This window comes from Arachis ipaensis, chromosome B8 (assembly GCF_059453495.1).
Source record: "Arachis ipaensis isolate K30076 ecotype BB chromosome B8, ASM5945349v1, whole genome shotgun sequence".
NCBI classification, from domain to species: domain Eukaryota; kingdom Viridiplantae; phylum Streptophyta; class Magnoliopsida; order Fabales; family Fabaceae; genus Arachis; species Arachis ipaensis.
The window spans coordinates 87,417,798-87,489,886 of record NC_142443.1 but is presented as its reverse complement, the minus strand read 5'-3'; the positions used below and the strand labels follow the sequence as shown (position 1 = coordinate 87,489,886).

Genomic DNA, 72,089 nt, shown 5'->3' with positions numbered 1-72,089 from the left:
TAAAAGGGAAGTTTAAAGCAAAGAAATATAAAACCTGGATTGAGAGTCACTCTTAAAGCGAGAAGAAATCTTAAATCCTAAGAGAGAGAGAGGAGAAGATCTCCCTCTCAACTAAATCTAAATCATTGAAAAATAAAATATGCGAGATCCCTTTGAATGGGTGCATTCCCACACTTTATAAACTCTGGTCTATGCTGTCTGTACTTGGATCTGGGCCAAAAAGGGATTCAGAAATCGCTGGGGGCGTATTCTATAAATTCTGATACGTGGCCTCTGTCACGCGTCCGCGTGGGTCACGCGGTCGCGTCATTCGGAGCTTTTCCTTGCCACGCGGTCGCGTCAGTCACGCGTTCGCGTCGTATGCGTTCTGCTTATGTCGCGCGGTCGCGTCAGTCATGCGGCTGCGTCGCTGCATCTTCGCTTCTGGCACACGATCGCGTCGTCCATGCGATCGCGTGAATACCAGTTTCCTTCAAAGCTCCGTTTTGCTTTCTCCTTGCAGTTTTGTATGTTTCCTTTTCCATCCTTTAAGTCATTCTGCCTTAGAAAATCTGAAACTACTCAACACACTAATCACGGCATCGAATGGAAATAAAGGTAATTAAAATAATTAATTTTTAAAGCATAGAAAAACATGTTTTTCACAATATGACATAATAAGGAAGGGAAAGTAAAACCATGCAATTAATATGAATAAGTAGGTGGAGGATTGAATAAATCACTCAAATTAAGCACAAAAGAACTCATGAAATATGGGTTTATTAGTAATCTCTCAAGGAATTGCAGGCAAGTATGATTTATTATTGGTTATGGAAGATTATCTTTTTTGGGGTTTTTGAATAATTAATAGGAAAAGTAAATCGTAAGAAATTTAAATAATAACTAATAAAATTCTTAGCAGGGTATGAAAACTGAAAATCCTATCCTAGTTATCCTTATCAATTGTGATGAAAATTGTTCATTACTCCCACTTAGTTAACCCTTACTAAGTAAAGGAAAGTCAAGTGGACTAATTTATTTGATTCCTCAAGTCCTACTCAACTCCTAAGGAAAGACTAGCTTTAGAGGGATCCAAATCAACCAGCAAATTCCAATTGTCAATCAACAAAGGAGTTTGATAACTCAAGTGTCACCAATTAATCAATTCAAGCTAAGAATGTAAAAAGATAAATTAAAATCATAAATCTGAAATACCTCAAATTGCATTAAATCTAAAATCAAATCTAACATTGGAAGGTTCATAGCCAAAATGAATAAGAAGGGAATCCACAAGAGGAATAGATAAACTAAAGTAATAGAATAAATAAAAAGTAGAAGAAAAATAAATTAAAGAAACATTGAACCTGGAATTGAGAAGAAGTAGTCCTGAAACTAAAAGAAATCCTAAATCCTAAAACCTAGAGAGAGGAGAGAGCCTCTCTCTCTATAAACTTCATCTAAAACCTAAAATTGTGAATGAATGAATGTTATCCACATGAATGAATAGATTCCCCCACTTTATAGCCTCTAATCTGTGTTTTCTGGGCCAAGAACTGGGTCAAAAACAGCCCAGAAATCGCTGGGGGCGAATTCAAATACGTACAGGATGCTGAAATTTCTGCAGAACCACGCATGCGCATGGATTCACATGTTCGCGTCACTTATCTTCAAGGAAACTATGGAAAATTATATATCATCTCGAAGCCCCGGATGTTAGATTTCCAACGCAACTGGAATCGCCTCATTTGGACCTCTGTAGCTCAAGTTATGGTCAGTTACGTACGAAGAGGTCAGGCTGGACAGCTTAGTAATTTCTTCAACTTCTTGTATTCCTTCCACTTTTGCATGCTTCCTTTCCATCCTCTAAGCCATTCCTACCTTATAAATCCTGAAATCACTTAACATACATATCAAGGCATCGAATGGTAATAAGAGAGGATTAAAATTACCAATTTAAAGGCCCAGGAAACATGTTTTCAATCATAGCACAAAATCAGGAAGGAAAACATAAAACATGCGAATTGTATGAATAAGTGTGAGAATAATGGTTAAAATCCACTAGATTAAGTACATGATAAACCCTAAAATGGGGTTTATCAATGGCACTCAGTTTACAGATTCCACATTTAGAGGCTTGGTATCCAGCATGAAGGTAAAACATCAATTCACATCAGTAGAGCTTCCTCAGGCTAATGGGCAAGGTTAAGCTGCCAATAAGGTTATATTGGTAGGGCTAAAAAAGAGGATGTAGGATGCAAAGGAAGCTTGGGCTGAAGAGCTTCCTCAAGTACTATGGGCTTACAGAAGAACACCTCACTCCAGGACTGGAGAAATACCCATCCGACTTACATATGGAACAGAAGCCATGATCCCTATTGGGATCAATGAGCAAGGTCTAAGGGTGAGAATTTATGACGAGGTTGACAACATCCAAGCCCAAAAAGAAGAGCTCGAACTACTTCCAGAGGTTTGAGAGCAAGCACAAATATGACAAGCAGCATTAAAGAAAAGGATGACGATATGGTATAACCAAAAGTCATTCGAAAGAGCTTCGCCTTAAATGACCTAGTACTAATACAAAATGATATCGGAGTAAACAAGTCAAGTGAAAGGAAGCTTGCTGCAAATTGGAAGGGACCTTACAAGATAGCTGAAGTCCTGGGAAAGGGCTACTATAAAGTGTCCGACCTGAGTGGAGCGGAGCTCCCTAGATCGTGGCACGCTTGCAATATGAAAAGATATTATAGCTAGAAGCGTACTACGTTCCCTGATGTACTATGTTTCCCGACTTCATGGTTTTTTCCTGAGGAGGGTTTTCCTTAAGGGGGTTTTAACAAGGCATCAAAGCGGGGGCTAGGGACATGAAATTTATTCCCTTAGTAGCAAAAGCATATTTGTAAAGTTATATTTCATTAATAATATTATTTCTTTCATTAAAAATTCCATTACCATTACTACGATTCGCACTAACTTAAGCTTGAAAAAGCGTGAAAATCTGTCGCTCGACCTATATGGTTGGCATGATAAAGCGATGAGGTACAAGTCGGTGTAAAGAGGTTGTAAAAAGACGATCATAACAACTCGGCAATGAAAAGGCAAATGACGTACAAGTCAGAAAGGCTCCGAGGAGAGCAAAATGTATCGCAAAAATAAGCTAAGTTATGAAAACGATTCAATAGGAAACTAAGTTGAACGTTTACACTAAAAAATGGAAAACAAAACAAATATCCAAGTAAAAGCTTTCACAAAAGCTCTACGAAGCCTATCCAATAACCATTAATTAGCACTAGCAATCATAAGTGAATAAACCTTTTTTCACAAAAATAGCTACTTTGTTAAAAATTCTAATAAAAGGACTAAGAATCCAAAAAGATAAATAGTAGCAGTTGTTAAAAATCCTTTTTTAAAAAAAGGATCAAGAGTCAGAGACTGGCGCAAATATAAAAAATATGACCCACAAGCCGGGCCTTAAGAACAAATTCAAATAGGACCAATAAGAGGGCTGGACTCACATCAGGAGGAGAAGTCGGGTCGGCCACAGAATTCGGAGGGGTCGGAGGAACCTCTTCGGCAACAGAGGTCGGAGTAGCATCAGGCTGGACAGAAGAACTCGGCAGCAACTCCTCGAATGTACTAACTTCACAGGGAGGAGATTCGATGATGCGTTGCCCAGCCATCTTCAACTCGGAGTCAGTGGGAGGACAAGGAGGAAAAACATTCTTCCCGTCAATGAAAACTTTGTCCGGGTGAAGGGGTGAGAATTCCAAGTCGGGAGCCAAAACTCAGACTTATTCTTTCAACACCTCGAACACCGCTTCAGTGCCTTCAGCCATGGACTCCTCCAAGTCCTGGTATCCCTTCCTGAGCTACTCTAGTTGTCCCTCAATTCTATTTTATCTGAAAATAAACTCACATAGTTCTGCTCGGCCTTCTCCTTTAAACCTTCATCCATAGCTAAAGAGGCCATTAATTGCTTCTCCCTCTTGTGAGCCATGGAGAACTCAACTTCCAGCCGAGCCTTCTCCTCTTTCAACCTCCTCTCATCCTCCTGAAACATGGCCAACTGGCCCTAAATAGCCACCAAAGAATGTTGAGTAGCATTCAAAGGAACTCTCTCTAGCTTTTTCAGGAGACAAGCGCAAACCCCTGCAGTACATATCCCTCCTCGGACAAGGATTTGAAGATGGTTTTTGATGGAGGCATCATCCATAGTAATAGGACAATGAGGAAGGATGTGCCTCTCACAGAATTTCACCCTATCAAAAATTAAGTCACCAATGTTGGAGACACCAGATTCCGAAGTCTTTCTTTTCTTTGAAGAGGGTTCCGAGGAGGGAGGAACTAGAGGGGTAGGGACAAAGGGAGGAGGAGGACGACGAGGGAGAGGAGTTACCGACCTGGCCAAAGTAGAAGAGGAGCTCCTCAGATCAGACTTCGGGGGAGAAGGAGTAGCCGACGTCCCGCCCTCCTGCAGCTGAGCAGCACGGGCGCGAGCGTTTCTCTTCGCATCCTAGACTTTCTGGTATGCCTTAGATCCACTTTTCATTTTTTTTACAAAAAAGAAAAGAAGGAACATCAACAAACAATTCGGAGAAGCAAATAATCATCTACAAAACTAAAAATAAATAAACTACCTAATTCGGTACGAATATAACTCGGAGTTTCGAGAAGGAACTTATTCATATCGAGATTTGGAGCCCGACCCCAAGCTTCTCAGAAGAAATCAATTACAGCCTCTTCGACATCATCCAAAACTACTAAATGGTATTTTTCGACGTAGGCTGCCTCTATCCAGTATAGGGGAAAGAAGGGCTCATTATTCTCATTGAGAAAAAAAGGATGGTGAACCTCTATAGCTCAGACCTTGAAAAAGAAATTTTTGAAATCATAGAAGGATTCATCAAAAAATCGAAAACACTTTTCAACCTTGAATGACTCGAAAAGAAACCTACTATTGCTTGTCTTTTGAAGAAGTGCTGAAAGGCTTGGTAAGATGGAAAAGAAAGAAGAATATCTTCAAAGAAATCGGAAAATTCAGCTCAGGACTAACGAGCTAGTAGTTCTTCACGAAACCCTAGGAATTAGGCAGTTGAGAAGGAGCAACCCTACATTAAAAAGGACTTCGGTTTCAAAATCGGAAAAAGGAAAAGTCACCCCAAGTCTGGTGAAAAGACAGTCATATATGAAAATGAAAGGAGGATCTGAATCCATAACATTGCCAAAACAGACCCGATCCTCTGGGTCAGAGGCAACTAATTCATATTTCACTTCCTCCTCCCCAGCACTACAAAGCCTATGATGTTTTTGAAATTCATCCACAAAAAAGCTATCTACCAAAGGAAATTCGCAAAGAGCTGAGGCATCTACCCATCTCAACAAATCCATGGGGACCCTCAAAGACGTTTTGGAAAAGGATGGGCGAGACGTAAAATAGGATATACCTACATTGAACAAAGGAATGAAATCGTCAAAAATAAATGTGAAATGGTTAAAGTTTTCTGGAAAGGTTCTCTTTCACAAAGGAACAATCAAATTGACACAAAGAAACAATCTTTTGAAGAAAAAAGCAAAAAAATCTCGAGGTTTCCTAATACATAAAGCAACAGAAACGACATAAAAGCTTACACAAGAAATATCTCTCTCATCAAGCACCCAATTTATCAATCAAAGGCAAGAGCAGCATTATAAGGCCAAGTGTGGGTAGTGAGAAACAAACCTTTTCTCGAAGAAAGGAGATTGTTGATGAAGACAAAATTAGCACCAAAGAATTGGGAAGCCAAAGGTTTTAAAAACAAAGCGCACAAAAGAGAGAGGAAGTTCGAACGGAAGACGAAAAAGAAGAAAAAGGAAAAGAAGAAAACTATTTATAAGACTTGAGGGGCACAATCATCAAATGACTCACTCATTAAAAGAGTGCGCTGTTACCAATGTAACCGCACTCCACGTGTTAATGTGAAAACACAACAGACGCGACTGTTGACAATTCAAAATCACGCCAGTTCAAAATCTGAGATCACGTCGGTTTTTTGACTTGGAAGGAAGATACCGATCTAAGTATCTCTGACTTCAACCAATACTCGAATCCGTCTCAATATAAAGAGATCGAACTCGAGTAGGGGTACTGTTCATACCCTTACCCAAAACATAGGTGATAGAGGATAATGTCGGTAAAGAATTTCTCAATAAAATCGCATTGCAAGTATAGTTCGAAACCAACAAATTATCCTTCAATCAACGTTTAATTTGTTTGTCACATGTACAAACCCCAATAAAAATAACCGAAGTATTTAAACCTCGGGTCGTCTCTCAAGGAATTGTAGGAAAGTGTTTATGTTATTAGTTATGAGGTATATTTTTGGGGTTTTGTGATAAGAAACAAGAAAGTAAAATGGCAAGAAAATAAACTAATAACTAAGAAAGCTCTTAGCAAGGAAAAAGAATTAAAAGTCCTATCCTTATTATCATCGTCAATTGTGATGGTAAATGTAAATTGCCTTCACTTAGTTAACCTCTAACCAATGAAGGAAAGTCAAGTGCATACAATCAACTTGAGTTCACAAGTCCTAGTCAACTCATAGTGGGAGACTAGATTTACTAGTGTTCAAGCTAACCGGCAATCTTCAATTACCAATCAACAAGAGACTTTGATAATTCAAGAGTCTCCAAATTATCAACCCAAGGCAAGAAAACAAAAATCTATTTTAAAATCCAGCCAAGCATTTAATAAAATACTTGGAAGGCATAAAATAAAAACATAGAAAATTAACAAGAAATATTAAAATCTAAGACTAACAATTGCATGAAAACAATAACAAGAAATTAAAGAAAGCAACAATAAACATAAAATACCTCAATTGCATTAAAAGGAAATTGAATTCAACATGGAGTCATGAACAATAAGGCAACAAGGTAAAGGAAATAACATATAAAACTAAGAAAGCTAGGAAGCAATAACAAGAAATTAAAAGAGGAACTTGAATTAAAATGAGAAGTAGAATCTAAACCTAAACAAAACTGAAAATAAAAGTGGAAACCCTAAAACCTAGAGAGAGGGGAGAGCCTCTCTGTCTAGAATTCTACATCTATCTAATACTAAAGTGTGTGAATGAATGAATTGATGATTCAGCTCCACTTCCCAACCTCTAATCTACATACTGGGCCAGAAATGAGCTCTGAAATTGCCCCCAGCGTATTCCCTTTATTACAGCACGTGACGCTCGTCACGCGTACGCGTCAGCCATGCGTATGTGTTACTGGGCTCTGCACTGGCCACGTGTACGCGTCAATCACGCGTACGTGTCATTTGGACTATGGCTTTGTCATGCGTACACGTCATCCATGCGTACGCGTCGAAACCGGCTTCTCAAATCTCCAAATTCTTGTGTTTCTTTCACTTTGCATGCTTCGTTTCCATCCTCTAAGTCATTCTTGCCCTATAAACCTAAGATCACTTAACACACATATCACAGTATCGAATGGTAATTAAGGAGGATTAACAATTAGCAATTTTAATGCCTAGGAAGCATGTTTTCAATCATAGGACAAAATTAGGAAGGAAACTTAAAAACATGCAATTTACATGAATAAGTGTGAGAATAGTTGACAAAATCCACTCAATTCAATCCAAAATATACCATAAAATAGTAGTTTATCAATCTCCCCACACTTAAACATTAGCATTTCCTAATGCTAAGCTCAAGAGAAGCTATAAAGGGGTGAAGAGGGATGGTGGAATTTATTAAGTGCAACTATCTATATGAATGCAACTAAATGCAAACTGCTTCGACCTACTTAGTTAAAAGTAAATCAATCCCCAAGAACATATATGAACAAGTAGGGCAAAGATAGTCATGATGATTAAAGAATTAAACTAATTCAAATATCAAAATGAAGTACAAATAGACTTGCAAGAAGAAAGCTCGTAAAAACTGGGAACAAGGAATTGAGCATCGAACTGTCACCGGATGTGTATCCGCTCTAATTGCTTAAGTGTTTAAGGTTCAATTCTCTCAATTCTCTACTAATCTTGCATTCTAAGACTTGCTCTTCTTCTACCAATCAACAAAAATTTAAAGCATGAATACATATATTAATAGGTCTCTTCATGGGTTGTAATGGGGATAAGGCCAAAGTAGGAATGTGTTTGGTTAAGTGGACTAAAATCTGAATCATTTATTAGCCTAAACTTTCCCACCTTACCTAAAACAATCAATGTAATCAAAACACAAGCCTAACTACCCATTAACTATATTTTCTACATATTCATGCATCACTCTTTTTAAGTACAATACATATGCATTGCTATCACCATGTATTTTGGGACATTTTATCCCCTTTTTATTGCTTTCTTTTTCTCTTTTTCTTTTTCTTTTGTTTTTCTTCTTTTTTTATTCTTTTTATATATGTGGTGGATTATATATATACGAAGATCAATGCAATTGATTAAGGTATTGAATACATGAACATGCGCCCAAAATTCCTTTCACTTGTTTACAAAAATATACAATACACAATTCCCAAACCAAATATTCCCAAACCCAATTTTCCCGCTCTTAAATCATGAACACTCTCACTAGTCTAAGCTAATCAAGGATTCAAATTAGGGACATTTATTATTTTCCGTTTAGAGTTAGTGATGTGCTAAAATAAAGAATAAAGGTAAGGCCATTTGGGTATGTAAGTTTAGTGAAACAAAGGCCTCAATCACATAAATGCATGCATACATTAAACAATGGAAATATAGAATCAAGCAAGACAAAGATCACAATCTTAGAGAGAATAACACCCACCGAAACAAAATATATTGGTTGATAAGATGTAACCAATCAAAATAGGTTCAAAAATCTCACTAGGATTGTGTGTTCGAGCTCTAAAATCATGTTCCAAAATAAATTTCTTCAAGCAAGTTCAAAAATTTTAATTCAAATTAGTGAAATGCCTTAAAATAGTTTCTTGGAAAAGAAATTATCACTTCAACCAAGTAGTGCTTAAATGCAAGCAACTAACTACACATGCAATCTATCATGCGATGCAACAATTAACTAACAAAGAAGATTAAGAATTGAGGTTGGAAAAGGAAGTAGTTACCCACGGAAGTCGGTCTCGACCTCCCCACACTTAAAGATTGCACCGTCCTCGGTGTATGCAAAGATGAGCAAGGTGGATTAGGGTGGGTTGCTTCAACTGATGAGTTTATTCAAAGGATTGTGTGGAGGGACTTGTTGTTCGCCCCATTTAGAAGCTTTTCCCTTCCCTTTTTGGTGGCCAGCCTGAAAGGGGAGAAAAAGACGACAGATTAAGCCCAAAAATAAGGATATCAAAGCAAGTAGAACATAAGTGGGGCTAATTCCAAAGAAGAGTGGGGTTCTCAATTACAGGGTAGCTACAACTTGTAAGTGAGAAAATAATGTAAGCAAAGGGCATGTCAACTAACACTTGATGCAAGAGTAAAGTTAAAGTACAAGTAAATGGCATGAAGAGAACACTCAGAAGCATCAAGTTCAAACAAGAATTGACACAAACAAGATTAGTCATAATCATGAGAGAATTCGGTTCCATCCTAACTCAATGATAATGAAGCACAAAAACAAGGTTATTGAGTTAGAAGGGGCTAAAGCACTAATCTTTGCGTGTGGTGCAAGAATTGAAACAATACCAAACAAGTCATGAAGCACCAAAGCTATTCAAGAAATATTCAACAGTCGAGTAGGAAAATTCAACACCAATATTAAAATAACAAACTTAGAAAAAAATAAGAAAAAGCAACAAAGTGAAATACAATAAATGAAAGTATGCAAATGCAATAAACAAAAGAGAGTGAAAGAGAACAAAGATGAGAAGTTAAAGGAATAAAGAAGAAGAAAGGTAGAAAGAAAGAAGGAGAGAAGAAAGAAGAAAGAAATGGGAGAAGAAAAGGGATGCGTAAGCGTCGTTCAGGCGTACGCGTAGATAGCAAAAGTAGGAGGCGACACCCGACACGTACGCGTTAGTCACGCATATGCGTTTGTCATGCATATGCGTGAGAAGTAGATAAGAGAAGGTGACGCGTACACGTCAGTCACATGTACGCGTGGAGACTTTTCGTGCTCCTCACAGAATACTCACATGGTTCCACCACGACTCTCTGGTTTTTGTACCAGGCAGCAGCAGCATCCCAGCGACGTGTACGCGTCGCTCACGCGAACGTGTGGGGTGCCTTTTTTTTAACAAGCTACCAAGGTAATGCCAAATTTTATTAAATAAGCTAAATCACAACTTAAACTAGATAAACCTAACTAAAAATGAAAATTCAACTTATTACCAATATAAAAAATAGGGAAAATGGGAAGAATTTACCATAGTGGGGTGTCTCCTAGTGTGGAATTTACAATCCACAGACTAACCGGCAAGTGCATCGGGTCATACCAAGTAATACCTCAGGTGAGTGAAGGTCGATCCCACGAGGATTAATGGACTAAGCAACAATGATTGAGTGATTTACTTAGTTAGACAAGAAGAAAAATGTGTTTTGAGAGTTCAAAAGCATTAACAGTAAATGCAGAATATCAAAAAGCAAACAGTAAATTGATAAGAATAATATATGGAGACAACAGTTAAGGTTTCAGAGACATCTATCTTCCGGATTTACTTTTCTTACTAACTATTTTAATCATGCAAGATTCAATTCATGGCAAACTATATGTGACTAAACCCTAATTTCTTAGACCTTTTAGTCTTCTCTAACCTTCATCAACCGCCAATTCCTTGGTCACTTAATTTCGATTAGAGGGTGAAGTTCAATTCTAGTTTCTATGCCACAAAAACCCTAACTACCCAAATATAAGAGGATTATATGTCACGTATCACGTTAAGTCCAGATAATTAGTCCAAATCCTTTTCAAGTTGTTGTTCAAGTAAAGAGCTTTTCCAAGTTATACAAGAACTCAATTAGAACAAAGGTCATACTTCCGTTCCACCCAAATTCGTAAGATAAAGAACAAAAACAATTCTTGAAATATAAATCAGTACATGAATTAAAATAGAAAAATAATAGCATCAATTCATACAATAGATAGAGCTCCTAAGCTTAACAGTGGAGTTTTAGTTGCTCATGGTTCAGAGAGAAAACTAAGATTCTGTAAAACTGTAAATTACGGAATGAGGAAGAAGAGAAGAGAAAGCCCGAAGGGCTGATTCTTTTCCCTTTTATATCTAATCCTAATTAATGTAAAATATATTTCCTAAAACTAAATAATATCTTTTCCTAATTATAAATAAAATAAAATTTAAATAAAAAATGAATGAATGATTTGTGTGAGCCTTTGGACGAGGTTGGGGACCATTGGCTTCATTAGGGTTGGCGCCAAACTTGGAAGGGCGTGGAGGAGGCAGAGAATTCATCTTTTGCTTCTTGGCATGGAGTTGTGCGCACATGTTTCCCTTGGAGATTTCATCCTGGTGCCGAACTTGAAGAATTTCAAGTTCAGCGTGGAGGAGGCTGAACGCTCTTCTTGGATAATGGAGTTGGTGCCAAACTTGGGAGAAGCCAAGTTTGGCATGGATGTGGCAGCATTGCTTTCTAATCTCTCCTTTCTCTATCCTTGACTCCAACTCTGTCAAATTCGTCCAAAACGCTACCTGAAATAAACAGAATTGCACACAACTCAAAATAGCGTCCATAGTGGCTAAAATATATCAAATCTTGATTAAGCTTAGCAATTCAAGTGCAAGTTCACTAGAAAAAGATAGAGAAGATGCTCACGCATCACAACACCAAACCTGAATTGTTTCTTGTCCTCAAGCAACCAAAATTAGTACTTGATTAAGATGTTAATTTACATGAGAGGTGAGAGTTCAGTTATGTTCTGAAGTGGGGTTTATCTATTGTAATTATAAATAGATTTGGCATCTCACTTTCTTTTGAATCAGAGGAATGTCACTGTCATTCAGAATTAGAATCCGGATCATATTATGAATTCTCTGATCTTTATACTTCAGTTTAATCCTTAAACAAAGTAGATATCCTTTAATTCTCAAGTAATTGGTGCTTTGCACCTAGAGCCTTGCCGTGACTTCAATTGTTCTGTCTCAAGGATTAATTGACACAAGAACACCACAAGCACTTAACTGGGGAACTCTCTTGAGGTTCTGATTTTTCTTTCAGCTACTCCCAGACAGTGGTGCTCAAAGCCTTGGCATACTCTGCTAAATACATTTGATCTCGACTCTAAATGTTATGTCTTAAGGATTACTAGACACAAGAACACCACAAGCATATGACTAAGGAAACAACTCTTTGAGCTTTTAATCATGTCTGACCTCCCTAGTCGTTGATGCTCAGAGCCTTGCACCTTGCTTTTTATTCTTCCTTTGCTGTTTCTTTTGCTTCAAGGATCAACTTTCACTAATTTCAGAAAATTCATAATAGTTCTCTAAATTATTTTTCCTTATACATCAACATCCTTTTATTCAAATTCAAACATGCACGGTTCATATCATACATTTAGAATCACAGAGAACACCACCACATTTGATTAAATAAGACTACTTTCTTTCATAAACTCTTTTACTCATGCATTACATATTTTTCTTCTTTCTTTTCTTTTGATTTCAAGCTCAGTGAGCAATACATGAGACACTCTTTCAGAATAAAAATCAAATAACAAAATAAAAAGTGAATTAAACTAGAACCTAGGAATTGAAATAACAGATGATCATGCAGTAACAAAAATAGCAAAAAATAGGAATGAAAGAGCGAAAGATTGATGGTTTAGAAGTTATAGTAAACTCTCGTTGCAAGTATAGTTACTAAACCAAGCAATCAACCTTTCTTACAAACGTTTTGCTTGTCACAAGTAACAAACCCCTAAATAAATTGATAACCGAAGTATTCAAACCTCGGGTCGTCTTCTCAAGGAACTGCAGGGAAGTATGTTCTTATTATTGGTTACGAAGATTGTAAATTAGGGTTTTTTTAAGATGAGAAACAAGTAACTTAAATTGCAATTGAAATAAATGAAAGACTGTACTTTAAATAAATAACTGTAAAATAAACTTTTGACAAGGTATGAGAAATTAGAAGTCCTATCCTATTTATCCTTATCAATGATGATGAAGATTGAATCTTAATTCCACTCAATTAGTCTTTACTTAAAGTAAAGAAAGATCAAGTGACTAATTAGTTTGATCTTCGAATCCTAGTTAATCCTTAAGAAAAGATTGGGATTATTGAAGTTCAGTTCAATTAGCAAAGATAGCAATTATCAATCATGCTTGAGTTTGATAACTCCTGAGTTACTGATTTCTTAACCAAGACCAAAAGGAGAAAAGTAAATCTACTGGAATAAAAATGTTTTCAGATGGGAATAACAATAATGTAAATAAAAGAAAGCAATAATAAACTGAAATACCTCAAATAACATTAATTCAAAGAGTAATATGTAATATAGAAGAATTCATAAATAAAATTGGGAAAATAATAAAAAGGAATATTGAACCTGATAAAAAGAGATAATCCTGAAAGCGCATAAAATCCTAAATCTAAATCCTAATCCTAAAGAGAGAGGAGAGAATCTCCCTCTCAAAACTAAATCTAAATCATGGAAAACTAACTAATTGGAGACTCTCCTTGAATGGATGCATTCTCCCACTTCATAACCTCTGGTCTATGCCTTTTGGACTTGGATTTGGGCCAAAAAGGGCTTCAGAATTCGCTATTAGCGTTTTCTGCAATTTCTGGTGTATGGCCTCTGTCACGCGTCTGCGTGGGTCACGCGGTCGCGTCATTCGGAGTTTTTCTTGTCACGCGGTCACGTCAGTCATGCGGCCACGTCATATGTGTTTTGCTCGAGGCGCGCGGTTGCGTCAGTCATGTGGCCGCGTCAATGCCTTTTCGCGCTGGCATGCTGCCGCGTCGCCCATGCGATCTCGTGGCTGCCAGTTTCTTCAAAAACTCTGTTTTGTGCTTTCCTTCCATTTTTGTATGTTTCCTTTCCATCCTTTAACTCATTCTTGCCTTAGAAGATCTGAAACTACTCAACACACGAATCACGGCATCGAATGGAAATAAAGGGTAATCAAAATAATTATTTTTAAGCATAGGAAACATGTTTTTCACATACATCACATAATAAGGAAGGGAAAGTAAAACCATGCAATTAATATGAATAAGTGGGTGAAGGATTGAATAAATCACTCAGATTAAGCACAAAATATATCATAAAATATGGGTTTATCAACCTCCCCACACTTAAACAGTAGCATGTCCTCATGCTAAGTCCAAGATAAAGAGTAAGTTAAGGTTAAAGTGGTGGAATCTCATGCAATGCTCTCTACTCTAAATGCAACTACTTACATGAATCACGCAATTCTTAAGTTTTATTCACTTGTATATAAAGCTTACATGTAGTTGAATTAATTCACATTCTCAAGGAGTCATATATATATATATATATATAGCCAAACCTTAGATAATGATAAAGCACTTTTACAGTTGAGATGGGACAGAAAAGCATTTTATAAACTTGCAAGACAATTAATAATTCAAGCAGAGATATATGTTAATGAGCTATTGAACCCTCACTGGATTTTGTGTTTACTCTCTAGTCACTCAGTGTTTATTGGGTTAATCACTCTATTCTTCTTTTTATCCTTCCTTTCTATAACTTTGTTCTTCATCTAACCAATCAATAATTATAGAATATATGCATACAAAAGTCATGAGGTCTTTAATTAAGGTTGTAATGGGGCCAAGATAAAGGTAAAGGTATATGTATAAGGCTAAGTGAGCTAATTAAGCGAATCCTTGATTAGTCTAAGATCTCACCTAACATACATACTTTGTAAAGCAAAACTTCTTTACTTATGTTCCCACTTTTTCCCACTTTTGATGTTACATGCTCATACTTTAACTTTTGTCCCATGTGCATTTATTTTGCATTTGGGGAATCCTTTTATATCCCCTTTATTCCAATACTGAAAAATAACATTTTTTTTATTGCACATGGTAATTCAATTATTTGATTTTACATGAGCATGCTTCCGAAAATTTTTATTTGAATAATTTTATTCTTTTCAACTTATTTACCTTTTGTTTTTATCATCCATGTTCCCAATAGGTTTCCCACACTTAAACAATTACACACTTTCTATCTTAAGCTAACCAAGGATCCAACTTGGGATTTTTATTTTGTTTTTCTGCTTAAGGCTAGTATTGTGGCTTATAGAATAAGAAGGGATTTAAAGGCTCAAGGGAGCTAACAAGGGTGATGTAAAGGGTAGGCTAATTTGGGATAAGTGAGCTAAAATTAAACAATGGCCTTAATCACTCACTTGGTATGTATTTCTATTCTATAATCGGACATATAGATTAAAACAAAGTAAAGAACATCAGAATAAAAAAAAGAAGGGCGGAATACACAGGAATAAAAATTATGGTTTGAATGTAACCATACAATTAAGCTCAAAACTCATAGGCTGTGTGTTCTTTAACTCAGAAATCATATATCAATTATGTATGTCACGCAAGTAAAATTAAAAGTTCCCATTATTCTCAAGTAAAATTTATTTTGAATGGCTTTAAAGTTTATGTTTCTCCTTGATGAAATGTTGTTAACAAACTAACATATAATGCTATATATACAAGGTGTGGGTTGTTTCTATTATGTTCAAGTCTCTAGTTTGCTTCCTTTTTATATTTTCAAATTAAACTAAGCTATCTTATGCTAAAAAGGGTAAACTATACTAATTAATCCACAATTTCTATAACTAATAAATTAGAATTGCTACTAAACTAAATGGCTAAAATATGAACTGAAAATGCGAAATGTAGAAAATAGAGTATAAATACATGAAAATAGCAATGTATAAGTACTGGGAGAATAAAAATAAAAATAAAGAGAAAAATACAGAAAAATAGCAAAATAAAATGAAAGAGTCTGTAGTGGTCACCAAAAGAATACGCCAGAGATGGCGACCTCCCCACACTTAAAATGAAGCATCGTCCCTGATGCTCACTCAAGCACGGAAACTTGTCTCTCAACAATTTTCCTTCGGCAAGTATACCGAATTGTCGTCAAGTAAAAACTCACAATAGAGTGAGGTCGAATCCCACAGGGATTGATTGGTCAAGCAACTTTAATTAGAGGAATGTTCTAGTTGAGCGAAGCAGAATTTGGTTTCAGAGTTGCAGGAAATTAAATGGCGGGAAAGTAAATAGCAGAAATTGTAAATGCTGGAAGTAAAGAGCTGAAAGTAAATGACGGAAAGTAAATTGCAGAATTGTAAATGGGAATCGGGAAGATGCTCATGAAAGTAAATTGCAGAAATTAAAGAGAATGGGTAAGATCAGAAATGGGGATTCATTGGGCTTAGGAGATGTTGCATTCTCCGGATCAAGTTCATTTTCATCTCTTCCTCAATCAATGCATTCATTGATCTCCTTGGCAATCTTAACTGATCGAATTCCAATTCCTTGGTAATTCAATCTCTCAAATCTTGATCAATAGCCAATTCCTTGGTCAATTGCTCATGAGAAGAGATGAAGTATGGTCACTGATTATACCACATGCATTCCCAAATCAAGTGTTGGTAGGATTATAGTCACCATACCCAACCAAACCCAATTTGGTCCAACATGAGAAAGTATTTCTAGCATGATCTCTTCATTCCTCTTCCAAGGTTCAGAAGAGATCCAAGTATGAATAGCTTCTTTTCCAAGATAACTACCCAATGGGATGAAGATTGAAAGCTTTCTAGTAAAATCAAGAGAAAAGATAGAAGAAGAGTAATGAAAATTAGTATTGATCCATCAAATTACAACAGAGCTCCCTAACCCAATGAAAGGGGTTTAGTTGTTCATAGCTCTGGAAATGGAAAACAAAGATGGAGAATACATCAGGAAAACTAGAACTAGAAGTGCAGAGAAAGTAAATTATACAGAGAGTAGTTCTCAATTTCCCATTCCCCCAAAAGCTTTTTTTTTTAATTCAAAACTACCCCTATATATACTACTCTTCTGATCTTCTAGTTGGTTCTTCAAGTCTTGGATATGGGCCTTTGGATCTTGAGTTTGAAGCAGTTATACTCTTCAGTGGGCTTAGCTTTACTTGCAGAGAGAAAGTTTGAAGTAGGCAGGGTCTTTAGCTCAGGACGTTAGTGGCGTTAACGTTAAGTGAGAGTGTGAGTTCGAGAACGTTAATGGCAATCACCTTTTTCACTAACGTTCCTCACCCATGGATGATCCACGTTAACTTCAATGTTAGTGGCACCAACGTGACCACTAATGTTGCCTCTTGGTCCTTCGCACACGTTATTGGGACTCACATTTTCCAATAACGTTGAGAGTCCTCCCTCCCTACGTTAGAGTTCACGTTAACTTAGTTAACGTGGCTCTTAATGTAGGCTTTCCAATTCTTCGAGAACGTTAGTGACACTTACCTTTGTCACTAACGTTCCAAGGTGCCCCTACTTCCCACGTTAGAGTCCACGTTAACTAAGTTATCGTGGCTTCTAACATGGTAATGATAGCCATCTCCAACGTTAGTAACAAAGGTGAGTGTCACTAACGTTGGCTCATCATCCTATCCTCAACGTTAGCTTTCACGTTAACTAAGTTAACGTGGGAGTTAACATGGCTCATAGTGGCTCATTGTGGCTCATTCCAACGTTAGTGACAAAGGTAAGTGTCACTAACTTTGGCGATCACTTGCTTTCTCCACGTTAACTAAGTTAACATGGCAACTAACGTGGCTTATTGTAGCTTGGTCAACGTTAGTGACAAAGGTGAGTGTCACTAACGTTGGCTTCTCTTTTGCTTCCCAACATTAGAGTCCACGTTAACTGAGTTAACGTGGCTCTTAACGTGGCCACTTATGAGCTTGGTCCAACGTTAGTGGCAAAGGTGAGTGTCACTAACATTGGCTCCACTTTCTTTCTTCCACGTTAGAGTTCACATTAACTTAGTTAACGTGACTCTTAACGTGGGCTATGATAGCTTCGAGGAGGTTATTGGCGATTACTTTTCTCATTAACGTTGCAAGCTAGCTCCCATTCCACGTTGGTGGTTACGTTAGTTAGACTAACGTGGCTGCTAACGTGGCTCTTTTTTACTTCCTTTGTCCTAAAATCAAGCAATACAGTGCATCAAAGTTCTAATCCACATCATGAGATATGCATCATCCAATTTGTCATCTAATTCATGTAAAATTCTCATGAAATCATGTAAAGTGCACAATGTATGCTTAAATCAAGATGTAAGTGAAATTCTACCCAAAACTTGCTTATTTCCTAAAAAAATGCATGAAACTATCCTAAAACAGTAAAGAAAAGGTCAGTGAAACTGGCCAAAATGCCCTGGCATCATAGCAGTGAGGAATGGAGGTCTGTAGCCCAAAGCCAGAAAGTTCCTGCTGTGAGGGATAATCTTCTTGCATTCTGCAGCAGGTGGCTTCTCATCAGCATCCTCCCAAGGCACGTCAGCTCGACGGCCTAGCTGTGTAATCAGATAAGGAAAGGGAAGAGTGCCTAAGACGTGGACCCTGGCCATATAGTACCGGATAAAGCGTGGCAGGTACAGGTCCTTACCTTCCATCACACACCATAGGAGGGTGATCATAGCGGCATGGATCTCTGTCTCATGGGTACTCGGCATGACAAAATTGCTCAGGATCTGGTGCCATAGCCGAGCCTCATCATTTAAGTAAATCTGCTTGATTCCCTTTGGCATGGTGGTGTTCTGACCCATGATCCATGGAACGGTCGGGTCAAGGGCTATCCTGGCCTTGACTGCATCCCAATCAAACTTCATGAAGCGCATATCCTCCTCAGCTTTTTGATAACCATCCAGCTGATCAGATTTAGGCAGAAGTTTCAGAACATCCTATATGGCCTCTTCAGTTACCAGAATCTGCATCCCTCTTAGGTTCAATGCATCTAGGGAAGTCTTGAAGTAATTGCAGTAGAATTCCCTTACCCAAGATGCATTGACCTCAGTCAGGTTTCTTTCCAGGAAGAACCAGCCTCTTTGTTTGATCTGATCAGAGGTGTATTGTTGGAGTTCTTCTGGGATCTTCAGAGTCCTCTCCAGGTATAGGTTCCTGGAGGTTGCAAACACCGGATACTTCAGCTCACAGTATCGGTTTGCAAACTTTACTGGATCAGTAGCAGGGAGTAGCTGGTCGGCCTTCTCCTGCGGGGTAAAGTTTTTCTCCCACCAGGAGTCATCATGCATGATATCCATGATGGACATAGCGGATTCTCCTCTTTTACGTTTGCCAGTAGTAGACTTTGCTTTTCCTTTTCTTTGGCTGGCAGACATCCTGAAAGATAGAAAACCAGGATATAAAAAAAATAGGAAAACAAATAGGCAAATAATCAAAAGAAACACAAAGTGGCAAAGGAGCAATAGAAGAGGAGATTGAGTTAAGCAAATTTGCATTAAGGATTGTACAAGAGTTAGAATACTGAGAAGAAAAATGTCACAATCCAAAATTTACTTCAGTTCAAGTTAATTAGAAAAAGTATCATCATGCCTTGGTTAGAATGTTAAAAGAAAGTGAAAAACCAGAAGAAATTTTTTTGAAAGGTTAGGTTTGGTTAGAAATGAAAAATAGTTTAGGAAGTTAAAATTAGTGAGTTAGTAAAAAGTGGGTAAAGTAAGTGGCATAATGATCATATTCCAAGTAACATGCATTCACAAATAGAAGCTATAGGTAACTCATATCCAAATAAGGAAATTAAGTTAATGATGATTCAGATAGATATAGAAATAGCAAAAATTAGAATCTAAACATCAAAAATGCAGATTAAGAACCAGGAAATAAAAAAGAATAAGAAAGCTTGCCCTGGCATTCATGAATTGGTTTGGCAAAAGCAGAGTAAAGCAGAGTTTAAATAGCCAAAACCAAAACATGAATGAAAATCAAAAATAGTTTATAAAAATTTGGGCAGCATTCGGCTGAATTTGGATTGTCCCGAAAAATAAACAGCAATGAGAATAGTTCATATGAATGAAAATAGATTGCAATTAAAGAGTATGAACATGAATGAACTTGAAGAACATCATATGAACATTATTAACATATAGCAACAGCAGAATTGCAAAAATTATAAAAAAAAAACACGAACAACGCAATTAAACAGGCCTAAGTCCACTAACCATATCCTAGGCTACCTAACAACCTAAAATCCACTACAACATGCATAACTAACTAGCCTAAATATAAACATAAATAGAAAAATATGAATTAACTACGAATGGATAGAAGGGTGGTGTTCGGCGGAACCTGGTAGGCGAATTAAGGAGAGTGGGGCAGAGAGGTGGCTGAGGGATGGTGGCGGTGCCGTCGGGCGCGGCGGAGGAGGGTGGTGATCGCGGAGGGGGCAGTGGCGGTGGAGGGAGGAAGGAGAAGGAAAAAGAAGAAAGAAGGGGAAGGAGGAAGGGGGGTGACGTGGCGACGGGGTCTGGGTGGTCGGCGGGATGGTGGCGGTCGGTGATGGTGGCTGGGTGGTGGTTGGGTGGTTGGAGAAGAAGAGAGAAAGGAGAAGGTTTGGGGGGGCGCGAATGGTAGGGTTCGCGTGACCGGGGGGTTATAAATTTGAATCCACGCGATCGCGTGGGGCACGCGGTCGCGTGGTTGGGCTGAAATGGTGGTTGACGCGATCGCATGGGACACGCGATCGCATGGAATGGATTAAGGAGCGAATGACGCGATCGCCTGGGGCATGCCATCGCGTCGCTGGAAATTGTGCTAAACGCACGATTCCAACATCATTTCAGCGCAACTCTCTGTCTCCTTTTGGGGTGTTGTGCAATCCATGAGACGCGATCGCGTCGCTCACGTTGTCGCGTGGGATTGATGTTGTGCAAGTGATGCGATCGCGTCAGGGACGGGATCGCGTGGGCATTTTGTGCAAAACGCACAATGGCCGCACGATTCTAGCCTAACTTTCTGGTCGTTGGATGTTTATGCCGACCTCCAGATCACGTGGCCGTGTGAATGACGCGGTCGCGTGGGAAGTGTTTTTCGCAACTTGACGCGATCGCATGAATGATGCGGTCGCATCGCACACCCTTTTTTTTGTTCAAAATGCATAATGCAATGCTAATATGAATGTTATGCATGATTCCAGGTTCAATGAAGTAAAATAAAATAAAACTCAAAAATAAACAAAACGGAATAAAATTAAAATTGAAAAAAAGGAACGATCATACCATGGTGGGTTGTCTCCCACCTAGCACTTTTAGTTAAAGTCCTTAAGTTGGACATTGGATGAGCCTCGTGTTATGGTGGCTTGTGCTTAAATTCACCCAGAAATCTCCACCAATGCTTGGAATGCCAATAGCCTCCAGGGTCCCAAACTAGGCATGTAAAGCTTCTGAGCAGCTTCAAATAGATTCTCAGGCTCCCGGGGTGACGAGTGTTAGAATAGATTCCAGGATCCCAAACTTGGCTTTTAAATCCGCCTTGGTCTTGATCTATATTTTTCCATCCGGGCAGTTTAGAAATTAGATTCTCACCAGAATAACCAAACGTTTTCCGAGATCCATTTGATAGATTATGATGCCAATCCGCACACTTCGAGTCGAAGCGTGGAACCTTATTGAACCTTGTGCACCAGCTCTGAGTACGAGTCATTTCCCTTTTACTCTTAAAGCCGCAGAGAGCTCTAAGCTGGCCATCTGTTTCAAGCAAACCATATTCAAGTGGAAAAGTAAAGCTAAAGGTTAAGGATTGTACCCACTTGAAGCTTGTATTGGGTGGTAATGGCCTTGGGATAGGTGGTTCCAGTGGTTTTGTGAGTTTTACTCCCTTGTGCTCTTCTGTGAAATTCTTCACTTCTTTGCAAGATTCTTCAAATGTATGCATGTCCTGATCAAAGCCTTATATGTCTTCCTAGTCACTCAAGTCATAAACGAGAGGTTGGGAAAAATCTACCTCTGTATCATCTTCGTACTCGCTTGGGAAAGATTCTTCGATCTCAGAGAATTCACTTGCGGATGCAAGTTCATTACTAGAAGAACTGGACTTGTGACTATCATCATCAAGAGAATTTGCTTCTTGGGTCATTCCATCTAGTTCTTCATAAGAGACTTGCTTTGTGGGTTGTACACTATCCTCTTTAGCATCAATTGTAACGGCCTTGACAAAATTCTCCACAACTCTGGGTTCCCATGTAAGTTCAGCGTCTCCTAAGTCTTCAACCAACTCTTCTTCTTGTATAATGACAGCTTTCTCTGCTTGTTCTAGTACGAAGTCATGCTCTGTCTTGTCCACTGGAGTTTCTAATATCTCCTTCATGCTACACCTTTTATTAGATTGCCCACATGGGACTCTGGGAGGCCCTTGAATGTTCGAATGTCTAGAAGATAATTGACTTATTGCTTGCTCCAGTTGATGAAGGGTTGTTTGAAGTTGATCTACTGTTCCCTTGAGGTGAACTTCTGATTCTCGGGGTGATGGATTTGGACGTGGTACATTGGGAAGTGGTGGTGTTTGGGAGTAATTGGATTGGAATCGGGGTAAATGAGGATTATATGGCAGCGAATGGTGAAAAGGAGCTTGTGAGTGTGGTGGTTCAAGGTTGTGTTGAGAGGATGGCCTATAAGCATAGGGTGGGGCTTGTTGGTAACTACGAGGTTGTCCACCATGTCCATTGCCTTGGTATGCATTGTAGAATGGTCTTTGTCCATGATATCTTGGAGGGTGTTGCTGCCAAAAGGGTTGATCAGATCCTCTTGGCTCGATCCATCTTTGATTGCTCTGACCTTGATGCATATTCCTGTTATAAATTTCATTCCTTTCAACAATATTAGAACCAAACTCAGAGCGAGAGGGGTGAGAATTCATAGTAGCTAATGAAGATAAAAGAAGAAAATAAAAACAAATAAACACGTAAAAGAAAAAATATTTACAATAACCAATAATAAGGCACACGATTGCAGCTCCCCGGCAACGACGCCATTTTGAAAGAGCGGAAGATTGATGGTTTAGTAGTTATAGTAAACTCTCGTTGCAAGTATAGTTACTAAACCAAGCAATCAACCTTTCTTACAAACGTTTTGGTTGTCACAAGTAACAAACCCCTAAATAAATTGATAACCGAAGTATTCAAACCTCGGGTCGTCTTCTCAAGGAACTGCAAGGAAGTATGCTCTTATTATTTGTTATGAAGATTGTAAATTGGGGTTTTTTTAAGATGAGGAACAAGTAACTTAAATTGCAATTGAAATAAATAAAAGACTGTAATTTAAATAAATAACTGTAAAATAAACTTTTGGCAAGGTATGAGAAATTAGAAGTCCTATCCTAGTTATCCTTATCAATGATGATGAAGATTGAATCTTAATTCCACTCAATTAGTCTTTACTTAAAGTAAAGAAAGGTCAAGTGACTAATTAGTTTGATCTTCGAATCCTAGTTAATCCAAAAGGAAAGATTGGGATTATTGAAGTTCAGTTCAATTAGCAAAGATAACAATTATCAATCATGCTTGAGTTTGATAACTCCTGAGTTACTGATTTCTTAACCAAGACCAAAAGGAAAAAAGTAAATCTACTGGAATAAAAATGTCTTCAGATGGGAATAACAATAATGTAAATAAAAGAAAGCAATAATAAACTGAAATACCTCAAATAACATTAATTCAAAGAGTAATCTGTAACATAGAAGAATTCATAAATAAAATTGGGACAATAATAAAAAGGAATATTGAACCTGATAAAAAGAGATAATCCTGAAAGCACATAAAATCCTAAATCTAAATTCTAATCCTAAAGAGAGAGGAGAGAATCTCCCTCTCAAAACTAAATCTAAATCATGGAAAACTAACTAATTGGAGACTCTCCTTGAATGGATGCATTCCCCCACTTCATAACCTCTGGTCTATGCCTTCTGGACTTGGATTTGGGCCAAAAAGGGCTTCAGAATTCGCTATTAGCGTTTTCTGCAATTTCTGGTGCATGGCCTCTGTCACGCGTCCGCGTGGGTCACGCGGTCGCGTCATTCGGAGTTTTTCTTGTCACGCGGTCACGTCAGTCATGCGGCCGCGTCATATGTGTTTCGCTCGAGGTACGCGATCGCGTCAGTCATGCGGCCGCGTCAATGCCTTTTCGCGCTGGCATGCGGCCGCGTCGCCCATGCGATCGCGTGGCTGCCAGTTTCTTCAAAAACTCTATTTTGTGCTTTCCTTCCATTTTTGTATGTTTCCTTTCCATCCTTTAAGTCATTCATGCCTTAGAAGATCTGAAACTACTCAACACACGAATCACGGCATCGAATGGAAATAAAGGGTAATCAAAATAATTATTTTTAAGCATAGGAAACATGTTTTTCACATACATCACATAATAAGGAAGGGAAAGTAAAACCATGCAATTAATATGAATAAGTGGGTGAAGGATTGAATAAATCACTAAGATTAAGCACAAAATATATCATAAAATATGGGTTTATCAAGGAACCTAATCATAAATATAGCAGAAAATATGGAAAGTGAAAAGGAACTGGGCCACCTCAATCTCCTTGGTGGGGATCTCTTTCCTCAGGCTGTGCTCCGTAAGGTCCTCTCAGGCGGCTGTAATCCTATCTCAGCTGAGAGATCTCCTGCCGCTGAAGGTTCTGATCAGCCCTCATCTCATCAAGGGTGGTACAAAGATGCTCCCAACGACTGTCTGTGTGGCTCTCATCTCTTCTACAGACGCCATGTACTGCTACCAGCGGCTGTCATTAGTGACCCTCATCTGCTCCATGGAGGATGCGAGCTGCTACCAGTAATCTTGAGGAGGAAAGTAGTGTCCCTGAGGCAGTGGTTGCTCCTCTTGAACTCCTTCTTCAGCCTGTTCGACTCTTGGGAGTCTCTGATAGTCCCTTACCAGTTCCATAGCCTTCTTTGTGATGGGCTTCTAGACTGGAATAGGGAAATCATTCTCTATCTTCACCCTAGCGGCCTCATAGAGGCGAAAGATGAGATGTGGAAAGCGTAACCTGGCATTCTCTTTTGTGTTGGTAGCAATCTGTTAAATCTGCTAGGTAATAACGTCCGCCACCTCCACTGGCTGTCCCAAAAGAATGCAGTGAATCATGATGGCGCGGTCCACAGTACACTCGGACCGGTTGCTTGTGGGTATGATAGACCAGCGAATAAAATGGTGCCATCCCCTAGCCAAAGGCGTCAGGTCACCGACTCTGATATGGCCCGCTTTCCCCTCTACCCTCAGTTTCCACTGGGCATCTGGAATGAATATGTCAGCAACTACTTGCTCCAATCGCTGATCCCTCTACGCCCACTCACTGTAAGACTGAAGTGAGGGCATAGTCCGTGGTAACTAGAGGGTCTGCCGGATAATCTCTGGACTGAAATCAATGACTCTTCCCCTTACAAAGCTTCTGTGGTCCCTTTTATTGACTCCAGACATATCCTTGAAAGTAATCCACAGGTTTTCATAAAATTCTTGAACCATTAATTGCCCCCACTTGTGTGTGCGAATTGCACAGAAACTGCCATCCTCTTCTCTGAATCTCACGCTGAATTTCCAGATATTCATCTGGTTGGAGATTAAACCGCATTTCCGGTAGAACCGGTCTCTTGCCAGTAACATCATAAAAGTGCTCTTAATGCAGTTTTGAGCAGAATCTTCTTGAATCATGAGAACCGGTAGCTGGTTCCTTTCCTTTTCTCTTCTTGGAAGGTTGGGTGGTCTTTGGTGCCACAGAAATAACAGAATAAAACCAACAAAACAACAACACCAAACCTTAAACTGTTGCTCGTCCTTGAGCAAAATAAAGAAATACAAGGGGAAGAAGAAAGAAGAGCAGAAATTGAAACAGAAGGAAATAAAAATTAATGTTAAAAGTTTTTTTTTTTCTTTTTTTTTACTGAAACGAAAAAGGAAAAGCAAAGAAGCGGAGTATATGGAATGGGGAGGCAGGGACGAAGGGAGGTGGAGGGGTGTGGCTAAAGGGAAAGAAGGATATGGAGAGAGATGGGACGTGTATAAGGAAGAGGGGAGGGGCTGTCATGTGTTGCTGAAGAAGGAAGGAATGAAGGGGTGTTGTGGTGGGAAGGGATTGGTATGTTGAGAAGGACGGGGGCTAACTTGTGAAGCTGAAGAGGGAAGAAGTGGGAATTGGAAGTGGTTATTCTGTGTGGGTTGAAGGGTGTTGGATGGGGTTTATATAGGAGGGGTTGGTGAGAGGAAGGAGTCACATGCTTAATTAAAGGCTGGGGAGTTGGGATGAATAATTGTGGTCAAAGAGAGGGAGTCATGGTCTTTAATTGGGAAGGAAAGAGGGCAGGGTAGCAGAAGGTGGGGGACATGGGTATTGGTTGGGAAAGGGTTCAGTGGGTCAGGTGATTTGGGAAGGGTGAGAATGTATTAGGGTAAGGGATTGGAAGCAAGGAAAAAGGGTGTGCTGCAGGGGTTAGGGGTCACGGGTGTTAGGGGTTAGTAAAAGGAAAGGGAATCTGGTGATTGAAGGGGGATCAGATGAAAGGGATTTGAATTGGGAATATTGGATTTGGTCAAGATATGTGGTTTGGCGCCAAACTTGAAGGGAGTCAAGTTCAGCGCCATAGCCCCCGAATGCGTTCCTTTTTCTGAGGCCGAACTTGAAGGGAGTCAAGATCGGCGCCACCCCTTCTCTTTTTTTTTTAATTTTCTATGCCAAACGCCAGGGGAGCCAAGTTCGGCATCCCCCTGGCAAAGAATTCTACTTCTTTCGCACTTAGCTTCCACACCAAACTTGAAATGTTGAAGTTTGCCATCAACTTCTTCCCCAATTTTATCGTGTTTACGCTATTCTCCACGCCAAACTTGGAAAGTTCTAAGTTTGGCGTGGGCCTTCCAGAGTCCAACTTCTTTTTGGTACGCACACACGGCGCCAAAAATGGAAATTCCAAGTTTGGCACCAACCTGACCGAGCCAACCTTATCCAGGGCGGGCAAAAATTTTTCTAAGTCTCTGGTTCATGTTCTAAAATTTATACATGATCAAAACACACGTAAAACAAAGGAAAAAACAGTAAAAACTCAATAAAAAATCAAATAAATAATAAAACTACTGCAACGGAAATTAACTAAGGATACGAAATTATCGAGTTGCCTCCTGACAAGCGCTTCTTTAACGTCACTAGCTTGATGGTCAATCCTGCTAAATTAGCAGATGAACACACCGTTGGCGATCAATCTCACCTCCAAGATAGTGCTTCAAACTCTGACCATTAACTGTGAATTTCCTGTCAAAATTCTCTTCCTGAATCTCTACATGACCATATGGTGAAGCTCGGGTAACTACAAACGGTCCTGACCACCGGGATTTTAGCCTTTCGGGAAAGAGTTTGAGCCTTGAATTATACAGAAGTAGTCTCTGACCTGGCTCAAAGACTCTAATCGCAATTTTTTTTGTCATGCCAAATCTTGGTTCTCTCCTTATAGAGCTTGGCATTCTCATAGGCTGTATATCTGAATTCATCAAGCTCATTCAACTGAAGCATTCTCTTAATTCCTGCAGCCTGAGCATTAAGGTTCAGATATTTGATTACCCAGTACGCTTTATGCTCCAGCTCAACTGGCAAGTGACAGGCTTTATCATAGACCAGCTGATAAGGGGACATGCCAATAGGAGTCTTGTAAGCTGTCCAGTAAGCCCAGAGATCATCTTCAAGCTTCCTATACTAGTCCTTTCTTGAGACACTAACAGTCTTCTCTAAAATCTTTTTTAGTTCCCTGTTGGAAACCTCAACCTGTCCACTTGTCTGAGGGTGATAAAGGATAGCCACTTTATGATGGACTACATTTCTCTACAGGAGTGAGTCTAATTGTCTGTTATAGAAGTGACTTCCACCATCACTAATGAGTGTCCTTGGGACACCAAAATGGCTGAAAATATATCTCTGAAGAAAGCTCATCACGACTTTGGCATCATTGGTGGGCAGAGCCAGAGCTTTCACCCACTTGGACACATAATCAACTGCCACTAGAATATAGTTGTTGGAATATGATGGCAAAAAAGGTCCCATGAAATTAATACCCCACACATCAAACAACTCAACCTCAAGAATCCCCTGCTGTGGCATCTCATGGTTGGCAGGGAGATTCTTAGCTCTTTCACACATGTCACAGTTCTTTACAAATGCTCTTGAATCCCGGAAGATAGTCGGCCAGTAAAAACCACTCTAAAGGACTTTGTAGCTGTCCTTTCACCACCAAAGTGGCCTCCATTATCAGAGCCATGATAGTGCCAAAGAATCTGCCATGTTTCCTCTTCTAAAAAGGTATGGCTCCTCCCAAAAGTTGTACTTTGCATCCATTAGTAGCTTCTTCACTTGTTGCCTACTGTACTCCTTTAGAATGAAATTCATGGCTTTATAATTTGCAATGTCTGCAAACCATGGAGCCTGCCAAATAAGGAACAGTTGCTCATCTGAAAATGTCTCAGCTACAGCTGTGGGTGACTGTACTCCTGCTTCAGGCTCAATTCTGGAAAGGTGGTCAGCTACTTGATTTTCTGACCTTTTCCTGTCTTTTATCTCAATATCAAACTCCTGAAAGTGTAACAGTCATCTGATTAATCTTGGTTTAGAATCCTGTTTGGTTAGAAGGTACTTCAACGCAACATGATTAGTATAAACAATAATCTTAGAACCAATTAAATAGGACCTAAACTTATCAACCTCATACACAATAGCTAATAATTCTTTCTCTATAGTTGTGTAATTATTTTTAACATCATTTAACACACGACTAGCATAGTAAATGACATGTATAAGCTTGCCATGCCTCTGTCCTAAAATAGCTCCTATAGCAAAATCACTAGCATCATACATTAATTCAAATGATAAATCCAAGTCAGGGGGAGCTATAATGGGAGCAGAGGTAAGGTTTGCTTTTAGAGTTTCAAAAGCATGCAGGCATTCAGCATCAAAAATAAAAGGAACATCAGCAACTAATAGGTTGCTCAACGGTTTAGCGATTTTAGAGAAATCCTTTATAAATCTTCTATAAAATCTTGCATGACCCAAGAAACTCCTGACTTCCTTAACATTAGATGGTGGTGGTAATTTTTCAATTACCTCCACCTTTGCTCTATCAACCTCAATCCCCTTGCTTGAAATCCGGTGTTCAAGAACAATACCTTCTGTAACCATAAAATGACATTTTTCTTAATTTAAAACAAGGTTTGATTCTTGACACCATTTCAAGACTAGAGATAAATGCTTAAGGCATAATTCAAAAGAATTACCAAAAATAGAAAAGTCATCCATAAATACCTCAATGAACTTTTCAACCATATCAGAAAAAATTGAAAGTATACACCTCTGAAAAGTTGCTGGAGCATTACAAAGTCCAAATGGCATTCTCCTGTAAGCAAACACTCCAAAAGGGCATGTGAATGCTATCTTCTCTTGATCTTGAGGGTCCACTGCAATTTGGTTATATCCAGAATATCCATCTAGAAAACAATAAAAAACATGGCCAGCTAACCTCTCAAGCATCTGATCAATGAAAGGCAAGGAAAAGTGATATTTCCTTGTAGCAGTGTTGAGCCTCCTATAGTCTATGCAAATTCTCCATCCTGTGACTGTCCTTGTAGGAATTAGCTCATTCTTTTCATTCTTGATCACTGTCATCCCTCATTTCTTGGGAACTACCTGCACAGGACTTACCCAAGGGCTGTCAGAAATACGGTAAATAATGCCTGCTTCCTATAGTTTCATTACCTCTTTTTGGACCACCTCTTTCATAGTTGGATTGGGTCTCCTCTATTGTTGCACAATCGATTTAGCATCATCTTCAAGAAGGATCTTGTGCATACACTTGGTTAGACTAATCCCGTTTAAATCACCAATGGTCCACCTAAGAGCTATTTTATGGCTCCTGAGCACTGTAATAAGCGTCTCATCCTCAGCAGACTTCAAGGAAGAGCTAATAATCACTGGATATGACTCATTTTCACCCAAGAACAGTAATTTCAGAGAAGGAGGCAATGGTCTGAGCTCAATCTTGGGAACTTACTCCTTTGCTTTAGGTGTGCTCTTCACTTCCTTTTGAGGTGGTGAATCATCAACTTCAACTAATTCATACTCAGAAATAGGATCTAGAATGTCATCAAGTACCTCAGCTTTCAGTACCTCTTGAACAAGTGGTTCAACAACATCAACTTTCATACACCCTTCAGAATCATTAGGGTGTTTAAATGCTTTAAATACATTAAGGAGCACCTGTTCTTCATTGACCCTCAGGGTTAATTCACCCTTTTGCACATCAATCAAAGCTCTACCTGTAGCTAAAAAGGGTCTACCAAGAATAATAGAAGACTTTGCATCCTCTTCCATATCCAATATAACAAAATCAGCAGAAAAAATAAATGGTCCTAGTTTCACAAGTAAATCCTCAACAACACCCACAGGAAATTTAATAGAAAGATCAGCAAGTTGAAGAGAAATACGCTTGGGTTTTACCTCCTCAATTTGGAGCTTTTTCATCACTGAAAGTGGCATGAGATTGATGCTAGCTCCAAGATCACATAAAGCTCTCTGAATGGTGACATCTCCAATGGTGCAAGGAATTACAAAGCTCCCTGAATCTTGCATCTTCTCAAGAAGGTTATGTTGAATAATAGCACTGCATTCCTTGGTTAATACCACTGTTTCTTATTCCTTCCAATTCCTCTTGTTAGTCAATAATTCTTTCATAAATTTAGCATGGAGAGGAATCTGCTCAAGAGCCTCTGCAAAAAGAATGTTGATTTGTAGCTTCTTGAAGACTTCTAAAAATCTAGAAAATTACTTGTCCATGGAAGCCTTCTGAAGCCTTTGAGGGTATGGTATTTTTGCTTGTACTCAGGAGCCTTGGGCAATGTAGGATAAGTGTCAAGAGAGTCTAAGAATGGGTTGTCTGCATGCTTTGGAGGGGCGTGCTCTACTTCTTCATTCTTCTCCTCTGGAGCTTCTTTTTCAACTAGCTCCTCATTGACCTTGGTCTCAGAACCAACTACTTTACCACTTCTCAATTGAATAGCCTTGCAATCCTCTCTTGGGTTCACCACTGTATCACCAGGAAATGTACTTAAAGACCTCTCAGGTATTTTCTTGCTCAATTGCCCCATTTATACCTCCAAGTTTCTAATAGAAGCTCTGGTTTCCTGCATAAAACTATTCATTATTGTCTCCCAGTTAGAATTCTGTTGGGGCTGAGAATTTGCCTGCTGAGGTGGTTATTGTTGATGAGACTGAAATTGACGGTTGTATTGATTGTTCTACTGAAACCCGCCTTGAGAATTATTGTTGAAATTCTGAGATCTCTGAGGTTGGTTTCTCCACCCAAAATTTGGGTGATTTCTCCACCCTTAATTGTAGGTCTTAGAGTATGGATCATTGTTGGGGTGTCTAGGAGCACTCCCCATGTGATTGACCTATTCAGAAGAAGATTAAGCATAATCATAGTTCTCATTTTGCATAAAATTACCTGTCATGTTATAAGGGACCTCTTGAGGTGAATTCTGGGTGTTGACAGCTAAAACTTGCATTCCACTCAATTGTTGGGTAATTAGACTTATTTGCTGAGACAAAAGTTTATTCTGAGCAAGAAGACCATCACCAGCTTCCACTTCCAAAATGCCTCTCTTCTGAGAGGTCTCAGAGTTCACATGATTCCTATTAGAGGAATATAAGTATTGGTTGTTAGCAACTAACTCAATAAGCTCAGTAGTCTCCTCTGGTGTCTTCTTCATGTACAAAGAACCACCTGCAGAATTATCTAAGCGCATCTTGGACATTTCACATAAGCCCTCATAAAAGATATCAAGCTGAGTCCATCTAGAGAATATGTTTGGAGGGCATTGCCTAGTCAGTAGCTTGAATCTCTCCCAAACTTCATAAAGGGTCTTACCATCTTTCTATCTGAAAGTCTGAACCTCTACCCTTAGCTTAGTCAGTTTTGAGGTGGGAAAAATTTAGTCAGGAATCCAGTGACCACCTTATCCCAAGTATCCAGACTCTCCTTGGGTTGAGAATCTAACCACAACTTTGCTTTGTCCCTCACAGCAAATGGGAAGAGCACGAGTTTGTATACCTCAGGATTCACTCTATTAGTCTTCACAGTATCCCAAATCTACAGGAAATCAGAAATAAATTGATTTGGGTCTTCCTGAGAAAGTCCATGATACTGGAAATTTTGTTGCACAAGAGTGACAAGCTGAGGCTTCAGTTTAAAATTGTTTGTAACTATAGGAGGCACCACAATACTCTTGTCATAAAGGTCTGCATTGGGAGCAGTGTAAGAGCCAAGCACTCTTCTAGGTTGCTCATTCCCATATTAGCATTAGCAGTATTATTATGATCCATAGTAGACTCTGCAGCCTTGTAAAGTCTTGCGTGTTGCAAACGCCGCCTCAAAGTCCTTTTAGGTTCAGCATCAAAGTCTAACAGAGGTTCTTTGTCCCTATTCCTGCTCATAAATAGACAGAAGACAAGAAAAGATGGGACTCTATATGTCAGAGTGTAGAAAATTCTCAGTGAGGTAACCTATGTAAAATAATAAAATAAAAATACTACAACTTAACGCAAGAAAAATTCAAAAATAATGATCAAAAGAAAGCTAGAAAAATTCGAAATTTTCAGGGAAATTAAACAGAAAAATTAAAATAAAATTAACTAGGTAACACCAAACTTAATTTTAGAAATAAAGGAAAAATAAAGCTGGAGGAATTCGAAAATTAAGATGCAAAAATTAAATAAATTTAAAGCTAAAACGCCTAATCTAAGCAATCAAACAACTAATAGTTGTCAATCACAGTCAATCCCCGGCAACGGTGCCAAATACTTGATTGTTGAATTTTCTTCCTCTTCTTCCAGTTGGTTAAAAGAAATGTCTCCAAGGGGGGAGAGGTGAAAATTAGTGCCCCCTGAAAAAAATTCCTCCTAACAAGCTTTCTTTTATTGTGGTTAGCTTGATTCACCTTGCTTGTTAGGGTAGAGGTTGGATTGTTTTTTGCTGACCTTCTCTTTTTCATGGATATTTTCTTCTATTTCATGGTCACAATCCCCTTTTCAGAACTTTTCTTGGTTGCCTTCACTTCTTTGATTTCAAAATTTGGGTGTTGTGTGACGGTTGGAGTGTACCCTTCATCAAGAACTTCTTGAATTGGTTGTTCAATAAACTCACCCTCTATGCCACTCTCTGCTTCATTAGGACCAAGGAAAGCAATATTCAAGTGTTGGGGGAGAAGACTTCAATTCAAATGTGGACAGTGCATTCAGATTTTTCTTCTCAGGAGCTTGCATGCATAGAATTATAGGGACTTGTATGGCTTCCTCCAAAATTATTGGAATGTGCAAGCATGGAGTGTACATGGCTTCCTCCTTTGTTTGTGTATCATCCTCCTTTGTTTGTGCATCTGCCTCTTTTGTTTTTGCATCTTCCTCTTCTTCCATGTGTGAGGTTGGAGTGTTCTGTAATTCATTGGAGTATGAACTCCTTTGATTAATTTTCTCACTTTCTTCCATAGGATCTTGCATTGTATCTCTTGGGAAGGAATTTGCTTGTTCCTCTTCCTAAGGCTTGATAATCAACCCCACATATTTCTCTATATTTTTATACTCATCTTCATATCATGTATGAATTCTTTCATGAGAAGCTGAAGAGCTAATGGTTCTTGATATGAATAAGGAGATGGTGGCTCTTGATATGAATAAGAAGGAGATGATGGTTCTTGATAAGAGTAAAAAGATGATGGTTCTTGGTATGGATAGAGAGATGGTGGCTCTTGATATTGGTAGAAAGATGATGGTTCTTGATATGGATAGAGAGGTGGTGGTTCTTGGTATGAATATGGAGATGGTGGTTCTTGATAGTTGGAACATGGAGTATTGAAGTTTCTTTGGTTTTGACTTTGCCAACCAAAATTCGGGTAGTTCCTCCATCCACAATAATAAGAATCACTCCTTGGGTGTGAGTAATAACCCATGTGCTCTCTCTCCATTATTTTTCCTTAGCACAAAACACCAAACAGAATTAAACGCACTATTTGGTAAACAGGCAAGCAAAGAAGAAAGAACATAAAGGAAAATAAAATAAAATATAAAAGAAGACAAAAATAAAAGAAAAATAAAATAAAGAAAATAAAATAACTAATAAGCAAAAAGGAGTATAAAATTCAAACTCAATAAATAAAATAACTAGGAAGAATAAAACAACTAAGGGGACACCGGGCACTTTTATTTATTGTCCTTAAGTTGGACAATTGATGAGCTCCTTGTCATGGTGGCTTGTGCTTGAACTCATCTTGAAACTTCCAACAATGCTTGGACTTCCAATAAGCTCCAAAGTTCAAAATTAATAGCTCCAAGCTTTGATGAAGTTCTACACAAGCTAAGGGCTCCCAAAATTGATCCTCATATATTTCCGAATCCCAAATCTTGTTTCTACACCCGTCTTCAAGTTGATCTTCATTGTTCCAACTGGGTGGCAAGCAATCCAAATTCTCACTGAGGCATCCAAACAACTTCCTAGGACCCATTCAATCTAGATCTCCACCAATCTTTGCAGTTCAACTTTGAGCATACAACCATATTGAACCAAAATTTGTGTTTCCAACCACTTCCCGTCTCCCTTTTACTCTTAAAGCCACAAAGAGCTTTAACTTGACCATCCGTCTCAAGAAAACCATATTCAAGTAGGAAGGTAAAGCTTAAGGATAAGAATTTTACCCACTTGAATGAAAGAATGGATGGTGATAGCTTGGGGAGAGGTGTTTCTAATGATCTTGCAAGCTCCATGATGACTTACATCATCTACCTCTTTCTCCTATCTAAAAGGGCCATAAAAAGATTGTAATCTCATTCAATCAATGTAATTTCATGAGTTAAATGATGAATATCATGGTATATTGCTTTGAAATGAGTTTTGTTTAAATTACAGGTGAAAAGAGCAATGAAAGAAGAAGGAAACAAGAAAAATATGCTGGGCGTGTGTGCTGGGCGTGCCACTTGGTACAAACGCCAGCAAATTCAATGGGCGTGGCACGCCAACAAAGGAGCGTGGCACGCCAGTTGACCATTCCAGAGAAGCAAAGAGAAAGAATTATAAAGGGCGTGGCATGCCAGGGCCAGGTGTGGCACGCCAACTATACTTTCCAGAAGAAGACCCTTGAAGCTTTACTATGGGCGTGGCACACCAGGGCCAGGCGTGGCACACCAACTATGTTTTCCAGAGAGGCATCATTGGAGATCTACTATGGGCATGGCACACCAGGGCCAGGCGTGGCACGCCAACTACACTTTCTAAATAGCACTTTTTGATGACCACAAGCGGGCGTGGCATGCTAGGCTGGGCGTGGCACGCCAGTGTTGATTTCCAGATAAGCAGAATGAAGCCCCATCAAGGGCGTGGCATGCCAACTACTGGGCATGGCACGCCAATATTGTTTTCCAAAGAACAAGGATAAAGTGCTTACAATGGGCGTGGCACGCCAGACACGGGCGTGCCACGCCAGTTCAAGATTCCAGAGAAGCTGGGCAAAGGAAAGACCCTTGGGCGTGCCACTTGAGCTCAAAGGCGTGGCACGCTAGGCTAGCTGAGCAAAGGAAAGACCCTGGGCGTGCCACTTGGACTTGAAGGCATGGCACGCCAGGTTAGCTGGGTGAAGGTGGCGTGCCTCTTGGCCAGGCGTGGCAGGCCAAGCCAAGCTGAGGAGCTAGGCGTGGCACACCACTCAAACGCCAGTCACACGCCAAGCACATGGTTCATTTTTTGAGTTTTTCCTTTCCCTTATTAGTTGTAATTATATTTTCTCTTTTGTACTTTTTAATTCTAGTGATAGGAAGTAGTATATATACCCCCTAGAAGTACTAAAAAGGGGGTTGGGTAGATTGAAGAGTTAGTTTAGGGTTTTTAGATTTGACTTCACTTCATCTCTTCCATCTCTTGTACTTTTCTCTAAGCTATGAGTAGCTAAATTCCCTCTCATTGGGAGAGGGAGCTCTCTGGTACATGATAGATTAATGATAGTGATTTTTTTCTTCTCTTCATTATCTCTTTGATTTTCTAGAAGGAATTTCGTTCTTCATGCTAGTGTTCAATCATTTTGGGAAAGAGGTTGAATGTAAAATGGGTTTCATGGGAACCTTGGAAAAGAAAACATGAAACCATGCTTGAAATTCCTTCTCACACATGAGTAGATCTGGGTTTTGGGATTGGATATGGTGACATATAATTCACCCACTAATTGGATCTATGAGGATGTTTGGTATAATCAGGGACCAAGCTTATCTCTCTTCTTGAGTAATTAGACCAAGGAATTGGCTGATTATCAAGATTTGAGAGATTGAATCCCCAAGGAATTGGGGTTCAGTCAATCATGATTGCCAAGAGGTTAATGAGTTGCATGATTGAAGATGAGATGATCTAGATTTAATCCAAAGAGAGCAACATCTCCTAATCCCAATGAATTTCCCCTATTCTTATCTTCTCTATTCTTTATAGTTTTCTTTAATTTCTGTCATTACCCATTCCCCATTTACTATTCAGTCATTTATGTTCCAACACTTTACATTCTTGTCATTTACTCTTCTGCACTTTATTGCTTTATTTTACTTTTAAGTTATTTACATTTCTGTTAATTTAGAATTCTGCACTAAACAATCTCTATTGCTTAGCTTGACTAATTCACCCATTGATTAAAGATGCTCAATCTACCAATCTTTGTGGGATTCGACCTCACTCCTAGTGGGTTATTACTTGACGATACTTTGGTGCGCTTTCTAAGAAACGGATTCATTATATAGTGGGTGAATTTCGGTCATCGAGTTTTATGGCGCCGTTGCTGGGGATTGGTTTGAAATTGACAATGACTAAATTGATGGGTAGTTAGATTAAGCAATTTTATTTACCTTGCTAATTCCTTTAATTTCAGTTTCTTATTTTCTTCTTTTCCTTTAACATTTGAATTTTCGTTGTTCAGTGTACATATTTCCATTTTAGCATACTAATCCACTAACTGTTTGATCAATTGCACCAATCAATCTAACCATAAGTCTTAACAAGAGTGATTCCTTCACTTGTCTTTTGCTTGTTTGTTGCTGAATGTATGACAGGTAGAAGAGGAGAAACTTCATCCTCTTTTGATAGTGAACTAGAGAGGACCTTCCTTAGACTAAGGAGGGAAGCAAGAGGTAAAGAATAGTTGGAGAGGAAGTAGTTGAGGAAGATCTAGACGTCACTATGGAGGAGGAAATACATAATCATGTTGGAGAAGGTGCTGGTAACCATGATGGGCAGGAAATTGTGGAAGCAGCATTCTTAAACCAACCATTCATGCTAATAACATCGAGTTAAAGCCTCAACTCATCACCCTTTTTCAAAACAATTGCTCATTTGGAGGAAGTGCACAGGAAGATCCCAACCAACATTTAACCACATTCTTGAGGATCTGTGATACAGTGAAGGCTAATTGTGTCCACCCGAATACCTATAATCTACCATTGTTTCCCTTTTATCTCAGGGATAAGGGATCAAAGTGGTTAGAATAATTTCCTAAGGAGAGTTTGACAACTTGGGAAGAAGTAGTGAACCAGTTCTTGGCAAGATTCTACCCCCCTTAAAGAGTTAATAGATTGAGAGCTGAGGTGTAAACTTTTAGACAACAAGATGGAGAAACTCTCTATGAGGCATGGGAGAGATACAAAGAGTTGACAAGAAAATGCCCTCCAAACATGTTCAATGAATGGGTACAATTGCACATCTTCTATGAAGGGTTATCACAAGAATCAAAGAAGGCTTTAGATCACTCTTCAGGAGGCTCACTCAATAAGAAGAAAAACATTGAAGAGGCCATAGACATCATAGAAACTGTGGCTAATAATGAGTACTTCTATGGATGCTCTGCTGGCTCAAAACAAGGTGATTACAGCTCAACTAGCAGCTCTAATAAAGCATATGGATAAAAATCAAGTCTCAACCATCAATGTTCAAGCACCTATCCAAGAAGAAGACACCCTAGAAGTTGAATGTGAATGGGAGCAAGCCAACTATGTGAACAATTTCTCCAGACCACCATATGACCCCAATGCCAAAATGTAACACCCTAATTAGCCTAAGCCTTACCTTGCGTCGTAAAACAAAGGTTAATCAGAGGTCATAACAGTTCCAAGCTCATACGTATAATATATAGAAGAATAATATAATATCTAGAAGCCTAATGAAAGATATAGCTCAAATGTTGGATTTCAAAGCGCAAAGCGTACTATCATAAGGCATAAGAAACAGAAGTGATATAAACAAGGTAATAGTATAATAGTATAATATCATAAGGAACTAGCCTCGACTCGCGGAGTTTAAGCCGGCTAGCCATATACAGACCATATAGAAACCTGACAATTTTAAAACACTTATACAAGTTTTTCTCTCATAATACAAATTTCTAGGCTAAACAAAATACAAAAGAGAGATGTATAAACAGATAAACCAAAAAGACTCCAAAATAGTCCAGGATCCTCCGCTTCTGTCACCATCCCAAAGTAACTTACCGAGGTGGGTTGCGACCTGCATCTGAAAAACACAACAAAGATATGGTTTGAGAACCAGAGATTCTCAGTATGGTAACAGTGCCCAGTGATGTAGGATATAAGACCCCGGGACACCAAAGGCAATCCTAAGCTCCATATCCATCACAAAATTCAAGTTTAAAGCATTCTAAAACAAATAAGCATAATATAAACCTCATCATAAAATAAACCAGGTAATCTGTCTTAAGGGATTTCTACTCTAACCATACACCGCTGTCCCACAGCCTTCACCAACCTATCCTCCATGCGATTCCATCGCCACCACCTTCCGAACCTCCTCAATCCCAGTAGAAAGCACAATTAATAACAATGCAAGTAATTCACAAGTAAAAGCCTACGAGGCAAGTAGATCAAGTAAGCAAATAGACATGTTATTCAATTAGGCATACAATTACAAGTCAGCAAAGCAAACAAACAAGTAGAAAATGCATATGATGAATGCCTGCCCTACTGGCTGTGATATCACATTATCGGTTCAACTGCCAACCCGACACATCTCTATGGAGACGTCGCCCTTCAGATTTCTCATATGGAAACCCCCGAGATATAGTGCTTGGATCACTGTCCAGGTACCGGCGCCTGCACGCTCTATAGGTCCGAAGGGATGCGAGCGGGATACTCTTGCCACAGACCTCACATCTCAACGCAAGCGGGACGAACCACCGCCCTTATGCCGCTGCCACTACCTCGACAGGCGGGATCCAACCGCCGTCCCTGCCGGGCACATAGCGTCTCATATTCTCAGTAAAAACAATATTTTAGTGGTCTCAATCCGAGTCCTCGACTCATTTCAACCACTGTCCATTCATAACTCAGTTTCCAATGTCAAAAGTTCATCATTCCTTATCTCATATATCAGTCATCCTCCACCCAACGACAAATCATTCTCAGCACGCCAGAAACCTAGGCCTCCGTTTTCTAATTTATCCTAAAACCGTTGTTACAGAAACCTTAAGTTACATCCGATGTTCCAATACTGAAAATTAAGCCCATAAGTTTTAAAATGATGTTTTAGAAGCTTACAACCATGTTGGAAAGGAAGAATAGTTGAAAACAAATAAAATTTTGAGAAACAGGACGTGTGCGGCTGCACAAGGGTCTGTGAGTGCGCACACTCCTGAGAATTTTTAAATGCATGCGTACGCACACGGGTGTGCGTACGCACAGGTGTCAATTTTTACAAGGATCTGTGCACTCGCTCAACCTGTGCCAGCGCCCCTAACAGACTGACCTTCCCAACGTGTTCATCCGCACAGGTTGAAGTTTTTCCTTATATGTGTGCGCGCACAAGCTGTGCTGGCGCTGCGAACAGAACACACTTCCTTGCCTGTGCGTGCGCACAGATGTGGTGCGTCCGCACAGGTCAAAATATTTGCAGGTGTGCGCCCACACATCAGAAATCATGAAATTCTGCAACTTTGCAGAATTTCAGATTTTTAACACCAATTTTGAAGGATCATAACTTCCTCTACAAAATTCCAATTTTCACAAACTTTATATCGATTTAAAGGGTTTTCAAAGATCTTTAATTATAAACAAATTTCAATCAATTTCAAAGATTGAGGCAAAAGTTATGATCGTACAAAGTTCATCAAAAATCCAATTTTTCCAAATTTCACAATTTACACCATTCCTTACCATACACATTCCAAACCTTACTATACCATTCCAAACCCCTTTCTCTCATCAGAATTTACCTTTTGTATCATATCATACTAATCATACCACAATTTCTTTCACCTTTCATTATTCTCAACTTTATTTATCACATATACATAACATATCCACCAATCATCATCATCTCATTACCAATTCTCATTACCAACTCAACCAAGATTCATATTCATAGTCAACAATACTCATGCATCTAATCCATCATATTTCAACTTCATCATGTAACCACAATAACACATCAATACATTATACCTCATCAATACAAACAATCATCAACAACATACAATTTCCAAACCTATCCTATAGATCACTAGCCTAAGTGTCCATGAATATTATATACTACATAGAGGAAACTGAAACCATACCTTGGCCGATTCCCTTTATACACCAAAACTCAAATTGATCACCAAATAGCTTTCAACCAAATTTCAAGCTTTCAAATCCACTCTAATAAGCAAAAATAAGTTCCAAGAGCTCCCAAAGCCACAGTAATCAAAATATATACATATAAATCACCTCAAATCAACCTAGGGTTCCAATTATACATAAATTCACAAAGGTTTAGTGGCTCTTACCTTCTCTCACAGATTTACTAGCAAGAATCCAAGGCTAAGCAAGGAATAGAGCAAACCTGAACACCAAGAACCACAAAAACTCATTTAGGCACAAACGCTAAGTACCCGAAATTTTCAAGAGAGAAACTGGGAAAATTTCGTGATTACCTTAAGGTTTTCTTGGGTGGGTTTTGTAGAGCTCTTCACAAGGAATGCGTAGCCGTAAACGGTGCGGTGATTGGAGCTCTCTAGCTCAAGATATGAGCTTTGGAAGTTTGAAGTGAATAGTAACAATGGTGGAAAGCTCTCACCTCTCTCCTCACTTCAGCTGCTGTTGTGTTTAAGTTATGAGGGTAAATGTGGCTGAAATGTGTTCACTTAACTGTATTTATATGTTGGGCTTGGGCCCAACTTGGGCTCGGTCCAATCCATTAGCATTTTTAGCCCGTTTGGCCCAACTTCGGGCTAAACCTTTAAAATTAACGCCCAGTTTTCCATTTCTAACATTTTCTAAGGTTTTTACTGGTTTTCACTTTTTCTCGTGCGGTACTGGGCAGACTTGAACCAGTTCAACTGGTCCAACTGCCGGTTTGCAGTTTTTCACAGTTTTTTGCAGAAAGCACATTTTCTGTCTCAGAAAAACCTACTAAGTCCAAAAATCACCTTTAAATCCTCAAATTCTCACTCTAACTTTTCGGAATCTAATTTGGGCAATATTAATTACTTAATTAACCGGTTGATTAGATGCGGTTCTTACACAAAACATACAACCCAGGATGGAAGAACCACCAAAATATTGGGTGGGAAAACTAACAAAGCCACAACCAAGATCACAAACCATACCACAACAACCAATACAACAATCCCAACCATCATACTAACAACCATAGATCCTACCATAACTCACAAAATGCATCCTACCACTCCACTCAACAACCATTCTCAAAATGTATCATCATCAACCCCACAACCATGTGATAGAAGCAATAACTTTACAAGATTAGAGGCTGCTATATCACAATTGGCAGAGAATATTGCCACTGTTGCAGAGAGACAATTGCAAGCTGACAAAAAGATAGACTCAATCCAAGAGGAGACCAGATCCAACATAAGGAACCAAAGGGCAGTAATTTCAAAACTGGAAGCATAACTAGGGAGCTTGTCCAAACAGATACCAATGGCCACACATACATTTCCAAGTGATACCATGGCCAATCCAAGAGGAGAATGCAAGGCCATCACACTAAGAAGTGGGAAGGTAGTGGAGGAGGCACCCTCAAACCACAAGTTACACAAAGGAGAAGCTGTAGATGACTCAGAAACTAAGAAGGAAGAAGAGACACTTGATCCAGCCCCACCAAAGTAAGTCTTGAAGCCCTATGTACCAAAAGCACCCTACCCACAAAGGCTGGGGAAAGATGGAAAGGACAGCCAGTTTTCTAAGTACTTGGAGATTGATGAACCCCAATTTTGTGGTTTATCTTGTGCTTATTTTAGGGGATTTTATCACCTTTTCCCACATTTAATCAATGAAATATCATGGTTTTGTAACTCTCTCTTAAATTGTGCTTAAGTGTAAAAACATACTTTTTAGGCCCTTAAATTGGTGATTTTAATTCACTTTAATTCCATTCGATGCCTTGATGTGTTTGTTGAGTGATTTCAGGTTCATGAGGCAAGTATTGGATGGAAGAAATGAAGAGAAAAGCATACAAAGTGGAGAATGCATGACGAAACAAGGATTTGGAGTACATCAACCCACGCGCACGCGTAACAGACGCGCACGCGTGGAAGTGAAGTTGCATGGCGACGCGTACGGGCACATGAAACATACGCGTGGATAGGAAAATTGCCAAGCGACGTGCACGCGTGACCCACGCGTACGCGTCGATGCTCGCACGTGACTCACTTAAAGGAAAAACGTTGCGGGTGATTTTTGAGCTGCCCAGGCCCAAATCCAACTTGTTTCTAAGGGTACTTGATGCAGAATTAAAGATTGAGCAAAAGGGGGAGCACTTAGTTATAGAATAGCATTATGTAGTTTAGTTTCTAGAGAGAAGCTCCCTCTTCTCTCTAGAATTAGGGTTCTTAGGCTTATTTCCATCTTAGATCTAGGTTTTGATTATTGTTCTCATCTTGTTTTCTTTACAATTTCATGCTTCTACGCTTCGATTCTCTTAGTTTTCATGTTAATTTCCCTTTTATGCCTCTTTTATATTCATGAATTCTTGTTGGATATGGATCTCTTTTAATGCAATTTAATGTTTGATGTTCTTTTATTGATTATTTGAGTTGTGAATTTGCTTTCCTTGCAATTGGTATTTGTTAGATTTTATTATCTCTTTCAATTTATTATGCTTTCCTTGTATGCCTTCCAAGTATTTGACAAAATGCTTGGAAGGATGTTAGATTAGATTTTGAGCATTCTTGGCTTGGAAAGAGTAATTAGGCAATCTTGAGTCATGAACAACCAATTTAGATTGGTGATCTAGAGTTGTTAGTTAATATTATTTCCATTGACTCTAATCTCTTGCTAATTCAATTAGTGATTTGATTAGGATTTTTGGATTGAGATTAACTAGTCTTGTTTCACTTTCTCTTTTGGAAGATAACTTACACATTCTTCCAACTTTAGAGATGACGAAATAGGATAAATTATTGTTAATTATTGTATGACTAGGATAGAAAGCTTATATTTTCAATCCTTTCCATGAATGTCTCTCTTTACTAATTGCTTCTCTTAATTACTTGTCATCTTTAAAGGCTTGCTTGATTTACTTTTCTTGTCATTTATTCCATTGCCCCTTTTATAAATCAAACCCCTTGTTCCTTCATAGCCAATAATTGACCACTTCATTGCAATTCCTTGTGAGATGACCCGAGGTTTAAATACTTCGGTTAATTCTTATTGGGGTTTGTACTTGTGACAACCAATATTTTTTGCATGTGAGGATTCTTTGTTGGTTTAGAACTATACTTACAACGAGAATTAATTTTGAGAAATTCTAAACCGTACAAGAAACCGAGCATCAAAATGGCGCCATTGCCGGGAAATTGCAATGGTGCTATGTTATTGGCTATTGTATATATTGTGAATAGCTTGAATTTTTTGTTTGTTTGTTAGTTTTTGCTAGTTGTAGGATTTTTATTCTCTTTGTTTCTTGTTGACTTTTGTTTTTATTTTCTCTTATCACCATGAATTCTCATCACTTTGGCTATGAGTGTGATTCAAACTATGTTGTAGGAAATGGAAGCTTCAATGAGGATGTGCATCAAAGATTTGGAAATCAAAGGATGGAGGAGCCCCAAGCTTATGGACAACCTTCTTGGCAACCACCTCCTCCGGCTTCTTGTGGGTACAATTCAAATCTTGATGCATACCAATCTAATATATGTGACGACCCTCATTATGGTTGTCAACCACAATTATCATATGCATATGAACCCCCTCCTCAACATAGCCCTCCACTATATTCACAAGCCTCATACCACCATTTACCTCCATATGACCCTAACCCATACCCACCATACCAACCACCATATGAACCATATCTAGACCCACCACCATTCCAATACCAATACTCCAATGGACCACAAAATCCATACACACCACCTCAAGAATTTCACCAATATGAACCACCTTCCAACTACAATGATCTTCCCTCAAACAATGAACCCTCTCTTCCACCACCACCTCCCAATGAAGCCCTCATGCTAGAACTGAGAGATCTTGAATCTTATATCTTATGGAAACAAGTGAAGGATGAAAAGAAGTTTGAGGAGTTAAGAGCCAAGACGACTATCAGGGTAGAAGCCATTGGCAACATAGTCTCATCCTGTCTAAGCTTGCGTGATCAAAGCACTCACATTGTTAAATGTGGAGAAGCAACCAAAGAGCTTAGTAAGGGAGTGGAATTGGAGCTTCAAGGTGGAGAATAAGAGTCAAAGCGAGAAGTGCAACAAGAGGAGAAGGTAGAGATGATTGAACAAGAGGAAGTAGTGGTTGGATATTTAGGATATGTTGAGTACATAGAGGAATCACAAATTATAGAGCCTTCTTCCATGGAATTTGAAGTTGATGTTGAGGAGGAGAGTGCACAACCTCCAAGGCACAATATGATTGGAGAATTGGAAGAAGTGTTCCAAGCAACAAGCCCTCTTATCTATGATGATTCCGCATCAACATATGATCCTTTTGAGCTCGATGAATCCTTCCCTACAATGCTTGGAATTGATGATGAGGTAGACTTTACTAAACCTCTTATTTTTTATTTGAGTGATGGGGAAAAGATAGAAGAAATTGGTGAAGAAGAATGTGAGCTTGAGGAAGCTTGGCAAAAGGTAGAGCTTGAAGAACCTTGCCAGGTGGTGGAAGCCTCTAGAAAAGGATGGACGGGAGTGGAGCGTGCTTTTTCAAGACCGTTGGGAACTCCTCTACCTAGGTTGCCATCTAATCCTTCATTTGAGTGGGTAAAACTTCTAACTCTTAGCTTTATCATCCCACTTGAATTTGGCTTGCTTGAAACGGATGGCCAACTTAGGGCGCTTTGTGGAATTAAGCGTAAGAAGAGAATGTTTAGTGGTTGGCGTTGTAAGTCTAGGCTCATTATGGTTGGAAGCTCGAAATTGAGGAGCATGGATTGGTGTAGTGCTTAATTGAATGGGTCTAGGAGGGTAGTTTGGTGCCTTCATGAGAATTCAACTTTCTTACCACCCGGACAGAATCAAAGTGATCAAATTGAAGACAGGTGTGAAAAGAAACTATGGGATCCCGGCTTACAAGGCGTGGATCAACTTTGGGAGCCCATGGGTTGTGAAGAACTCCACCAAAGCTTGGAGTTATTAATTTTGAATGATGAAGCACAATGGATGTCCAAGCATTGGTGGATGTTCAAGGATGAATTCAAGCACAAGCCACCTTGATGAGGAGCTCCCCATAAGTCCAACTTAAGGACAATAAACAAAAGTGCTAGGTGGGAGACACCCCATGATAAACCCATATATGATGTATTTTATGCTCAATTTAAGTGATTTATTCAATCCTTCACCCACTTATTCATGTAATTTGCATGGTTTTACTTTTCCTTCCTTATTATGTGATGTATGTGAAAAACATGTTTTCTATGCTTTAGAAATATTAAAATTAATCATCCTTTATTACCATTCGATGCCATGATTTGTGTGTTGAGTGCTTTCAGGCTTTATAGGGTAAGAATGACTTAAAGGATGGAAAGGAAACATACAAAAAGGGAGTTTTGAAGAAAAGGGCAGCGATGCAAATGCATGGACGAAGCGGCCGCGTGCCCAGTGCGAAAAGACAGCGATGCGGGCGCGTGATTGACGCAGACGCGTGCCTTGAGCAGAACACAAATGACGCAGACGCGTGACCGAAGCGAATGCGTGATAAGGAAAATTCCCAGATGATGCGACCGCGTGACCCACGCGGACGCGTGAGGGACGCCACGCACGAGAAACTGCAGAAAACGCTCCCAGCGACTTCTGAAGCCCTTTTGGCCCAGATCTAAGACCAGAAAACACAGATTAAAGGTTATAATGTGGGGGAATGCATCCATTCAAAGAGGAGGTCGATCATCATTCACTTTTCATAGTTTAGATGTAGTTTTTAGAGAGAGAGGTTCTCTCCTCTCTCTTAGGTTTTAGGATTAGGATTTCTTATTATTTCAACTTATTATTTCAACTTCCTCTCAGGTTCAATATTCCTTTTACTTTATATTTCTCTTTTACTTTCAGATACTTTAATGCTTTTATTTAATTACTTATGTTGCCAAATTGGCTTATGAACCATTCATGTTAGGATTTTCTTTATTTGATATAAATTGAGGTATTTCAGATTTATGATTCTTATTTAGCTTTTTATATTCTTGGTTTTAATTGATTAACTGGAGGCTCTTGAGTTATCAAACTTATCGTGATTGTTAATTGTTATTTTTGCTAATTGAATTGAATTCTACTAACTCTAGTCTTTCCTTAGGAGTTGGCTAGGACTTGGGGATCTAACTAATTAGTCTACTTGACTTTCCCTTGCTTTCATAAAGGTTAACTAAGTGGGATCAAACTCAATTCTCATAAGAATAACTAGGATAGGACTTCCAAATTTTCATACCTTGTCAAGAGTTTTATTAGATATTAATTTATTAATTCATGCAATTTATTTTCCTTGTTCAAACATTTCAAAACCCAAAAATACTATTTTCCATAACTAAGAATAAGAACACCTCCCTACAATTTTATTGGGTTTGTTACTTGTGACAACCAAAACGTTTGTAAGAAAGGATGATTGCTTGGTTTAGAAACTATACTTGCAACGGGAATTTATTCTGAATTCTAAACCGTCAATCATTCGTTCCTCAAAAATGGTGCCGTTGCTGGGGAGTTGTAAACGTGTGTCTTATTATTGGTTATTGTAAATATTTTTTTTCTTTTACTTGTTTATTTGTTTTATTTTTCCCTTTTATTTCTATTAGCTACCATGAATTCTCACCCCTCTCGCTTTGAGTTTGGTTCTAAATTTGTTGAAAGGAGTGGAAGCTATAACAGGAATGTGCATCAAGGTCTAAGCAATCAAAGATGGATGGAGCCAAGAGGATCTGATCAACCCTTTAGGCAACAACACCCTCCAAGATATCATGGGCAAGGACCACTCTACAATGCTATAACAGGAATGTGCATCAAGGTTTAAGCAATCAAAGATGGATGGAGCCAAGAGGATCTGATCAACCCTTTAGGCAACAACACCCTCCAAGATATCATGGGCAAGGACCACTCTACAATGCATACCAAGCTGATAGATATGGTGGACCACCTTGTAATTACCAACAAGCCCCACCCTGTGCTTATAGACCATCATCTCAATGTAGCTTTGAACCACCACACTCACAAGTTCCTTTTCACCATTCACCACCGTATGACCCTTATTCACCACAATCCCAATCCAATTACTCCCAAGAACCACCAGATTCTTATTATGAACCCTCTCTCCCAACCAATGAACCCTCATACCCACCCCAACCTCCAATGAATGACAAACTTCGTGTTCTTCTTCAAGGGCAAGCGAAGATGTAAAAAGACGTACTAGAACTCACTACTGCCTTAACCGAGGTAGTAAATATAATAGCTTTCCGACATCTGAGCACTCAAAGTACTCCTATGGCTGCATGTGGAGAATAAAAAAAAAGAGCGTAGCATGAAGGAGACACTAGAAACTTCGGTGGACAATGAGGAGCATGACTTTATATTGGAACAAGTTGAGGAAGCCATAATAGTTGTAGAAGAAGAAGAGGTTGAAGATTTGGGAGATGCTGAACCTCCATGGGAATCAAGAACTGTAAAGGATTCCACTGAGAACTTCGAATTTGATGTCAAGGAGGATAGTGCACAACCTCCAAAGCATATACCTTGTGAAAAATTGGACAAAACAGACCAAGAAATTGATTCCATAGGCAGTGATGATCATGAATCAAGCTCTCCTAGTCACGAACTTACATCCGCAACTGAACTCCATGAGCCTGAAGAACCTTATCCAAGTGAATACGAAGATGACGTCGAGGTAGATTTCTCTCAACCTCCAACATATGACTTGAGTGACGAGGAAGACATAGAAGACTTTAATCAGGACGCAGTTGCAGTTGAAGAATTTTGTAAGGATGTGGAGGAATTCACAGAAGAATACAAGGGAGTAGAGCTTACAGAACCACTGGAAACACCTATCCCAAGGCCATTACCACCTAATACAAGCTTCAAGTGGGTACAATCCTTAACCTTTATTTTTACTTTTCCACTTGAATATGGTTTGCTTGAAATAGATGGCCAGTTTAGAGCTCTCTGCGGCTTTAAGAGTAAGAGGGAAATAGCTCGTGCTCAGAGCTGGTGTGCAAGATTCAATAAGGTCCCACGCTTCAATTCGAAGTGCACGGATTGGTACCAAGTTCAATTGAATGGGTCTCAGAAGACGTTTGGTCATCTTGGTGAGAATACAATTTCTAAACCACCCGGATGGAAGAATATAGATCAAGACGAAGGCGGATTTAAAAGCAAAGTTTGGGATCCTGGAAAATATTCTGACATTCGTCACCCTGGGAGCCTGAGAATCTGTTTGAAGCTGCTCAAAACGTTGGTGGAGATTTCTGGATGAATTTAAGCATAAGCCACCATAACAGGAAGCTCATCAAATGTCCAACTTAAGGACTTTAACTAAAAGTGCTAGGTGGGAGACAACCCACCATGGTATGATCGTTCCTGTTTTAATTTTATTTCGTTTTGTTTTTTTTTATATTGTTTTATTCTCATTGAACCTGGATATTATTCGTAGCATTTGCATTAGCATTGCATACTGCATAATTGTTTAAAAAAAATTTTTTTGCACGCGACGCGTAAGCATCGCTGACGCGTCTGCATCACAAGTGCATTAGGAAGAAAAAGTGAACAGAAAGTCACGCAAAAGCGTCACTGGAGGCGTGCCTTTGGCACAAATTGTTCCACCCGACCGCGTCGCTAACGTGTTCGCGTCAGTTGCGAACACATACCTCCCACGCGTCCACGTCCCTCACGCGAATGCCTGACCTGGAAATCGGCGTAAAGATCCAACGCCCAGAAATCTGGGCTGGAATCGTGCGGCTGGTGTGCGTTTAGCACAAACGTCCCACGCGTTCGCGTCCCTAACGCGAATGCGTCACTTGCAAAACATTCATCCCACACGGAAGCGTGAGCGACGCGGACGCGTCACGTGGATACCATGGCCCCCTAAATGGAAACAGAGAGTTGCGCTGAAACGACGCTGAAATTGTGCGTTTAGTACAATTTACAGCGACGCGGTCGCATGCCTCACGCGTCCACGTCATCCATCTTTTACCCAACCCACGCGATCGCGTTCGCGTGAATTTAAATCCACTAACCCCAAGTCACGCAAACCCTAACCCCATCGCGCCCCATACCCCCTCCCCCCTTTTTCTTCCCTTCTCTGCAACTCCCTCCTCTGCAACAATCACCACCACCGCCCCCCTCTGCAACCACACCACCGCAACCACCCAGACCCTCCGCCACTACCCCCCTCTCTTCCTTCTCCCCTCCTTCTCTTCCCTTATATTCTCTCCCCTCCGCCACTGCCCCCCTCCACGGTGGTTAACCTCCGACCGCAGCCTCCCACCACCGACCACCACCACAGCATCACCACCCTCACCCCCTTCCTCTTTACCCCCCTCTCCACCATTAACCCCAACCCGAAGCCCCCTGCCACCGCCCTTGCTCCGCCACCGCGCCGCCGTGCCCCTCCCCCAGCGCCGCCGCATCACCACCACCATCTCTCTGCCCTCACCTCTGCTCTTACACATACCAGGTTCTGCCGAACGCCAATTTCTCTATTACTTGTAGTTATTTGCTTATTTTTCCAATTATGTTTGAATTAGGCTAATTAGAGATGCATGTTTGTAGTGGATTCTAGGTGGTTAGGTAGCTAGGATGTGGTTAGTGGATTTAGGCCTGATGATTGCACCATTCTTGCTACCTGTTTTATTTATTTTGCAATTCTGATTTTGCTGTGTTGTTCATATTGTTCATACATCGTCCTTCATGTTTCTTGCTGCTGTTACATTGCTCTTTCATGTTCATATTATCTGTATCTATTTGCAGCTTTATTTTAATTTCTATGAACTACTTTTTCATGCTGTTTATTACTCGGGATCATCCAAGTTTAGCCGGAATGCTGCCCAATTTTCTGCAAATTGTTTTCATGTATTGGGTTTGGAATCTTACTATTTTGCCTTACTTGGCTACCACCAAACCAATGCATGCCTGCCCGGGCTAACATTCTTTTTTCTTTTGATCCCCTAGTTAATAACTTGCCCTATTGATGATTTCATGTTAGTTTTGCAACTTTTCTATCTTTCTAAATTATCATCAATAACCTGATATTTTTGCTTGAATATGAGTTGATTATTCTTTAGATTTGTGAATTTATTGTTACCTAGGAAACATTTATCATGCCACTTACTTCAACTTTCTTTCTTCTAACTCACTGATTTCCACTTTCTAACTTCTTTTTCAATCCTAACCGATCTAACTTTCAAACTTCTCTTTTTGATTTTTAACTATTTACTTTAACTTTCTAACTCAAGGCATGATTATTGCCTTTCCTAATTAACATGAGTTCTACTTATATTACATTTTGGATTGTAATTTTTCATCTCAGATTTCTAACTCAAATACAGTCCATAATGCACATATACTTAACTCATTTCATAATTCTATTGCTCTTTTGCCACTTTGTGCTTATATTATTTTTATTCTATTTGCCTACTTGTTTTCCTACTTTGTTCTTCAATTATACCCTGAAATTTTTGCTTTTCAGGATGTCTGACCCTCAGCGCAAAGAAAAAGGCAAAGCAACCACTGGCAAACGGAAAAGAGGCGAATCCTCTATGTCCATCCTCGACATTATGCACAACGACTCCAGGCGGGAAAAGCACTTTACCCCACAGGAAAAGGCTGACCCGCTCCTCACTGCCAATGATCTAGTTAAATTTGTAAACAAATACTGTGAGCTGAAGTATCTAGTGTTTGCCACCTCCAGGAACCTGTACCTGGAGAGAAATCTGAAAATTCCAGAAGAACTACAGCAGTACACCTCCGAACAGATAAAACAGAGAGGCTGGTTCTTCTTGGAGAGAAACTTGACAGAGGTCAATGCTTCCTGGGTGAGAGAGTTTTACTGCAACTATTTCAAGACTTCCCTAGATGTAGTGCACCTCAGAGGTAAACAGATTTTGGTCATTGAGGAAGCTATTAAGGACATCCTCCACCTTCAGCCTAAATCTGATCAGCCTGACGGTTTCCAAAAGGTTGAAGAGGACATGCGCTTTATGAGATTTGACTGGGATGCTGTCAAGTAGAGAATAGCCCTTGATCCTACTGTCCCTTGGGTCATGGGAAAGAACACAGTGATGCTGGTGCGCAGAAATTGTGATTACACTTTAATTATGTAAAATTCATCGCTCTTTCTTTCCCTGGTAATGGCACCAAAAACATGATGCCAATACCATGGTTCACAACTTCGCACAACTAACCAGCAAGTGCACTGGGTCGTCCAAGTAATACCTTACGTGAGTAAGGGTCTAATCCCACGGAAATTGTTGGTATGAAGCAAGCTATGGTCACCTTGCAAATCTCAGTCAGGTAGGGTTAAATGTGATTGGATTAGATAATTAAAAGATTAATAATAAAGGATAGAAATACTTATGTAATTCATTGGTGAGAATTTCAGATAAGCGAATAGAGATGCTTTCGTTCCTCTGAACCTCTGCTTTCCTGCTATCTTCATCCAATCAGTCTTACTCCTTTCCATGGCTAGCTTTATGTGATACATCACCATTGTCAATGGCTACTTTCGGTCTTCTCTCGGGAAAATGATCCAAATGCCCTGTCACGGCACGGCTAATCGTCTGGAGGCATCACCCTTGTCAATGGTTTCATCCTATCCTCTCAGTGAAAATGGTCAACGCACCCTGTCACGGCACGGCTATTCATCTGTCGGTTTTCGATCATGCTGGAATAGGATTTACTATGCTTTTGCGTCTGTCACTACGCCCAGTAATCGCGAGTTTGGAGCTCGTCACAGTCATTCAATCATTGAATCCTACTCGGAATACCACAGACAAGGTTTAGACCTTCCAGATTCTCTTGAATGCCGCCATCATTCTAGCTTACACCACAAAGATTCCGATTAAGAGATCTAAGAGATACTCATTCAATTCTAATGTAGAACGGAAGTGGTTGTCAGGCACGCGTTCATAGGGAATGATGATGATTGTCACGTTCATCACATTCAGGTTGAAGTGCGAATGAATATCTTAGAAGTGAAATAAGATGAATTGAATAGAAAACAGTAGTACTTTGCATTAATCTTTGAGAAACAGCAGAGCTCCACACCTTAATCTATGGAGTGCAGAAACTCTACCGTTAAAAATACATAAGTGAAAGGTCCAGGCATGGCCGAGATGGCCAGCCCCCAAAACGTGATCACAGGATCAGAATACAATCCAGGATCCAGGATCCAGGATGTCTAATACAATAGTAAGAGGTCCTATTTATAATAAACTAGCTACTAGGGTTTACAGAAGTAAGTAATTGATGCATAAATCCACTTCTGGGGCCCGCTTGTTGTGTGCTTGGGCTGAGCTTGAGTGTTGCACGTGTAGAGGTCCTTCTTGGAGTTGAACGCCAGCTTTTGTGCCAGTTTGGGCGTTCAACTCTGGTTTTGGATCCTTTTCTGGCGCTGGACGCCAGATTTGAGTAGAGAGCTGGCGTTGAATGCCAGTTTGTGTCGTCTAAACTTGGCCAAAGTATGGACTATTATACATTGCTGGAAAGCCCTGGATGTCTACTTTCCAACGCAATTGGAAGAGCGCCATTTTGAGTTCTGTAGCTCAAGAAAATCCACTTTGAGTGCAGGGAGGTCAGAATCCAACAGCATCAGCAGTCCTTCTTCAACCTCTGAATCTGATTTTTGCTCAAGTCCCTCAATTTCAGCCAGAAAATGTCTGAAATCACAAAAAAACACACAAACTCATAGTAAAGTCCAGAAATGTGAATTTAACATAAAAACTAATGAACACATCCCTAAAAGTAACTAGATCCTACTAAAAACATACTAAAAACAATGCCAAAAAGCGTATAAATTATCCGCTCATCACAACACCAAACTTAAATTGTTGCTTGTCCCCAAGCAACTGAAAATCAAATAGGATAAAAAGAAGAGAATATACTATAAATTCCAAACTATCAATGAAACATAGCTCCAATCAGATGAGCGGGACTTATAGCTTTTTGCCTCTTGAATAGTTTTGGCATCTCACTCTATCCATTGAGGTTCAGAATGATTGGCATCTATAGGAACTCAGAGTTCAGATAGTGTTATTAATTCTCCTAGTTCAGTATGATGATTCTTGAACACAGCTTCTTTATGAGTCTTGGCCGTGGCCCTAAGCACTTTGTTTTCCAGTATTACCACCGGATACATAAATGCCACAGACACATAATTGGGTGAACCTTTTCAGATTGTGACTCAGCTTTGCTAAAGTCCCCAATTAGAGGTGTCCAGGGTTCTTAAGCACACTCTTTTTTTTGCTTTGGACCTTGACTTTAACCGCTCAGTCTCAAGTTTTCACTTGACACCTACACGCCACAAGCACATGGTTAGGGATAGCTTGGTTTAGCCGCTTAGACCAGGATTTTATTCCTTTAGGCCCTCCTATCCACTGATGCTCAAAGCCTTGGGATCCTTTTTATTTGCCCTTGCCTTTTGGTTTTAAGGGTTATTGGCTTTTTGCTCCTGCCTCTTGGTTTTAAGAGCTTTTGGCTTTTTCTGCTTGCTTTTTCTTCTTTCTATTATTTTTTTTTCGCCTATTTTTTTTTCTGCAAGCTTTGTTCTTTGCTGCTTTTTCTTGCTTCAAGAGTCATTTTTATGATTTTTCAGATTATCAAATAACATGTCTCCTAGTCATCATTCTTTCAAGAGCCAACATATTTAACATTCTTAAACAACAACTTCAAAAGACATATGCACTGTTCAAGCATACATTCAGAAAACAAGAAGCATTGTCACCACATCAATATAGTTAAGCTAAGTTCAAGGATAAATTCGAAACTCATGTACTTCTTGTTCTTTTGAATTAAAACATTTTTCATTTAAGAGAGGTGATGGATTCATAGGACATTCATAACTTTAAGACAGAGTTACTAATTACTAATGATCATGTAATGAAGACACAAACATAGATAAGCACATATCATAGAAAACGAAAAACAGAAGAAATAAGAACAAGGAATGAATCCACCTTAGTGATGGTGGCGTTTCCTTCTTGAGGAACCAATGATGACCTTGAGCTCTTCTATGTCTCTTCCTTGTCTTTGTTGCTCCTCCCTCATTGCTTTTTGATCTTCTCTTATTTCATGGAGCATGATGGAGTGCTCTTGATGTTCCACCCTTAATTGTCCCATGTTGGCACTTAATTCTCCTAGGAAGGTGTTGATTTGCTCCCAATAGTTTTGTGGAGCAAAATGCATTTGAGGCATCTCCGGGATCTCATGGTGATGAGCTTCCTGCGCCTCTTGAGCTCCATGAATGGGCTCTCTTGCTTGCTCCATCTTTTTCTTAGTGATGGGCTTCTCTTCCTTAATAGGAATGTCTCCTTCTATGAAAGCTCCAGCTGAGTAACATAGATGGCAGATAAGATGAGGAAAAGCTAGCCTTGCCATGGGGGATGACTTTTCGACTATTTTGTAGAGTTCATTAGAGATGACTTCATGAACTTCTATTTCCTTTCCAATCATGATGCTATGAATCATGATGGCCCGATCCACAGTAACTTCAGATCGGTTGCTAGTGGGAATGATTGAGCATTGAATGAACTCCAACCATCCTCTAGCCACAGGATTGAGGTCCAATCTTCTTAGTTGAACCGGCTTGCCTTTGGAGTCAATCTTCCATTGAGCTCCTTCCACACATATGTCCATAAGGACTTGGTCCAACCTTTGATTAAAGTTGACCCTTCTAGTGTAGGGGCATTCATCTCCTTGCATCATGGGCAAGTTAAATGCCAACCTCACATTTTCTGGGCTAAAATCCAAGTATTTCCCCCGAACCATTGTAACATAGTTCTTTGGATCCGGGTTCTTACTTTGATCATGGTTCTTGGTGATCCATGCATTGGCATAGAACTCTTGAACCATTAGGATGCCGACTTGTTGGATGGGATTTGTTAGAACTTCCCAACCTCTTCTTTGAATTTCATGTCGGATCTCTGGATACTCATTTCTTTTGAGTTTGAAAGGGACCTCAGGGATCACCTTCTTCTTGGCCACAACCTCATAGAAGTGGTCTTGATGGGCTTTGGAGATGAACCTTTCCATCTCCCATGACTCGGAGGTGGAAGCTTTTGTCTTCCCTTTCCCCTTTCTAGAGGATTCTCCGGTCTTAGGTGCCATCAATGGTAATGGAAAAACAAAAAGCTTATGCTTTTACCACACCAAACTTAGAATATTGCTCGCCCTCGAGCAATAAAAGAAAGAATAGAGGAAAAAAAAGAATAAAATATGGAGAAGAGGGGTGAAGTGGGTTTCGGCCAAGTAGAGAGGAGAGGGTTGTGTTGTGTGAAAATGAGGAAGAATGGAGGGCTATATATAGGGGAGGGAGGGGGGTTAAGGTTCGACCATTTAGGGTGGGTTTGGGTGGGAAATAGGTTTTGAATTTTGAAGGTAGGTGGAGTTTATGAGGTAGGTTTATGGGGAAGAGTGGATGGATGTGAGTGGTGAAGAGGTGATGGGGAAAAGTGTTTATGGGATTGTGTGAAAGAGAGTGGTGAGGGATGAGAAGAAGTGAGTGGAGGTAGGTGGGGTTTATGAGGTAGGTTTATGGGGAAGAGAGGATGGATGTGAGTGGTGAAGATTTAATAGGGAAGAGGGATGGAGGTGATAGGTGAAGGGTTTTGGGGAAGAGTGTTTATGGGATTGTGTGAAAGGGGGGTGAGAAAAAGTGAGTGGAGGTAGGTGGGGATCCTGTGGTGTCCACAGATCCTGAGATGATCCTGTGGGGTCCACAGATCTTGAGATGATCCTGTGGGGTCCACAGATCCTGAGGTGTTCAAGGATTTACAACCTTGCACCAAAGTAGGCATGCAAAATGCCTTTGCACACAACTCTGGGTGGTGCCCATTTTGGGCGTTCAACGCCCATTTGCTGCCATTTCTGGCGTTGAACGCCAGAACCATGCTTGTTCTGGGCGTTCAGCGCCAGGATGCTGCCCATTTTGGGCGTTCAGCACCAGAACCATGCTCTGTTCTGGCGTTGAACGCCAGACAGATGCTCCTCCAGGGTGTGATTTTTCTTCTGCTGTTTTTGATTCCGTTTTTGATTTTTTTGTTTATTTTGTGACTCCACATGATCATGAACCTATAAAGACATATAACTAAGAAGAATATAGTTAGATAAATAAAAATTGGGTTGCTTCCCAATAAGCGCTTCTTTAATGTCAATAGCTTGACAGTGGGCTCTCATGGAGCCTCACAGATGTACAGAGCTTTGTTGAGACTCTCCAACACCAAACTTAGAGTTTGGATATGGGAGTTCAACACCAAACTTAGAGTTTAGTTGTGGCCTCCCAACACCAAACTTAGAGTTTGACTGTGGGGGCTTTGTTTGACTCTGCTTTGAGAGAAGCTTTTTATGCTTCCTCTCCATGGGTGCAGAGAGAGATCTTGAGTTGTAAACACAAGGTTGTCCTCATTCAATTGAAGGATTAATTCTCCTCTGTCCACATCAATCACAGCTCTTGCTGTGGCTAGGAAAGGTCTTCCTAGGATGATGGATTCATCCTCTTCCTTTCCAGTATCCAGGACTATGAAATCAGCAGGGATGTAAAGGCCTTCAACCTTTACTAGCACGTCCTCTACTTGTCCATAAGCCTGTTTTCTTGAATTGTCTGCCATCTCTAATGAGATTTTAGCAGCTTGCACCCCATAGATTCCCAGTTTCTCTATTACAGAGAGTGGCATGAGGTTTATTCCTGAACCAAGGTCACACAGAGCCTTAAAGATCATGGTGCCTATGGTACAAGGTATTATGAACTTTCCAGGATCCTGTTTCTTCTGAGGCAATGTCAGTTGATCCAGATCACTTAGTTCATTGATGAACAAGGGAGGTTCATCTTCCCAAGTTTTAATACCAAATAATTTGGCATTCAGCTTCATGATTGCACCAAGAAACTTGGCAGTTTGCTCTTCAGTAACATCCTCATTCTCTTCAGAAGAGGAATACTCATCAGAGCTCATGAAGGGCATAAGGAGGTTTAATGGAATCTCTATGGTCTCTAGACGAGCCTCAGAGTCCTTTGGTTCCTCAGAGAGAAGCTCCTTATTGATCACTGGACGTCCCAGGAGGTCTTCCTCCTTGGGATTCACGTCCTCTCCTCTCCTCACAGGTTCGGCCATGATGCTTATGTCAATGGCCTTGCACTCTCCTTTTAGATTCTCTTCTGTATTGCTTGGGAGAGTACTAGGAGGGATTTCAGTGATCCTCTTACTCAGCTGGCCCACTTGTGCTTCCAAATTTCTAATGGAAGACCTTGTTTCATTCATGAAACTCACAGTGGCCTTAGATAGATCAGAGACTAAGTTTGCTAAATTAGAAGTATTTTGTTTAGAGTTCTCTGTCTGTTGCTGAGTGGATGATGGAAAAGGTTTATTATTGTTAAACCTGTTTCTTCCACCATTATTAAAGCCTTGTTGAAGCTTTTGATCCTTCCATGAGAAATTTGGATGATTTCTCCATGATGGATTATCGGTGTTTCCATAAGGTTCACCTAAGTAATTCACCTCTGCTATTGCAGGGTTTTCAGGATCATAAGCTTCTTCTGCATAAGAAGCCTCTTGAGTACTGTTGGATGCAGCTTGCATTCCATTCAGACTCTGAGAAATCATATTGACTTGCTGAGTTAATATTTTGTTCTGAGCCAATATGGCATTCAGAGTATCAACTTCAAGAACTCCCTTCTTCATAGGCGTCCAATTACTCACAGGATTCCTTTCAGAGGTGTACATGAACTGGTTATTAGCAACCATGTCAATGAGTTCTTGAGCTTCTGCAGGCGTTTTCTTTAGGTGAATGGATCCACCTGCAGATGTATCCAATGACATCTTTGATAACTCAGACAGACCATCATAGAATATATCTAGGATGGTCCATTCTGAAAGCATGTCAGAAGGACACTTTTTAGTCAGTCCTTTGTATCTCTCCCAAGCTTAATAGAGGGATTCACCTTCTTTTTGTCTGAAGGTTTGAACATCCACTCTAAGCTTGCTCAGCTTTTGAGGAGGAAAGAACTTGGCTAGGAAAGCCTTGACCAGCTTATCCCAAGAGTTCAGGCTATCCTTAGGTTGAGAGTCCAACCATATTCTAGCTCTGTCTCTTACAGCAAAAGGGAAAAGCATGAGCCTGTAGACTTCAGGATCTACTCCATTAGTCTTAACGGTATCACATATCTACAAGAATTCAGTTAAGAACTGAAAAGGATCTTCAGATGGAAGTCCATGAAACTTGTAGTTCTGCTGTATCAGAGAAACTAATTGAGGTTTCAGCTCAAAGTTGTTTGCTCCAATGGCAGGAATGGAGATGCTTCTTCCATGTAAATTGGAATTAGGTGCAGTAAAGTCACCAAGCATCCTCCTTGCATTATTATTATTTTCGGCTGCCATCTCCTCTTCCTGTTCGAAAATTTCTGAAAGGTTATCTCTGGATTGTTGTAATTTAGCTTCTCTTAATTTTCTCTTCAGAGTCCTTTCAGGTTCTGGATCTGCTTCAACAAGAATGTTCTTGTCCTTGCTTCTGCTCATATGACAAAGAAGAGGGCACAGAGAAAATAATAATAATAATATGGATCCTTTATATCACAGTATAGAGGTCCTTGTGTTAGTAGAAGAAAAGAAGAAGAAAATCTGAACTCAGAGAGAGAGAGAGGGTTCGGATTTTTGGTGATGTGCGAAAGAGATGTTAGTAGATGAATAACTAAATAGAAGAAGATGAGAGAGGGAGAGGATTTTCGAAAATAATTTTTGAAAAAGAGTTAGTGATTTTCGAAAATAGTTTTGAAAAAGGTTAGTAGTTTTTCGAAAATTCAAATAAAAAAAATTAATTAGTTAATTAAAAAGAAATTTTTGAAAAAGGGAGAAGATAATTTCGAAAATTAAAAAGAGAGAGTTAGTTAGGTAGTTTTGAAAAAGATAAGAAATAAACAAAAAGTTAGTTAGTTAGTTGAAACAAATTTTGAAAATCAATTTTGAAAAGATAAGAAGTTAGGAAGTTAGAAAAGATATTTTGAAATCAAAAATTTTTTTTTTTGAAAAAGATAAGATAAGAAGATATTTTTGAAAAGATATGATAGAAATTAGTTTTTGAAAAAATTTGAATTTTTAAAATCACAATTAATGACTTGATTCACAAGAAATCACAAGATATGATTCTAGAACTCAAAGTTTGAATCTTTCTTAACAAGCAAGTAACAAACTTGAAATTTTTGAATCAAAACATTAATTGGTGATGTTATTTTCGAAAATTTGATATAAAAATAAGAAAAAGATTTTTGAAAAATATTTTTGGAATTTTCGAAAATAACTAAGAAATTTGAAAAAGATTTGATTTTTGAAAAAGATTTTGAAAAAGGTGAGATTTTTAAATTGAAAATTTTGATTTGACTCATGAAAACAACTAGATTTTTTTTAAAAAAAATTTTGAAAAAGTCAAATCTCATTTTCGAATTTATGAGAGAGAAAAAAGGAAAGATATTTTTTGATTTTTGAATTTTTATGATGAGATGGAAAAACATGAAAATTATGCAATGCATGAATTTTTTTTTAGATCATAACAATGAATGCATGCAAGAATGCTATGAATGTCAAGATGAACATCAAGAACACTTTGAAGATCAAGATGAACACCAAGAACATGTTTTTGAAAAAAATTTTAATGCAAAGAAAACATGCAAGACACCAAACTTAGGATTCTTTAACGCTTAGACACTAAGGATCCAAGAATGCATATGAAAAACAAGAAAAGACACAAAACATGCAAATGCAAAGATCAAACAAGAAGACTTACCAAGAACAACTTGAAGATCATGAAGAACACTATGAATGCATGATTATTTTCGAAAAAATGTAAGATGCACATGTAATTGACACCAAACTTATAACATGACTCAAGACTCAAACAAGAAACATGAAAAATATTTTTGATTTTTATAATTTTCTAAATTTTTTTTTCGAAAATTAACTGAAAAAGGAAAACAAGGATTCCAAAATTTTTAATATGAATTCCAGGAATCTTGCATTCTTAGTCTAAAGCTTCAGTCCAGGAATTAGACATGGCTCACTAGCCAGCCAAGCTTTCAATGAAAGCTCCGGTCCAAAACACTAGACATGGCCAATGGCCAGCCAAGCTTCAGCATGTAAATCAGGAACAACAGCAGGTGGATTAACAACAACTAGCTTGCTCTTGATAACAAATTGCAAGCCTCAGTCTAAAAGAATTTAGACATGGCGTTACAGCCAGCCAGGCTTCACATGCTTCATGAAACACTAGAATTCATTCTTTAAAAATTTTGAATAAAAAAAAATTTTTTTTTCGAAAACAGGTGAGAAAATTTTGAAATATTTTTGAAAAATTTTTTTGAAAAGAAAACAAAAAGAAAATTACCTAATCTGAGCAACAAGATGAACCGTCAGTTGTCCAAACTCGAACAATCCCCGGCAACGGCGCCAAAAACTTGGCCAAAGTATGGACTATTATACATTGCTGGAAAGCCCTGGATGTCTACTTTCCAACGCAATTGGAAGCGCGCCATTTTGAGTTCTGTAGCTCTAGAAAATCTACTTTGAGTGAAGGAAGGTCAGAATCCAACAGCATCAGCAGTCCTTCTTCAACCTCTGAATCTGATTTTTGCTCAAGTCCCTCAATTTCAGCCAGAAAATACCTGAAATCACAGAAAAACACACAAACTCATAGTAAAATCCAGAAATGTGAATTTAACATAAAAACTAATGAAAACATCCCTAAAAGTAACTAGATCCTACTAAAAACATACTAAAAACAATGCCAAAAAGCGTATAAATTATCCGCTCATCAGATGCCTAAGGGAATCAAGCTGATTTATCTGAATGATGAGGCTCGGCTCTAGCACCAGATTTTGAGCAACTATGTGATGTCGAGCACTCATGAGACAGAGCTGCCCGCTGCTATGATCACCCTCATCTAGTGTGTGATGGAGGGTAAGGACCTGTACCTTCCACGTTTCATCCGGTACTATATAGCCAGGGTGCATGTCAGAGGCACCCTCCCTTTCCCTTATCTGATCACCCAGCTCGGCCGTCGAGCTGACGTGCCTTGGGAGCTTACTGATGAGAAGCCACCTGCTGCAGACTGCAAGAAGATTATCCCTCACAGTAGGAAATTTCAGGCTTTAGGCCACAGACCCCATTCCTCACCGCTTCTGATGAGACCGCCACACCTTCAGCTGCCCCTTCTTCATCCACTGCTGCACCAGCTACCACCACTGCACCTCCACCTGCCTCAGAGCCCGTTTACCACCTCGTGCACCGCCTGTTTCAGCAGCTGGACTAGATGGAGCGCCGCAACCGGCGGTGATATGAAAGATCTGAGCGTCGCAACAAGCAATGCTATGAGCACCTCAAGTTGATGATCCGATCCGGCGACGACATTCCCTCCGAGCCTGACACACCATCAGAGCCATCTGAGGAGGAGGCGGACGAGCATGAGGAGGAGACACATGCATATAGAGAGGCTGAGCAAGCAGGACCAGAGCAGGCTGCGCCACAGCATGAGGAGCCACACCAGATTTAGGCCACAGACCCAGAGATTCCTCTACAGTCAGCGCCTCCACTGTAGCAGACAGATCCTCCTACACTTATCCAGTCTGCAGACCCTCAGGCCACCACAGAGACTTCAACAGCCCATCCTTCCGGTGATGACACTCCTTCACACCCAGTTTGAGTGAGCATCGAGGACGATGCTATATTTTAAGTGTGGGGAGATCACCATCCCTGGCCTATCTTTTTGGTGAACCACTACAGACTCTTTTTTTTATCTTATTTTGTTTATTTTTCTATATTTTTATCTTTATTTTTATTTTTATTTTTATTTTTCAGTACTTATACATTGTTCTTTTGCTGTATTTCTACTTTATTTCCGCATTTTGCACTTTAGTTTATACCTTAGACATTTAGTTTAGTTTGCAATTCTAAACTTATTAGTTATAGAATATGTGGATTAATTAGTATAGTTTACCCCTTTAGCATATAATAGTTTAGTTCAATTGAAAATAAAAGGAAGTAAACTGGAAACTTTAGTAATTTAAAACAATCCACACACCTTGTATATATAGCATTACATGTTAGTTAATTAACAACATTTCAACAAGGAGGAACACTAAGATTTTAAAAGCCACCCTAATATTTACATTGAGAATAATGAGAACTCTTGAATTCTACTTGCATGACATGTATAACTGATATATGATTTTTGAGCTAGAGAACACACAGCCTGTGAGTTTTGAGCTTAATTGTATGGTTACATTCAAACCATAAATTTCATTCCTGTGTGTTTTGCCCTTCTGATGTTCTTTACTTTGTTTTAATCTATATGTCCAATATAGAATATAGATACATACCAAGAGATGATTGAGGCCATAATTTGAATTTTCCCTCACTTATCCCAAATTAGCCTACCTTTTACATCACCCTTGTTAGCCCCCTTCAGCTTTTTAATTCCCTCTTGTTCTATAACAACATTACTAGCCTTAAGCAGAAAAACAAAATAAAAATCCCAAGCTGAATCCTTGGTTAGCTTAAGATAGATATTGTGTACAATTTAAGTGTGGGGAATTTTATGGGAACATGGGATGATAGAAACAAAGTAGGAATTTAAAAAAAAAGAACAAGTTGTTTCAAAAACAAAAACTGGGAAGCACGCTCATGTGAAATCAAAATAATTAAATTACCATGTGCATTGATATAAAAAAAATTTTAATAATATTTTCAGTATTTAAATAAGGGGATACAAAAATTTCCCAAATAAAAAGAGTCAATGCACATGGGACAAAATTTCAAAAATTAAAATTAATGCATGAGCTTACAATACATAGTGGGAAAATTTTGGGTAAATAGGTAAAGGAACTCTAAAAATATATAAAGTATGTATGTTAGGTGAGATCTTAGACTAATCAAGGATTCACTTATTAGCTCACTTAGCCTTATACATATACCCTTACCTTTGCCTTGGCCCCATTACAACCTTGAAAAAGACCTCATGATTTTTGTATGTCTGTATTCCATATTTGTTGATTGGTTAGATGAAGAAAAAAGTTTTTGAAAGCAAGGATAGAAAGAAGAATAGAGTGACTAGAGAGTAAACACAAAATCCAGTGAGGGTTCAATAGCTCATCACCATATATCTCTGCTTAATTGTTAATTATCTTGCAAGTTTGTGAAATACTTTTACCCATCTCAATTGTAAAAGTGCTTTAACATTATCTAAGGTTTGGCTATGCATATATGATATGAATTAATTTAATTACATGTAAGTTTTATATACAAGTGAATAATAACTATAATTGCATGACTCATTTAGGTAGTTTGCATTTAGGATAGAATGCATAGCATGAAATTCCACCACCTTACCTTATTCTTTGTCTTGGATTTAGCATGAGGACATGCTATTGTTTAAGTGTGGGGAGGTTTATAAACCCATATTTTATGATATATTTTATGCTCAATTTAAGTGATTTATTCAATCCTTCACCCACTTATTCATGTAATTTGCATGGTTTTACTTTCCCTTCCTTATTATGTGATGTATGTGAAAAACATGTTTTCTATGCTTAGAAATATTAAAATTAATCATCCTTTATTGCCATTCGATGCCGTGATTTGTGTGTTGCGTGCTTTTAGGCTTTATAGGGCAGGAATGACTTAAAGGATGGAAAGAAAACATACAAAAATAGAAGGAAAGCACAAAAATGGAGTGTTGAAGAAAAGGGAAGCGACGTGAACTGATGAGGATCTTCAAATGGAAGTCCATAAAACTTGCAATTCTGTTGCATCAGAGAAACTAATTGAGGCTTAAGCTCAAAGTTGTTTGCTCCAATAGTAGGGATTGAGATGCTTCTCCCATAGAAGTCAGGAGTAGGTGCAGTAAAGTCACCAAGCACCTTCCTTGCATTGTTGGCATTGTTGTTGTTTTCGGCTGCCATGGATTCTTCTTGTTTGAAAAGTTCTGTTAGGTCCTCTATAGAGAGTTGTACTTTAGCTTCTCTTAGCTTTCTCTTCAAGGTCCTTTCAGGTTCAGGATCAGCTTCAACAAGAATGCCCTTGTCCTTACTCCTGCTCATATGAAAAGAGAGAAGAAGAAAATATGGAATCCTCTATGTCACAGTATAGAGATTCCTTGAGGTGTCAGAGGAAAAGAAGAATAGAAAGAGGAGGTAGAGAAGAGAGAATTCAAACTTATCAAGGGAGATAGAGTTCGAATTGCACATTGAGGAGGAGTATTAGTCCTTAAATAGAAGGGTGTGAGAAGAGGGGAAGAATTTTTGAAATTAAAGTAAAAGATTTTGAAATAATTAAAGAAAATTTGAAAATTTGATTGATGATTTTCGAAAACTAAGATTGGGAAAGGAATAAAGTGATTTTTGAAAAAGATTTTAAAATTAGAAATCAAAAAGATATGATTGAAAATTAATTTTTGAAAAAGATGTGATTGAAAAGATATGATTGAGAAGATATGACTGAAAATCAAATTAAAAAGAGAAAGTTTTAAAGTTAAAATTGATTACTTGACTAACAAGAAATTAGAAGATATGATTCTAGAATTAAAACTTTTGATCTTTTCTTAATAGGCAAGTAACAACTTGAAAATTTTGAATTAAATCACTAATTGTAGCAAGGATTTTCGAAAATAGTAATAAATAAAAAAAATTAAAAATAAATTGATTCTGAAAGGATATGATTGAAAAGATATGATTTGAAAAAAAAAGTTATGAAAACTTGAAAAAGATTTGAATTAAAAACAAAATTTTCCCTCTAGTGTCCTCCTGGCGTTAAACGCCCAGAATGGCATCCATTCTCGCGTTTAACGCCCAAAATGCTACCTTTTTGGGCGTTTAATGCCCAGCAAGGTACCCTGACTAGCGCTTAAATGCCAGTTTTCTTTCTTAACTGGGCATTTTGAACGCCCAGCTTTTTCTCTATAATTCCTCTGGTGAATGTTCTGAATCTTCAATTCTCTGTGTTATTGACTTGAAAAGACACAATTTTGAAAATTTTATGAATTTTCAATGATGAGAAACAGTAAAAATGCAACTAAGATCAAATAAACAATGCATCAAGACACCAAACTTAGAAGTTTGTATACTAAGGACCATAACAATTTGAAAATGCATGTGAGAAACAACAAAAGACACAAAATAAGAGAAATTAAAGATCAGAGCAATGAAATTATCAAGAATCAACTTGAAGATCAATGAAGAACATAATGCATACATTCAAAAAATGCAAGAAGAATATAGACATGTAATTGACACCAATCTTAAAATTAGACACTAGACTCTAACAAGAAACATAAAATATTTTTGATTTTAAAATTTTATAATTTTTTTTCGAAAATTGAGTGGAAAAGAGAATAAAGGGATTCAAAATTTTTAATAAGAATTCCAGGAATCATTGCAATGTTAGTCTAAAACTCCAGTCCAGGAATTAGACATGGCATACTAGCCAGCCAAGCTTTAACAGTGGAAGCTCCGGTCCAAAACACTAGACATGGCCAATGGCCAGCCAAGCTTTAGCAGATCATTACTTTCAACAGCAAGATTGATAGAAATCATCAAGCTCTTGTGATGATAAGTTGAAACCTCGGTCCAAAAGATTAGACATGGCTTCACAGCCAGCCAGACTTCAACAAATCATCATGAAACTCTAGAATTCATTCTTAAAAACTCTAATGAACAAAATAGAAAAAAATTTTTGTATTTTTTAAAAAATTTTTTCGAAAATAAAAAGTAAAATTACCTAATCTAAGCAACAAGATGAACCATCAGTTGTCCAAACTCGAACAATCCCCGGCAATGGCGCCAAAAACTTGGTGCATGAAATTGTGATCATCAACAATGGTGCCAAATACTTAGAGCTCTCAAACGTGAATCACACTTTGTCACAATTCCGCACAACTAACCAGCAAATGCACTGGGTCGTCCAAGTAATACCTTACGTGAGTAAGGGTCGATCCCACGGAGACTGTCGGCTTGAAGCAAGCTATAGTCATCTTGTAAATCTCAGTCAGGAAGATTCAAATGGTTATGGAGGATTGATAATTTAAAGATGTATAAAACATAAAATAAAGATAGAGATACTTATGTAATTCATTGGTAGGAATTTCAGATAAGCGTATGAAGATGCTTTGTTCCTCTTGAACCTCTGCTTTCCTATTGCCTTCATCCAATCATTCATACTCCCTTCCCTGGCAAGCTTTATGTTGGGCATCACCGTTGTCAATGGCTACTTCCTGTCCTCTCAGTGAAAATGTTCCAAATGCACTGTCACCGCACGGCTAATCATCTGTCGGTTCTCGATCATGTTGGAATAGGATCCATTGATCCTTTTGCGTCTGTCACACGCCCAACAATCGCGAGTTTGAAGCTCGTCACAGTCATCCCTTCCCAGATCCTACTCGGAATGCCACAGACAAGGTTTAGACTTTTTGGATCTCAAGAATGACCGCCAATAATTCTAGCCTATACCACAAAGGTTCCAATCTTATATTAGAAACCCAAGAGATATGCATTCAAGCCATTGCTAGTAGAATAGAGGTGGTTGTCAGGCACATGTTCATAGGTGAGAATGATGATGAGTGTCACGGATCATCACATTCATCAAGTTGAAGAACGAATGAATATCTTAGAGAAAAAGTAGGTGTGAATTGAATAGAAGAACAATAGTAATTGTATTAATTCATGAAGAACAGCAGAGCTCCACACCTTAATCTATAGTGTGTAGAAACTCCACCGTTGAAAATACATAAGAACAAGGTCTAGGCATGGCCGAATGGCCAGCCTCCTGAAGAGGGTTCAATCATCAAAACATGATTCAAAGATGAAAATACAATAGCAAAAGTTCCTATTTATAGAAAACTAGTAGCCTAGGGTTAAAGAAATAGGTAATTAATGCAGAAATCTTCTTCCGGGCCCACTTGGTGTGTGCTTGGGCTGAGCATTGAAGCTTCCATGTGTAGAGACTTTTCTTGGAGTTAAACGCCAGATTTTGTGCCAGTTTGGGCATTTAACTCCAGCTTTTATGCCAATTCTGGCGTTTTGACGCCAGAATTTCTATGTTGACTTTGAATGCTGGTTTAATATTGAGCAATATGGACAATTATATATTTCTGGAAAGCCCAGGATGTCTACGTTCCAACACAATTGACAGCGCACCAATTGGGCTTTTGTAGCTCCAGAAAATCCATTTCAAGTGCAGGGAGGTCAGAATCCAACAGCATCTGCAGTCCTTTTTCAGCCTCTGAATCAGATTTTTGCTTAGGTCCCTCAATTTCAGCCAGAAAATACCTGAAATCATAGAAAAACACACAAACTCATAGTAAAGTCCAGAAATATGATTTTTATTTAAAAACTAATAAAAATATAATAAAAACTAATTAAAATATACTAAAAACATACTAAAAATAATGCCAAAAAGCGTATAAATTATCCGCTCATCATGCGTATGCGTCATGTACGCGTATGCGTGATTTGGTTCGTGCCTCAGGCATAGTGCTAGCACAGTGTAGGCGCAACTCTCAGGAAAATGGCTGGGAGGTGAAATCTTGCAATCTACGCGTACGCGCCCATGGCGCGTGCGAGTGGAGGGGCGAAAATGCTTAATGCACGTGTATGCATGAGGTGCGCGTACGCGTGGATGGTGTTCTATTTTTCAAAATTTTTTTCTATATTTTTGCACCAAACCAAGCATTCCAAACCTCCAAACGGCTACCAAAATACCATAAAACCTTATTTAACATACCAAACTACCAAAGAAACTCAACAAACTAATAAAAACATGAAACTAAACCAATTCTACCAATATTTACAAAAGAGAAAATGAAAAGATATTACCATGGTGGGGTGTCTCCCACCTAGCACTTTTGTTTATTGTTCTTAAGTTGGACTTATGGGGAGCTCCTCTCGAGGTGGCTTGTGCTTAAAGCTATCCTTGAACATCCACCAATGCTTGAGTCTCCAATAAGCGCCATTCTTCAATTTTAATATCTTCAAGCTTTGATGGAGTTCTTCACAAACCATGAGCTCCCAAATTTGATTTTCCTTGTGCGATCCGGGATCTCACACTTTGTTTTGACGCCTGTCCTTAGATTGGTCATCATTATTCCATCCGGGTGGCATGACCTTAGAATTCTCAAAGAAGCTTCCAAACAACTTCCTAGGCCCATGCAATTTGGTCCTCCACGAATCATTACTATACAACTTTAAGTATGCTACCATCATGAATTTAGAGTGATGTTTCCAACCACTACACAACTCTCTTCTACTTTTAACTCTACAAAGAGCTCTAAGTTGACCATCACTTTTAATCAAACCATATTCAAGTGAGAAAGTAAAGCTCAGGGATAAGAATTTTACCCACTTGAATGTTGTGTAGGATGGTGACTTAGGAAGGGGTGGTCCCAATGATCTTGCAAGCTCCACTCCCTTGTGCTCTTCCTTGACTATCCCCACCTCTTCGCAAGCTTCTTCAATTTCAACTTTTTTCCCTTTATCACTTGACTTGGAGTTGTCTTCAAGAACTTCATCTTGCCCAACGGGAGGTGATTCAATTTTGGATAGGAATTCATTGATGAATGAATCCATCTCTTGATCAACCTTTTCATATTCTTCAATTTTGATATACACCATTTCAACCTTTTCCCCTTGGTAGCTCTCTTCCGATTCACTCTCTTCTTCATTGCTCACCAAGGGTATGGGAGGTTGTGCACATTCTTCAATAATTTCAACTTCATGTACAATGGGAAAGGATTCAATTGTAGATAGAAATTCATCCATGATCGAATCCATCTCTTGATAAACCTCTTTCAAGTCTCCAACTATGATATGCCTTGGAGGTTGCATACCCTCCTCAACATCAATATCAAGCTTCTTGGAAGAGTGCTCTATGATGCTACATTGGCATGGACTTTCAACATCTCCTAAATCTTCAATCACTTATTTCTTTTCTTCAACAATCATGGCTTCCTCTAGTTGCTCCAATACGAAATAACATTCCTCATTTCCCCCCGAAGTTTCCAATCTCTCCTTCATACTATGATCTTCAATGGATTCTTCACATGTGGCTATGGAATCACCTTGAGTGTTCAAGCATTGGTAGGCTAAAGCATGCACTACCTTGGTCAAGTTAGTCACAAACTCTAGGGTGTTCATTTGCATATCCACTTGTCCTTGAAGTAGCAAGGTAACGGAATCATCTATTGGGGCTTGGGGTGGATAGGAGGGTTCATCATTTTAGAGAGAGGATTCATAGTAGGAAGGTGGTTCTTCTTGGTAGGAGTATGGAGATGGTGAGTATTGAGGTGGTTCATGGTAGTAATCTTGATAGAGTTGTGGTGGTTCTAAAGGTTCTTGCTCATAATGGTCATGAGAATATGGTATAGGTGATTGGTCATATGGTGGATACGGACCATAGGAAGATGCTTGGTATGGAAAGGCTTGTGAGTATGGTTGAGGTTCATGTTGAGGATAAGAGTCATAGGCATATGATGGTGGTAATTGATTATCATAAAAAGATTCACCATAGCCATTGAATTGGCATGCACTAGGATATGAATTATACCTATAAGTATCCAGAGGTTGTTGCCAATAGGAGTGATCAATTCCTTGAGGCTCCTTGAGTGTTTCATCCTTGGTACATGTTATCATTAAAGTCCACATTTCCTACAACATAGTGAGAACCAAACTCATAGCCAAGAGGGTGAGAATTCATGATAGCAAAGACAAAAATGAAGGCACAAAAACAAGAAGATAAAATCTAACTACTAAATCAAACAATCAAGCTATTCATAGTATTCACATATGTACAATAACCAATAACATAACACCATTGCAACTCCCCGGCAATGGCGCCATTTTGATGAATGAATTTTTGACGGTTTAGAATTCATACATGAATTCTTGTCGAAGTATAGTTTCTAAACCAAACAATAATCCTTTCATAAAAAATATTGTTTATCACTAAAATAAACCCCTAAATTTGCCGAAGTATTGGAACCTCAGGTCGTTCTCCCTAGGAATTGCTGATGCCAGGGCATTTTGGCCAGTTTTACTGACCTTTTTCTTTATTATTTTAGGATAGTTTCATGCATTTCTTAGTAAATAAGCAAGTTTTGGGTGAATATACACTTACATCTTGATTCAAGCAAACATTGTGAACTTTACATGATTTCATGAGAATTATGCATGAATTGAATGATAATATAGATGATGCATGATCTCATGACTTGAAACAAAGCTTTGATGCACCTTGTTTGTTTGATTTCAGGACAAAAGAAGCAGAGAAAAACCACGTTAGCAGCCATGTTAGCTTCACTAACATGACCACTAACATGGAATGGGAGCAAGCTTGCAACGTTAGTGGTAAAGTTACCACCAATAACGCCTTTGAATGCCATCATAACCCACATTAGTTGCCACGTTAGTTACACTAACGTGGGAACTAACGTGGAACAAAGGGAGAGCTCCAACGTTAGTGGTGAAAGTGAACACCACTAACGCCACAATAAGCCACGTTAAGAGCAACGTTAATCCAATTAACGTGGACTCTAACGTGGGGTAAAGGGGAAGTCGCAAGCGTTAGTGACACCCACCTTTGTCACTAACGCTAGACCAAGCCTAATTTACCTACGTTAGTGGTCACGTTAAGACCACTAACGTGAAGGGTAACGTGGAGCAATGAATGATGGGCCAACGTTAGTGACACTCACCTTTGTCACTAATGTTGGAGATGGCTAATACACCCACGTTAGTGGTCACGTTAATGCAATTAACCTGAACTCTAACGTGGAAGGAAGGGGCACTTTGAAGCGTTAGTGACAAAGGTAACTGACACTAATGCTCTCAAAGCTTTGGCATGCCCACGTTAAGGGCCACGTTAGTTACACTAACGTGGACTATTAACGTGGAAGAAGGGGACAAAGAGCAACGTTATTGGTAAAGGTGAATGCCAATAACATTTGCGAATGGCTAAAGAGGCAACGTTAGTGGTTACGTTAGTACCACTAACATTGAAGTTAACGTGGAGTAACTAGTTGGGAACGTTAGTGAAAAAGGTTATCATCACTAACGCTTTCGAACCCAAGTTTACACTTAACGTTAACGCCACTAACGTCCTAACTAACTTCCCATCATGCCTAACTTACACTTTCTTTGCAAGCAAAGCTGAGCCCACTAAAGACTGTAACTGCTTCAACTAAAGATCAAGGGCCCATATCCAAGACTTGAAGAGCCAACTAGAAGATCTGGAGAGTAGTATATATAGGGGGAGTTTTAAATTGAAAAAGGGATCTGGAACTTGAGAACTATACTCTGTATATTTTACTTTCTCTGCAACTTCTAGTTTATTTTTTCAGAATGTACTTTTCATTTTTGCTTTCCATTTCCGGAGTTATGAACAACTAAACCCCTTTCATTGGGTTAGGGAGCTTTGTTGTAATTTGATGG

General features: G+C 39.1%; 2 non-coding genes across 2 annotated transcripts; one reads left to right on the top strand and one right to left on the bottom strand.

Annotated features, from left to right (window-relative positions):
• Nucleotides 1-37,565: 37,565 nt before the first annotated feature.
• Nucleotides 37,566-37,671, bottom strand: LOC148548732 (small nucleolar RNA R71). The gene has a single exon (XR_015898794.1). It is a non-coding gene; the product is annotated as a small nucleolar RNA R71 (small nucleolar RNA).
• Nucleotides 37,672-58,503: 20,832 nt separating this feature from the next.
• LOC148548731 (small nucleolar RNA R71) lies at nucleotides 58,504-58,611 on the top strand. The gene has a single exon (XR_015897977.1). It is a non-coding gene; the product is annotated as a small nucleolar RNA R71 (small nucleolar RNA).
• Nucleotides 58,612-72,089: the final 13,478 nt, after the last annotated feature.